Below are 68642 nucleotides of genomic sequence, written 5' to 3' on the forward strand. Positions count from 1 at the left end.
TGTCACAGACCATTCTATATGATTTCATTTCTTTTAAATCTGTTGAGATCTGTTTTATGGCTGAAGATATGTCCTATCTTGGTATACATTTCATGGGTACTTTAAAGGAATGTGTATTAGGATGGGTGGAGTGTTCTATAAATATCTATTAGATTCTGTTGATTGATGGTGATGTTGAGTATATTCTTGCTGGTTTTCTGTCTAGTTGTTTTACCAATTGTTGAGAGGTACTTAATCTCCAACTGTAACAGTGAACTTGTCCCTTTCTTTCAGTTATATTAGTTTTGCTTCACATATTTTGCACTCTGTTGTTTGGTGTACACTCATTGTTTGGTATATACACTTAGAATTGCAGTCTTCTTGGTGGAATGACACTGTTATCATTACATAATGTCCTTCTGTCTCTGTCAAATTCCTTTCCTCTGAAGTTTACTTACTCTGATATTAATATAGCTATGTCTGTGTTTCTTTGATTGCCTGCATACCTTTTTTATCCTCTTATTTTTACTTATTTGAGACAGTTTTGCTCTGTTGCCCAGGCTGGAGTGCAATGATGCAATCACAGCTCACTGCAGCCACCAACTCATGGGCCCAAGCAATCTGCCCTCCTCAGCTTCCTGAGTAGTGAGGACTATAGGCATGAGCCATGAGGTCTGGCCATTTCCCACCCCCCCCCCCCCCCCCCAATTGTAGAGACAGGGTCTTGCTATGTTGCCCAGCTGGTCTCAAACTCCTGGCCTCAAGAGATCCTCCTGCCTCAGCATCCCAAAGTGCTAGGATTATAGGTGTGAAACACTGTGACAGCCTTCATCCTCTTTTTTAAATTTGCCTTTATTAGTAAATTTCTTGTAGACAGCATATAGTTGGGTCATTCTGCCCATCATCTCTGTTGTTTAACTTGTATATTTAAATCATTAACGTATGATGTAATACTTGATACATTAGAGCAGTGGTTCCCAACCTTCCTAATGCTGTAATCCTTTAATATAGTTCCTCATGTTGTGGTGACCCACAACCATACAATTATTTTTGTTGCTACTTCATAACTATAATTTTGCTGCTGTTACGAATCATAATGTAAATATCTGATATGCAGGCTGGTCTTAGGTGACTCTTGTGAAGGGGTTGTTCAACCCCCAAAAGGGTCGCAACCCACAGGTTGGGAACCACTGCGGTAGAGAGTAAGTTTGCCATTTTCTATTTTGTGTTCTATTTGCCCTCTATGATTTTTGTTTTTCTGTTTTCTTTTTTCCTGCCTTCCTATGAGTCAACTGAATATATTTTAGAATTTCATTTTTAGTTAGCTATAATGTTTTTAGGTTTATATCATTTTATAAGTTTCTAGTGATTACTCTCATTATTATATGTATATATATGTATCTATACATATATATATTACTTACCATGGTCTACAAGTGACATCATTTTACCAGTTCAAATGAAGTATAGGAGGAACTTTATCTCCATTTATCCTTCCTCGTTTATAATGTAATCATATTAAATATTTCCTCAACATATATAGAGAACATCAATGTTATAATTTTTCTCCAACCAACATATACAATTCAGAAAATTCAAGAGGAAAAGGCTATTATTACTTATAGTTATACATTTTATTTTATTTTTGTTTACTATGCTCTTGTTTATGGATGTGCTTAGATTTCTTCTTTATCACTTCCTTTCTGTATGTACAACTTCTTTTAGCCATTCTTTTAGGGAAGGTCTACTTCCCTACTTCTGTATGTACAACTTCTTTTAGCCATTCTTTTAGGGAAGGTCTCCTTTACCTGAGAATGTCTAAATTTCTCCTTCACTCTTGAAGGATATTTTCACTGGCTATAAATTCTGGGTTGACAGTTCATTTTTTTCAAATCAGGAAACTACTGTGCCACATTACTATAGCCTCTATGGTCTCTAATGAGAAATTATGCTGTCATTCCAACTGTTTATTCCCTGTAGGCCAGGTGTCATTTTAAATTAACTGCTTTTAATATTTTTCTTTGCCTTTAGTTTCTAGTAGTTTATGACATACAGAGGGTGCCAAAAAGACAGGAAAAAATTACCAAAATTATAATAATCAATATGTATTACTAACAAAAGATGAATACAAGTCATATTGAGCACTTCTTGTAATTGCAGAGACCAAATGTGACTTGAGTATTATAAATTTAATAGTTTTTTCCTTTCTTTCTTTCTTTTTTATTTTTTTGAGACAGAGTCTCATTATTATGTCAACCTTGGTAGAGTGCTGTGGCATCATATCTCACAGCAACCTCCAACTCTTGGGCTTAAGTGTTTCTCTTGCCTCAGCCTCCCAAGTAGCTGGGACTACAGATGCCCGCCACAATACTCAGCTATTTTTTTGCTGTAGCTGTCATTGTTTGGCAGGCCTGGGCAGGATTGAACCTGTGAGCCTCGGTGTATGTGGCCAGCACCTTAACCACTGATCTATTGGGAGCCGAGCCCAGTTTTTCTTTCTTAAAAGGTATACAAATTTTGGAGGCATCCTCTGTATTTTAACATGATTTCCTCATGTTTACCCAGTTTGGGACTCTGCTTCTTGAATCTATTGATTTATTTATCTTCTACCAAAATTTTGGGCAGATGTTTTCAGCCATTTCTCTTTGAGTTTTCTTAGTCCCACTCTCTCATACATTGATAACAAAATGTTAGATCTTTTGTTATAGTTCCACAGATTCCTGAGGTTCTGTTCATTTTATTCTATTTTCTATTCTTTTACTCTATTTTCTCATTCATTCAAATTGAGTAATTTGCATTGTTTTATCTCCATTTCACTAATCCTTTCCTCTGTTCCTTCTGTTGTACTCCTGAGCCACTAAGCTTTTTATTTTGGTTAATGTATTTTTCAGTGCCAAAATTTTCATTTGGCCCTTCCTTACATTAGCATTTCTTTGCTGAGGCTTTCTAGTTTTCCATGTGGAATTGCTTACTGCAGCATTTTCTTCCATGGCTGTTCAATATTGTTTATCAGATTAATATATCTTGATTTCACTTTGGATTTAGGATCTGTTATCTTTTTTCATTCAGTTTAAAATATTCCTGGATTTTGGTACAATAAGTGATTTTCAATGAAAACCTGATTTTTTTTTTTTTAAGACAGATCTCACTCTGTCACCCTGGGTAGAGTGTCCTAGTAATAGAGCTATGTGCTCATAGCTTACAGCAACCTCAAACTTGAGCAATCCTGTTGTCTAAGCCTCCCAAGTAGCTAGGATTACAGGAACTCCCACAACATTAGTTTTTCTGTTTTTAGTAGAGATGGGGTCTCACTCTTGCTAGGCTTGTCTCAAACTCCTGAACTCAGCTGATCTACTCGGCTCGGTTTTGCAGAGTGCTAGGATTATAACCATGAATCACCACACCTGGCCTAAAAACCTGAATATTTTTGCATTGTTATGAAACTCAGAATTGTATTTAAACCTTCTGCCCTTTTTTTTTTTTTTTTTTTCTGGCTCTGCCTCCTCTACCTGTCCTTGTCCCCTGCCTGGCCACTTCTTCTTCTTCTTCTTTTTTTTTTTAATTTATTTTTTATTAGATCATAATTGTGTACATTAATTCTATCATAGGATACAGTGTGTTGCTTCCATATGCAGTTTGGAAAACTTATTAAACCTTCTGCTTTAGCTGGTTTTCTGTGATGCCACTTCAGCAGAAAGGAAAATGCTGCTGTTACTGTCAGATGGAAGAATTCTGGGTTTACAAAAGTATCTGTTATACCAAAGGGAGGTGACTCATCCTTACTTCTGGATGAATGTGAGTTCTGGGTATGGTGAAAGATCTGACACTCCTTTAGACATCCTCTGATATCATTCCAGTGTAGAGAGGGAGGGTACTGCTCCTCATATGGTCTCTGACACCATGGTGAATGGTGGATCATTACTGGCCAGCAGACTGCATGATCCTGGCTTCTTACTTGATCTTCTCTGACACCAAGACAGCGGTAGGTGTTGAAGTTCATGAGGGTGGAAGTCTATGCTACCCTCTTAGCATTTTGAGATGTGGACAGAGGTGGAATTGCAAGTCTTTCTATGATGCTTGGTTGGAGCAGAATGATTATCTAATAAATGTATGACACACACACACATATATAGAGAAACATAGATAGATAGATAGAGATATATAGATATATAGATAGAGATATAGATAATACACACACACATATGTTTTTTGTTTTGGTAGCTTGCCCCTTTCCTTGTCCTTTGGCTAGAGTGCAGGCTTTAGTTGGATTTTTCATTTGCTTGCTTTTTTTGTCCACATTTATTGGCATTTCTGGGTTGCTGGCTTCTTAGCTCGAAGTCTGAGAAATATGAGGAAAAGAAGAAAACACAGAGAATACACCATGATGTCATTCTTTGGGTCCTGAGGGTGCCTAGTTGATCTGCTTTAGTCTTACCACTTGTCAGAGTTTTTTTCAAGTGTTTATTTTATACATAATTTATAGGATCTTTAGATATACTTAGTTGGAGGAAAAGTACTTCTAATCCAGAAGTCTCATCTCTTGTTTTTGTATTTAAAGCCTCTTGGCTCAGTGCCTGTGCTCAGTGGTTAGGGCACCAGCCACATGTACTGGGGCTGGTGGGTCTGAACCCAGGTCAGGCCTGCTAAACAACAATGATGACAACAATAAAAAAAAAAGCCGGGCATTGTGGCAGGTGCCTGTAGTCCCAGCTACTCGGAAGGCTGAGGCAAGAGAATCACTTAAGCCCAAGAGTTTCAGGTTGCTGTGAGCTATGACACTACAGCACTCTACCAAAGGCAACATAGTGAGACTGTCTCAAAAAAAAAAAGAAAAAGAAAGTCTCTTGTAGCTGAGTGCAGTGGTGTGTGCTTATAGTCCCAGCTACCTGGGGGCTGATTTGAGAGGATTGCTTGTTGCCCAGGCTGGGCAACAAATTGAGACCTCATCTCAAATAGTTACTTAAGTGATCAGTAAATAAAGTCTCTTGTATTAGCATATATTTGGGTCTTGCCTTTTTAAAAATCCTTCTCACAATTTCTGCTTTTAAGTGAAATGTTTAGTCCCTTTCATGTTTTGGTTGACCTTAGGCCTACCATTCTGCTATTTATTTTCTATTTGCCTCATCTTTTTTTCACCCTTCTTTCTCCTTTCTTGCCCCAAAGTATTGTTAAAAATTTTTTTTTTACAAAAACCAAATAGTTGACTCAGAGCCTGCAGCTCAGCAGCTAGGGTGCCAGCCACATACCAGAGCTGGAGGGTTGGAACCCAGCCTGGGCCTGCCAAACAATAATGACAACTACAACCAAAAAATAGCCAGGCATTGTGGCAGGTACCTATGGTCCCAGCTACTCGGGAGGCTGAGGCAAGAGAATCACTTGAACCCAAGAGTTTGAGGTTGCCATCAACTGTGATGCTACAGCACTCTATCCAGGGCGACAGCTTGAGACTCTTGTCTCAAAAAAAAAAAAAAAAGAATTTGTTCATCAATAAACACTCATTAAAAGTCAAAAGGCAGGCCACAGAGTGGGAGGAAATATATCTCCAAAAATCAATGAGAAAAAGAAAACCTATCAGAAAAATGGGCAAAAGACTTGAACAGGTGCTTTATAGAAGAGGATTTTCAAATAGCTGAAAACATGTGAAAAGGTCAGTCCCATCGGGGACCAAGGAAATGCAAATTCAAACCAAATGGCATATCATTTCTGATAGATCAGAATGAGGGGAAATGCCACATGATGGCAAAGATATAGAATAAGTGAATTCTCAGATTAAGTGAATGCCCTTGTGAAGGGAGTGAAAATTTTAAAATTTGGAAACTGTTTGGCATTATCTAACAAATTGATGATATGCATACTTTATGACCTAAAAAAAAAAAACACTTCTATTAATAGCTGTATCCTCAACAGGAATTTGTACACATGCAAAAGAGACATTTGCAAGATGATTTACAGCAACATTATCTGTAGAAACCATGGCAGTTCAGAAATACTCTTTTTCTCTTCCTTGTGGGTTTAGGTGCATACTTTCTAACCTACAGAGTTACCTTCTTAACTCTGCAGAGTTATACATACTATTAAGAATTGTTTTAGTCAATTACATGTAGGAACAGAAAGGACTTATGTCACTTCTGGGCTGAAGCTTTTCGTACCAGGGTGATTTACCTTGTTCCCTTTTCTTGCCTCCATGCTTATGAAAGCAGGTGTTGAGATGAAGTCTCCATTAGCTTAGTTCCTTCAATGACTATAAGTATCTGCCAACCTATAGCAATAGCAAATCTTCTATTGGCTTAAGCTATTAATATTTTGGGTTCTGAATTCTTGCAGCATGACTTAAGCATTCTAATTGATACATAACTCAATGTACGTCAACGAAGAATTAACCAATACATTGTAATTTATTCACAGAATGGAATATTCTACAGTAATAAAATGAACTATAGTTGCATTCAAAAACATGAATGAATCCTATAAACTTAATGTAGAGTGAAAGAAGCTAGACATATGGAAATACTATTAATAGTTAGGCATGGATGCTTAATTGGCACAACTACAAAGAAAAGCAAGGAAATTAACATGTTGAAAGTCAGAATGGTGGTAACTTTGTCGGGTCAAAAGGAGAAAGTTGTTGAAAGTTGTTTGGGAGGTGGCAGAAAAGAGGCTTTTGGGTGCTGACAGCATTCTGTTTCTTAATCTGGGTGGAGGTTACCATGGGTGTTGGCTTTGTGGTAAGTCACAGGACTGAACATTCTTGTTTTGTTTACTTTTCTGATGTGGTCAACTAAAAGAAATTTTTAGAAAGATTGCTAGTTGCCATAAGTAACAAAGATGAAAATGTATTTATCACTCAGTGGAAGTCCAAACCAGGTGTTCCTAATTGGTGATGGCTCTCCTGTATGTCATGTTCAGGGATCTAGGCTCCTTCTGCCTGTGGTTCCATCATCTTCACTGTGTAGCTTTCAAGGTCATATGCTCAAATGCATCAACCTGGCCAAAGTGGAAAATAACACAGGGGACTACACACAAGAAAATTTAAGGACCCAGATCTGGAAGTAGCATACATTAGTTTCACCACCATACAACTAACTAGACTCAATCACATGGCCACTCTTAACTAGAAGGGAAGCTGGGAAATAATAGTTCACGTGGTTTCCCAGGAAAAAAATGGGTATGAGATACAGCCAGCAAGTCTCTGCCACAACCTATGTACAACAAAACAGAAAATTGGTTGTATTAGAAGGCCGAAAGGGTAGAAAGAAGATGCTAATGTAATTCCAAAATTAATTCATTCACATATTTTGCCAAAGATACACATGCTTCTAGGGACATTCAGCAAATGCACTGTGGGAAACACAGAAGAACTGAACTGCCAATAGGAACAGACAACAAAGAGCAGCACAGAGGTCTTTCATAGACTAATTCTAACACATTTGATGAATTTAAGAGAAGGATTAACTCAAGTCTTGGCATCAATCTACATACTAACAAGAGCAACAGAAAGTCCAATAGCAGTAGTGCCAGCAATGCCATCCTAACCAGACTGACTCCAAAGTGTGGTTTGCAGCATTCATCCTTGATTCCTATGTGTTTTCCAAGCCTCATTCCCAGGAATTCAGATTAGTTCTGTGGATTATTTATTAAGATCCTTCCAACAATTTTTCTTCTCTTTTTTTTCTTTTTTTTGAGACAGGGTCTTGCTCTGTTTCCTGGCTTAGAGTGCAGTGGCATCATCATAGTTCACTACAACCTCAAACTCCTACCTTTACCTACCAAAGTACTGGGATTACAGGTGTGAGCCACTGTGCCTGCCCTAATTTTTCTTCTTATCTGCTTAATTATAGTTAAGCTTGGACTGTTACAGTGTAGATTTATTCTATCTGCTAAGCCTCCAGTCCTATGTTGAACTTCAGCCTTTATATTGGGCATCCTATTTTATTATTGGCTTCAAAGGGAATGGTACAGGTTTTCAAAGCTGGAATGCTACTGTAAAAATCCCAACATCTATGTAAACCTGCTTTTAACTACAACAATCGAAACAGCAGATAAGACAACCTTTACCTCCCAAATCTAAATGAATGAATCTAATTGGAACTTATTTTGTACTCAGAACCCTAGCTTCATGGGTTTTAATTTATCCAAGTAGCAAAGAATTTGAGGTGGTCAAGTGAATGGATTACTTTATTATGATGGATGTATTCAATGGAATACTCTGCAGCAGACAGAAGCAATAAACTAGATATAGAGGTAGCTACATGGATTACACTGGTTATTTACCTATTTTCTTTCTTTTTTTTTTTTTTTTTTTAGAGGCAGAGTCTCACTTTATCACCCTGGGTAGAGTGCCATGGCATCATAGCTCATAGCAACCTCCAATTCCTGGGCTTGGGCAAGTTCTTGTCTCAGCCTCCCGAGCAGCTGGACTACAGGTGCCTGCCACAATGCTCAGCTATTTTTTTGTTGCAGTTTGGCCAGGCCAGGTTTGAACTTGCCACCCTTGGTATATGGGGCTAGCGCCCTACCTAATGAGCCACAGGTGCCACCCATTACGTACCTATTTTCTTTCAGCATCCATCTCTCCAAACCTACCCCTATTCCATACCCTCCTATCCCACTCTCCTGCCCCACAATTACATATTCTGATTGTGTTGCTGTAGCAGGAATTCTGTAAACTGTACTTCCCAGAATCCACTGCCAGTTGATTTCCTGTTAAGTTCTGCCAGTGGGACACTCCAAAAGGAAACTGAAAATGGGGGATAGAAAGAGGGACTTCATTTCTGTTTTCCAGTTGCTGTAACATCACTTCAGTTGTAGACAATTGGCTTCAACTACTAGGTTGTTCTGTGCTCAGCAGCAGCTTAGCCACACTTCTCAGGTATTAGCAGCAGACCAACCACCCCTTGGCAGTCAGAGGACAGTCACACTTTGCTTTTCCACCCTGAGAGTCATGCCTTTCCTTAGAGCTTCAATCACCAGGTATGTGGAGGGAGTTCCCCCTACAAAAGTCTAAGTCAAAGAAGGCTCCTTTTTAGAATGCCTACTTTCTTTTTTTTTTTTTTTGGAGACAAGAGTTTGAGTATGTTGCCCTAGGTAAAGTAGAGTGCTATGGAATCACAGCTCACAGCAACCTCAAACTCTTGGGCTTTTTTTATTTTAGAGACAAAGTCTATATCACCCTCGGTAGAGTACCATGGCATCACAGCTCACAGCAACCTCAAACTCCTGGGCTTAGGCGATTCTCTTGCCTCAGCCTCCCAAGTAGCTGCCACAACGCCTGGCTACTTTTTTGTTTGCAGTTGTCACTATTGTTTTAGCTGGCCTGGGCCGGGTTTGAACCCACCAGCCTGGGTGTATGTGGCTGGTGCCCTACCCACTGAGCTACAGGCACTGCCTGAGTCCCTACTTTCTGATAATTCTATCCCTCTTCCTTTTATCTTTCCAAGCCTTGGGGTATTATCTGATTTCTGCTGTTAATTTTTTAATTACATCAGCATCTTCTTTCTATTCCTGCAGCCTTCTAATACTTATAACCAATTTTCTATATTAAAAGCCCTTTTGTTAACTCTTATATACAGTTGATGAGAACATAAATTAGTGCAACCTCTATGGAAAACAGTATAGCGATTTCTCAAAGAACCAAAAATAGAACTACCATTCAATCCAGCAATTCCACTACTAGATAGCTATACAAAGGAAAATAAATCAATAAATAAAAAAGAAACCTGCGCTCATACTTCACAACAGCAAAGATAAGTGTCTACCAACAGAGGTCAGAATGAAATTGTCTCTTGCACCAACATGGATGGAATTGGAAGCCATTATTTTCAGTGAAACAACTCAGACACAGAAAACAACACTGCATATTCCCATTTATAAGTGGGAACTAAATAACGTCTATACATGAAAGCAGAGTGTGGAATGATAGACAATGGAGATTTAGGAGGTGGGAGGATAGATGATGGAAGGTTGCTTGGTAGGTACAAAGTGTTACATCAAGTGACATATGCACTGAAAGTCCTGACTTCATCACAATGCAATACATCAATTAGCAAAACTGTACTTGTACCCCATGAATACATAAACATAAAAAATAAATGGAATTTTAAAAAAACATAATGGCCTAAATAAAAAATTTTTTTAAATAAAAGCTTTCTTCTTCAAATACTTAGTGTGGTTTCTATTTTCTTGTCTGGGTCCTGATAAATGGATGGGTATTTTTTTTATTTTTTTGAGACAGAGTCTCACTTCGTTGCCTTTAGTAGAGTGCCGTGGCATCACAGCTCACAGCAACCTCCAACTCTTGGCTTAAGCGATTCTCTTGCCTCAGCCTCCCAAGTAGCTGGGACTACAGGTGCCTGCCACAATGCCCACCTATTTTTTGAGATGAGGTCTTGCTCTGGCTCAGGCTAGTCTTGAACTCATGAGCTCAGGCAATCCACCCACCTCAGCCTCCCAGAGTGCTAGGACTACAGGCATGAGCCACTGCGCTCAATCATATGGATGGATATTTAAAGCACCATTAAAAGCTAGGAGTTATGGTGTGTACCTGTAATTCCAGCTACTCAGGAGACTGAGGAAAGAGGATCACTTGAACCCAGGAGTTTGAGACCAGCTTAGGCAATATAATGAGGCCTCATCTCAAAAACCAACCAACCAACCAACCACATAGCCGAGTGATTTTTAAATAAAGTAAGAAATAAGGTCAGATTTATAGACGCTAGCCTCTATAAATAAAGCACATGCACACAAATGAAAAATTCACATTTCACAAGAATGCCTGCATAAGTAAGACAAATTATTAAATGGGTTTTTCTGTAGTCTAAGATTTTGGAGTAGTAACACACAACAAAACTGAGGAAAAGAGGTAAGAGGTACCAACACAATTTACATAAAGAGGTTAGATATATCCACTTAAGATTTACTCTAAGATTAAAGCTGATCCAGAGACCACCACCCTTCCTAATGTAGGAGATTAGAAATGAAAGGTTCACTGACAAGAATCTTCAGGAATAGGGAGAACTTCTTCCTGCAAGGCAAAGGAACAGTGCTGTCCCCTTCATTCTAAACTAAGTGATGAGGGCTACAATAAGACCATTTGCAGACATGTTATATTCCCACAACAGGGAGACAGTACATTTATTCAGCATTACATTATCTAGCTAGAGGCTTACTAAGCTCACAAACTTATAGACCCATCTCCATCTGGAGTATGGGGTGGAGGATTCTCAGAAGAACATAACCTGAATCACTGAGGAGGATGTCCAGCAATGAGTACAGACCGGCATTTACTTCTGACATGGAGAAGTCAGAATTGGCTGGGCATGGGGCAGGGCAGGAAGAGAAAAGCCACCTGCTGGCTGGGCTGCATTTCCACTGTTTGGCATGACAAATATTTATCAGTTTTCCTGGGGGCTCTTAAAAGATAATCAGTCTTGAGGATTTACTGGGACCTCTCCCAGGAGGGCTGCCTGCTAACATCAAACACTTCAGCACTAGGAGGCACTGTCAGGGTCAGGAGCTGAGGAGCTGATGAGCAGTGTGGGCTGTGCATCACAAGAGACAACCTACATCAGTACAAAAGTTCCAGAGCTCCAGAGAACACCAATATCTCACACAAGAGTCCACATTTAAATGCTTATCTTGATATAACACACCAATGATGCATTAACCATGTAAGTTCATTGTTTTTCTCTCTAACACACTCTCCCCTATTCCAATCTTAGAAGAGACAGTGGAAGTAAAGAATGAGTAAAGGAAAACAGTTTGTGTTACTCTCCACTGAGCTGGCATGACAGTGGCTTTGAACTGGATGAACTGCTGAAAGATCCCTGACATACGGGCAGAAATGGGGGGAAATATTTTAAATGTTAATATTTTAGATTAGTCTCAAGTTATAGGGAATAATGGAACACATTTACATACCAAAATATTAACAATGTAGGACCCTTGAAGTGAAGCCAAAGGGACAGAGGAGCATGTGGCTATCAGAAAGACTCTGAAGAAGTCTACTAGTAAGTAAGGTATCCCTGCTTAATCAAGAACATACCACCTGTGACCATAAAAATTAAGAGACTAAGAGAATTTCAGAGACCTCAGCCCTAACCTCCTTGAGCTTCTCAACCAATGCCAAGTCACCTACTTTCAGGTTTCCTGTTATATGAGAGGAAAAAATAAATATACCATCTGTCTAAAGCATTCTTTACTGATTTTTTTTGTCACAATCAAAATGACCAATAAAACGAGCATCTCAACTTCATGATGTATTTTTCCCCCAATTTTAAATTCATGAGACAAATAGAAAGTGCTGACTGGCAACTGGAAAGATAGATCATCAAATGCTGGAAGCACTCTGAAGGAAGTAAAGAGGGTTTTGAGGTCAAGAATAAGGTGGATAGGATGTCCACAGAAGATATATCCAAGGTATATAAAGATAATCACTGCAACACTGCCCAGTCACAAACACTAGACACAATAGAGGTTTATTTCTTACTGAAAGCCCAATGTGAATGTTCTTGGTCAAGAAGCGATTCTCCAAGTAATGACTCGGGTATCCACACTTCTTCATGCTATAATTATGACTATTACCTTCAACACAGGTGCTTCAAGGTCACCTTAGCAGGTAAAGGGAACGAGAGAACATGGAAAAGTCTCAGGTACTAAAACATCACTTCCATTCACTTTCCATTGGCGAGAACTATTCACCAGCCCTGCCTAGATGCATGAAGTTGAGAAATGTTGTTTGCCTGTATGTCCAGAAAGAGAAAATTTTGTGAGCATATGGCCAGTTTCTTCCAGAGAAGAAAAAGTGAAAGCAGATGAAAATGAGCCAATGGAGAAGAGTATCCTAGGAAGACATAGCAGCATGTGTAAAGACCCTGACATGTAGAAGTGGCTTGAAATCCTTGAGGAATGAAAAGCCTGTGTGTAGGGCTCAGTGTCCATAGCTCAGTGAGTAGGGCAACAGCCACATACATTGAAGCTGGCAGGTTTGAGCCTGGCCAGGGCCTGCTAAACAACAATGACAACTGCAACCAAAAAACAGCTAGGCACTGTGGCTGGCACCTGTAGTCCCAGCTACTCGGGAGGCTGAGGCAAAAGAATCACTTAAGCCTAGGAGTTCGAGGTTGCTGTGAGCTGTGATGCCACAGCACTCTATGGAGGGCAACATAGTGAGACTCTGTCTCAAAAAAAAAAAAGAAAGGAAGAAAGAAAAGAAAAGTCTGTGTGACTGGAGTTTTGTGGTGGATAGGATGGCTTAAGATGCAGCTGGAGGTAGAGGCCTGGGCAAGATCATGTAGGGCCTGGGAAGGAGTTTATCTTTTGTTCTTAGGGCAATGAGAATCCATTGAAGGATTTTAAGCAGAGAAGTGACATAATCTGATTTACATTTTAAAAAGATCACTTGGCTGTGTGGAAAATTAATTGCTTTGGGGGTAGGAGTAGAAGCAATTAGACCAGTAAAGCAGTTACTGCAGGAATCAAATATCCCAGAAACAGGTGGTTGGTCAGAGAAGTCACCTGGGAAAGAGGATGATGTGGAGATAAAAGGTTCTAATTACGAGTCTCTGTCTGTGAAAAGCTGTAGAGAGCTTTGTGCAATTATATAAATGGCTCAGTGTTTAGAACTGAGCTGTGTCTCTGCCAAGATCATATTGTTTCTTTTGGAACTGTGTTCCCTCAAGCCTGTATTACAGGAACAGAAGTTGGAGCACACCAATAACTGCAGAAGCAATAACTATTTACTTGGAGACCTCTAAAAGGGATGCTGAACCAGCTTGAGGCTTGGATTAATATCCAAACCCAACTTGATTCTTCTCTTAACCACCCTCCAAATTTATTCATCAAGGGGTGATCTTTCTCTACTGTGGCGAGAGCTGCAGCAAGCCTGTGACATTCTTGTTAATGATGGTCCTACAATCAAATAAAAGCACAAACATTGCCTAAATTAACTAATTAGAATGACTAATCTTGTGTAACAATAAATAATCTGCACCTGTTGTAGTTTTAAATCTTTTTCTCCCCCCACCTCTGCCCCATCATAGTCAAGGAGCCTGCACTGGGCAAGAGGGGAATGATCTGTATGCTCTTCGCTCTCTTCACCACCTAATCACTGCTGATTGCTCTGGGTCCTGAGAATAAAAAAGAAGAGGATAAAATAGTCTGGTTTGACTGGGTAGTTCTGTGCCCTGTGGGTCTGGCAGATACTTAAAGGGGGTGGAGGTCTCTGTTGTCCCCTCTCTGCCAGTCCCTTGATCCCAATGGATGCAGCTCTATTCTAAGGGATCCGCTGTGATTCTCTCCTCAATCTCCCTGCCAAAGGAGGGGGTTGGGTTTGACAGCCCAGCTGTATACTGTCTTAGCATAACAAGGTCTCTCTGCAAAGCAAACTTGTACCAGTCTCCTCCTATCTCATTCATCCTTTTCATTTTACGACCTGAAATTTCAAGTGTGCTATTAGTGCTGCCAAGAATAACACTGTATTTTCTTATTTTATGTATTTCTTCTCCTAGAAACAATATTCACATTCTCCTGTCTTCAAAACTCCAAGCTCTTCTCCATTCTCACTCTCAACCAACAAATTTGCTTCCTGCTTCACTGAGAAAGGCAACCAGAAAAGAACTTCTAGGGCTCTATCCTGATCTACCAAATCAGGAACTCTGGGAGAGGGCTTAGAAATCTGCATTATTGGGAGCTTCCAAATGATTCTAAAGCACTCTAAAGTTTGAGAGCCACTTCCTTTAATAGAAGAGTGGGAGCAACCTCCTCCCACTCCACTCATCCCCTACTACTCTTGCCACTCCCTCTATCTGTTCTAGCTACACTGCTCTCATTGTTCCTTAAACAGAGATCATACTGTTATTTCTTAGGCAAATATGCTTTCTTCTCTCTTCCGTCTAGGCTTTCAACATTAGACACTAAAGCCCAGGCCTGGACTTGAACAAGAGCTTGTCCACAAGCCAATGATGAAGCAGGGAGGACCCAGATCAAGCTCAGGAGAGTCCTGCTTTCAGAAGCAGGGTGACTGACAAGGGCTACTAGGAAGAGCCTGGGGCCTGCCTCAGATCTTAAGAGATGTTTACTCAGGTGGCCTGAGCAGGAACAAGCAAAGGGAGAATCCAAATTATAAGTAAGGGAGGAAAGCAAACCCTAGCTGTCCGGCAGAGCACAAGAAAACAGAAAAAATTAATCAAGATCTATGAATATAAGTAACATCTGGAAAAAAGCACAAATATGGAGCTATAAAAGGTGATGAGGATCCTACAGTGACACAGATGCTCTGCTACTCTAACACATCTTTGGCCTTTGTGGCTTGCCTCCTGCTTGGTTATCCCAGAAAGCTCCTCCCTTGTGGAGCTGCCACAATAGACAAGTCTTCTCAACAAGCCCAGTGAATCCTGATATGCTGACTGCACATTTTATGTTGGCTATCAGCTAAATTCACCTGCCTCACATCACCCCCAACAATGGAGTCTCTCTAGCAGGCTGTATAAACCCTCTGCTTTTTAAAAATTTCTGCCATTCTGCCTCTCCTTCCCTTAGTCTGCAGATCTTTTGGATTCTCCCCTTCCCTCAAGAGGCTGACACCTATTCAACTGCCAACTTCTGTCATTATCCTGGAGAACTTCCAAATCCAGGCGGACAACCCCTCCCCATAATACCTGACTGCTTAGTACATTACCAATCTCCAGGCAACCACCCTTGCATGACTCTCAAGCACTCACCTCGACTGCTGTCACCTGGAACTGTCTGCTTTCAAAATTAATAATTAAAGCATTCCTATTTCTGACCACAGCCTCTCATCCCCCTGATCACTTGTTCAATTACTCCCAGAACAACAATACATCCTATCTTTATTACCTGTCCTACAAAATTCTGTAGTCAAGTGCTATCATCACTTACTTGCTAATGGCCTAAAACTCCTTTGCTCACTGTCCTTTCAATTGTCTGAAATGAACTCTGGATAATCCCTTAGTACTCACCTCTTCTCTTCCACAGCTACGCCTAGATTACTGAATAGGCAGAGATAACCACGCCAATAGGCTGATTGCTATAACTATAAACTCATGAATACAGCTACTATAGAACCAAACAGGCTCTCAACATTACTCAGCAATCCTCTCCCCACTGCAATGACTTGTTACTCCTCTTAATAGACTCCTCAGCAGCATTTGACAGTGACAACCCACCCATTCCTCCCATATTAAAAAAAAAAAAAATCCACTCTTTTACTTCTTTGGTCCAACCTTCCATCCTCCATCACTTTTACTAGTTCATTTTCCTTTATCCTCCTCAGAATTCTATTCACAGCATTTTCTCTTCTCAGTGTCTTTCCCTGGATATCTCATCTATTCCTATAACTTTACCTCTAGGTTGCTGATTCCCAACCCCCTAGCACAGGTCTCGTGGATGGATATCCCCCTTCCAAATGAACATCCAATAAGCACCTAAAATCTAACACTTTAAATGACATCATCAGCCCACTCAGTTGCTCAAGCCAGAAACCTGAGACTTACTTCCTATTCGTTTCTTTCACTTACCCTCAACATCCCACAAATTCTAATTAATGAAGTTCTCCTGTCTGCCTACTCCTTCCATCATCTCTAGTCCACAGTGCCTTACCTTATGTCCTGAAACTGGTTTCTACAACACCCCACTCAATTGGACCTGTCTTTTTTTTTTATCTCTCCCTAGGTGAACAAGTACCCTGACTTTATCTCAAGTGATAAACTCTGGGAATACAAAGATACACATATGGTTTCTGAGAAAACTGCAGCCAAATGCACAAAACAATCACAATGCAGTATTTAAATGCTGAAGTGTACTCTTCAGGTAGTACTTCAAGCACAGATGAAGAATTCTGCTTTGGGAGTAGGGTTGTAGGAAACAACTAGGCTGTCTGGAAAGATGAATAAATTTTGCCAGTTAGGTGCATATGCAGCAGAAAGAACAGTACATGCAAAGGCACAGAGCAGTGTCTGCTGAATGGTTCACAGCCCAGGCTCTAAACATACCCTCTGGCTTACGGCATATTTTAAAACCTCCATCCCCTTACTAGAAGTATCCACCTGGCTCAGAGGCCTGGAACTTATGTCTTCCCAGTGGGCAATCTTAGGTGTTCTCAGAAATAGGTAAGGGAAGCTATATCTTTGCACCTGGGCCTATGGCAGATATCATCTAGGGTAGGCCTATAACCTTTAATCCCAGGTCATGGTCCCTCAATGCCAGCCTTCCTTGCTTATAGCTTCCCCAGGACATGCTGGCCTGGGCCCACTGCAAGGGAGAAATAATGGACAGTAATGGACCCTCCTGCCAATGAACAGCTCAACCCTCCACTTCTACATGGCATTAATCAGTTGTTTATGAGCAGAGACCCAGATCCCTCACTATCCCCTTTGAGGACAGCTCAGAACCCATTAGAAGTCTCTAAATACCCTAGAAAAATTAAATCTGTTGAAGGGCTTATTCTGAGCAAACCCAGTCTTAGTCAATATACCTATTTTTTGCCCTTCAACCTCCAACCGACCTAGGAAAGGTCTTCTAGGAATAGTGAGGCTCATGACACAAAATAGCCACAGCCAGTTTATTGAGCACCTCCCATGTTCACAGGCCTGGCTTTGGATTTCTTCAGTTAACCCACACAATGACCCCATAAACAATAATTCTGCCATTTTTCAAATGGGGAATGTGATATTCAGAGATTAAATGACTCCCAACTGTAAGTGGCAGGCCAGGAATTGAATCCAGGCCTATGTGATTCCAAAAATCTATTCTATTTGTCACATACAACCAAAGGCCCCACAGGATAATGGGTGGTAGGAGTGGTTTGGAGTATATGATTCTAAAGATAGAAATGAGAGCAGAGGGGAAAGGTGAACCACTAGAAGTGCTTAGTAGAGGGACGTCCCAAGTCTTGACTGGCAGTTTGGATTGATATGTCAACCCTGGATGTTGATGGACTACCATTTGCCCCAGCACTAAGAAGCAAGACTGCCTTTATGCAGCCTTGAAAGCCTGGGCAGACTGAAGGTGCAGGGGCAGAAGCTAAGAGCGACCAGTGGAAGCTGGTCTACAAACAGATCAGAAGAGAGTAGGGTGGAGAAGCTAGGACAGAAAAACCGTGTGGCTTTCAGACAGAAAGAAAAGCCAAACCAGAGATACCCTGAATTACAAACTATCTAGTTTTTATGATACCTAAGGTGATCTACGATCTCTAGATATCCCCATGTTCTCACAACACCTTATTCTTACCTGGCCCTAAGTGACTTTATGTTTCCAGTAACTATGAAGCCTTTAGTAGAACAGAGCTGAGCCAAAGTTTTATCATACTTTGTTCTTAGGATGGAAGGGAGTTAGTACCAGGTCGTGGCTCATGGTCTTCAGAGTTCTGAGCCTGAAGTTCAAGTTCTGCATCCCTTTTTGTGGGAGGTCCAGGGGTCACCTGCGCTTGTAGAGACATGGCTGAAGCTTCAGGCCTGAGAGTTGAGCCTTGGGTCCTATCCGAGGGGTCCCAGTTTTTTGAAAATCAAACAAGAAGAAGTGGCTGTTGGTCAGGTCCTAGGGGCAGAAGATATCCAGTGAGATCCAAATCTTCACCCCAACTTCTCAACACTTCCCTCCACATGCTACGTCTGCTCAGAAAGCTCCCCAAGGTTGCCCTTGCATGGTGCTTTTGGGAAAAATACCTATGCCATTGTTTCCATCCCAATCACCTTTAACCTGAAAAGGGCCACACATGAGATTAAAATAAGAGCAAACTTGTTGAGACCTTTACCTTGGAGATGACCTTGAAGCCCAGCTTGGACACAGCCCCTAGAAAGATCCGAACATCCTCAAAGCGGCTGCTGACCTCAGCTACTTTCAGAAGACCCCTAGGAAGGACAGAAAGTTTTATGTAAATGCAGACACATACATATCTACATACATGTATCTGTGTCCTAGAAGCTCCTACCCTGGCTTCAGCACTCGATTTGCCTCCTCTAGGAAGTCCCTGATGTTGGTTCCCATCAGTGAAAGGCAAAACACAGCCACATCCACAGACTCATCCTCCAGAGGCACCTGTGGAGATGCAGGTGTTATAGAAGGCACACAGCGTCAGAAGGAAAAAGCCAGCATTGCATGCTAGGGCAGGACCCCAGAAAGGGAAGGGGGTAAGGATGGAAGGGTTAAAGAGATTACCAGATTGAGGTTGGTCCCAGAGCACAAGCCAGATGGATAGAGAGGTTTACCTGGGCCATGTCACACACAGTGACCCTGGGGTCCAAAGAGGCCAAGTCAAAGCAGTGCACAGGATTCCGGATACTTGAAGCCAAGCGGCAATCCCCACAGCCAAAGTCAGCCACCACTAGGGTTGCAGGCCTAGGAGTGGAATGGAGGGGTCTTAGCCTGGTTTGATTAAGCCCATGACTGACCCACATGGTTTCTCACAGTGCCTAATCCCCATTCACCGCTGGCGAAGATCCTTGGCAATGCGGTCCACTGGCTGAACTGGCCACTTCTTCACTTGGCTCTGGAAGCCACGGTGGTAAAGAAGAAATGCCTCAGGATCGTCCTGGAAGAGACGCTGTGCAGCACTGCTGGGCCCTGAGTACAGCTGTTCGTTGAGGTAGCGAAATCGGGCCCCATCCAGCCGCTGTGCCATGCGGGTTCGCAAAGCCTCCGCCCGAGCCTCATGGCTGCCTGGACTGTGGGAAGAAGACCTATCTGTCTCCTCTGTGGGGACCTGAGCTGCAGCCTGGTCTGGCACCTGAGGTGGCCGAAATTTGTTCTTCTGTCTCCGTTTGTTCTTTTGTCGGTTCCGCCACTGCCTGCGGCTCAAGGTAAGAGCCGGTTTAGGGGAACTGGACCCAGGGCTTGTATTGGGTGGGTCATTTGTAGCCCTGTTCTTCCAGGCTTTGGGACCTGCAAGGAAGAAGATGAGAAGGTGTATTTGGGGCAAGATCTCCTAAACTCAGAGGCTTGGCAAGTTATTCTGGCCATACCCTTGTCCTTGAGACAGAGACTATCGCCTGGATAAAGTACTTATTTCCTAAGAATACTATTAGCCCCTATCCTAAGGGTGGAGAGTAACCTCTGCTACGTGTAGAATCAGCTGATACCCCACCCCTCAATAAACACATAAGATAGTACCTGAATGGTCAACCTTGTCCAGGTGCTCGGCTGGGTTTGCAGGGGTGTGTTTCTGGTGTTTCCTCTTTATTTTCTCTTCTTCAGCAGAGTCATTGCCAAGGAGAGACCTTTTACGACACTCCTTCCTTTCTACTTCTCTCTCCTCAGAGCCACTCAGGCTCTGTTTGTGGCATTTCTTCTTCCTTTTCTCCCTTACTTCTGCAGAGGCACTGGAAAATGATGCCTTTTGGGGGCGTTTCTTTTTCCTTTCCGCCTCTTCGTCTTCAGAGTCACTGCTAGGTAGGCTAGGGGGTTGATAGGAAAGAGATGCTGCCTCTAGGGCCCGTAATGTAGCTAGAAGCTGGCGGTGCTTAGAGCCCTAGGGAAAAACAAGGAATGAAAGCAGGGATGAGGAGAATGGATGAGGCCTAGGGAATAAGAAGGGACAGATGGAGACCTGATTCAGACACTGGAAGAAGGATCTGTATTCTTCCTAAATTAGCCTGTTGTGAAGCCTCTATACTCTGACAAATTTTCCTGTCACCATCCCAATGTTTGGGAGGTTAAAGGCAGAGAGGCCACCTACCCTATTTTCTCTGATGTGCCGTATGGTAGTAATTTCCCTTCAGACTGTTATTTTGTAGAAGTCGTTAGTTACAGTGTGGAATGGACTGGAGAAATGAAGAGTGGGTGGCAGCAAAAGGTGTCAGTATCACTGTGCAAGGGAGGATGTGGGGAACTGAGAACCTCCCAGGCAGGTGGATGGTAAGGTAATAGAGTAACGTGCTAAGGCAACAAGCAACAAGATCAAGGACCAGAGACCACAAGTTTCAACTGTCTCAGGCTTTTATCCCAGCCAATACCTTTCCATAAGGAGTAAGAAGGTCTCTAAACATAAAAGGGACACAATGACACATGTGTATTAAATTCACAGTGGACATAAAGTACACATGCAATTTACTATGTTGAACTATTTTAAATTGTACATGAACTTTATGTCCACCCTGTATGTTTCTAGCTGCAGTGTAGAGAACAAACTGAAGGGGAGAAGCTGCAGACAGAGAGGCCAGTAGCATGGATTATGGCAATGGGCTGAGAGGATGAAAAGGGAGGAGCAAAACAGGCAGATTCCATGTTGTAAGTGGACTGAAAGGTAAAGAAAAACGTGAGGAAGTACAGCAGTCCTCACACATCTACAGCCGCTCAAAGGAGAAGGTCTACTGTCCAGGAGGCTGATTCTGGGTTGAAGCTCTACAGGGTGGTCCTAGGCCATCCATCCACCTGCCCTGGAGGTTCTCAGTTCCCCACATCCTCCCTTGCACAGTGATACTGACACCTTTTGCTGCCACCCACTCTTCATTTCTCCAGGCCATTCCACACTGTAACTAACGACTTTAACAAAATACAAATCTTTAAAAAGAAAAAATCATTCCATTGCTAAAAAATATTTCATCAGCTTCTCTCTATCCTTAATGTATACAAAATTTCTAATCTACCTCTTCCACTTGAACAGCATCCCCTATCATTTACTCTGTGCTCCAACCACACAGATCACTTTTCTGTGTGTGACTCTTAACAGAACAAGTTCTCTTGCCCCAGGGCCTTTGCACGTGCTTTTCATGTGTGACGAACTCTCTTTGCTTCACCAACTTCCACTTAGCAACTCTGTCTCGGTGTCAATGTCATTTGCTTTTGGAAGTTCCTGGAACTTCATATCTGGACTCTCCCCTAACAGTGCCACAGGTGCCCTTCCCCCCAACACACACACAAGGCGTGCCCAGAGGCCAGGCTCTACCAAGGTCCGCATCCCATTGGCCTGCGGGGCCACTCACCTTGCTTTGCGAGGCTGTCGCTGGTCGAGGCTGTAAGGTCACGAGCCCTAGGCTTGAGGCTGCTGGGGCCGCCTCGGCCCACTCAGGCTCCTCGAACATGCGGGTCCGGAGGACAGGGTCGAGCAGTCCACTTTCCTGTCCACGTGCAGAGCGCGTCAGGGAGTCGCAGTGCCCAGCTCTGACAAAATATAGCCGGAAACCAAAGCGTGAGACGCAGAGGCTAGAGCGGCCGGCGCGGCGCAGAGAACCATCGAGTTCAGAGTCGTCGGCTAGAAGGGCGAGGGAGGGGAGTAGAAAGGGAGGGAAGGCTGCCCGCGCTGGCCGGAGAGGGCCGGGGGGCTGGGCGGGGCCGGGCGGCGGGCGCGGCCGGACGGGAGTTCCCCGGGAGAAGGAGCCTTCAGCCTGCGTCCCGGTGAGTGCGAGAGGTCCCGCGCCCCCTGCCCAACACTAGGTTCTTGCCAACTTGTCACTCGTCACGCCGTTCGAGTTCCGAGTAAGGAACCGGGGCCATCCCCGGGAAGGACCCCTCTCCTGAACCTCCTCCCTTCCCCCACTCTATCCGGGATAAGGTCTCGGTGCCTGCTCTCTGCATCAGTTCAGAAGATACTACCTCTTACTCACCCCCTGCCCGTCCGGACCCACCTTTCCCTTGCACCCAGAAGACACACTCAGGGATCTACCTGGTGTCCCGAACTCCTTCATGGACTCCCACCCCCAACACTTCTCTCCTGTATAGGACAAAGCCTGGAGCTCATCCTCCTTCTCACCCCTTCTAGTCCCCAGGCTTCCCCAATCCCGGGGACTCAGCGCTGGGACGCGGCTATGGACGACATTTTCACTCAGTGCCGGGAGGGCAACGCTGTTGCCGTGCGCCTATGGTTGGACAACACGGAGAACGATCTCAACCAGGGGTGAGCTGAAGCGACTGGTGAAGTAGAGGAAGGGTAGAGATCTACTGCTCTGGGCAGCATGGGGTGCTCATGTCTGGTAGAGGCGGCTGACTTTGCCTTCTAGTGTGAGGAGTGCTGGGCACAATTTGTGTGAGGCAAAGGGTCTCCACAGAGGAAGTAGTGTTTGAGCAGAATCTTGACTGCTGAATGAGAGTTTCACAAGCTGCAGAGAGCTTTGCAGCGTCACTGAACTGCATGGGCAAAGGCTAGGAGGTAAGACACAGAGCAGAAAGTGCCATGAAATTGTGTGGCGCTCCAGATGATGGGAAGATAGGTTTCTGTGGGAGGAAGTATTGGGTACAAACAGAAAAGGACAGATGATAGGCTGGAGAGGTCTACAAGTGTCAGCCAGATGATGCAAGTTCATTTAGGCTATAAGAAGGTCTTTATTTGAAAGCTGTGTAGTGATATGAAGTAATTGTCCATTTGTTCAATATCATCTTGGATCCTTTTGTGAAGAGCAGGTGGGAAGGAGGCAATTGCGTAGTTCATCCTAGAAGTGGTGTTTTGGACAGGAAATGGGCTGAGTGGAAAAGAGAAATGATCAGATTCCAGAAATCTTTAGGATAAATAATTGTGGGACTTAGTGTGGGAAGTGAAGAAGGGCAAATAATGACAACCAGGGTTCTGCCTGGACACTTAGATTAGATGGTGGTTGCTTTTACTGAGATGAAGAATAATTGAAAGAGGAGGTAATCTATTCTGGACTTGTTAAAGTTAGAAGACCATTTAGCGTGGTGGAAACGTTGAATAGGTTGTTGGTTATGCTGAGTTGCAGTTCAGGAGAGGTATCTGACTTGGAGACACAGATTATATGATACCTAAAGATGTGGTGTGATGGAGAGTGCCTCAGGAAAGTGAAAGACAAGAGGGCAGGGGACAAGAAGCTAGAAGTTGGAGAAATAGGAAAACGTGTGAGTAAAACTTAGAGAAAAGAATGTTTCCATAAGAGGGTAGTCAATAGTAATAAGACTACCAAGAGGTCGAAGAACATGAATACTTTAAAGTAACCATTGAGTTTACAATTAGGATATATTTGAATGTGTCTGTAAGTGCTGTTTCAGAGGAATAACAGGTAAAAACCAGACAACTTTGAGTTCTTTCATTTAAGGGACTATACTGAGCACTACCTGTGCTGGGTGTAAGAGTCTCAGAATCAGACATAATCTCTGCCCTCAAAGCAGCAGCAGATTGATGTTAGGTTGAAAGTGAATGAGAGTGAAGGCAATGCATCCTTCTTTAAGGATGGCTGAGATAGGAAGACAAGAAGTGCAATAGTCATGGTGACTTAGGGTGGTGGATTTTAATTTTTTTATTTTTTAACATTGGTAGAGTTTAGTTCTTTAGGTTTGAGAGTTAATGATTGCCTGTCATTTTAGTTCTAGTTTCACTGGTTCCCATTAAGCTCTACACTATTTTTCCTTAATAATTTGCAAAGCTATTTCTGCTGTTTTTATGTACTTCTCATGGAGTCCTCTGGTAAAGCCTACTTTGTTGCTGGGGAAATAGAGGCTTAGGCAAAGTTGCCCAGAGGGCCAGCGTCTGGGAAGACTCTTAAGTTTAGGAAGTCACTGCCAAAAGGCAAAAGAGTTGGCATTAATGAAACTGGAAGGTTTTGGTGCTGGTTTCACAAGATAAAGTATGGAGACCCAAGCTCTGTGCTGATATGAAAAGGGGGTTAATTCCCTGCAGATTTGAGGCTTTGAGATGACAGGCAGCCTGACAGTGAAAGAAACATTTGTACCTATACTTACCCCCCACCCCCCACCGCCCGGAGCCACAGACAGCACTAGAGGTTGATAAGTCAGCGCACAGATTAAAGATCAGGGAGGCAAGACTGCCAGACTGTTAAATGGGGTGTAATTGCTTCCTGGGGATACCCTCTTCTGGGGAAAACTTTTGGCTCTTTCTGTGTGAGCAGATAAAGGCAAGCTGTGGAGGAAATGATTAAGTTAAAAGCCACAGCTCTACCCCTTTTGGCTGTGGAGCCATCTGGGTGTCCAGACCTCTGATCAGCTCCAGGCCCTGCCTAGAGCCCCTACACGGGAAGTGACCGCAGCACTCAGGCATTTGAAGGCTGCCTGCTTAGGCCACGGGACCGCCCCCTGTTCCGCCCCTTGGATCAGCAGCCCCAGACTGGAGGGAATTTCCTTTTATGGCCCCAGGCTGTCAAGCAGGCCTAGTTCCAACTCAATTGTTTTGTTTTGTTTATATATACTTTTACTTTATAAAGTACATGTCTTTGGGAAAAGGAAAGTCAGGTATAATTTTCATTCTAGAGTAGCCGTAATCATTTCCTTCTGTCTTCTATGTCCAGGATTATGAAGTGGGGGAATCCTATTTTGTGTGGTGGTTTGTTTTCTGCCTCATCAGAAATCAAAAGCATGCCTCTTTTTTAATATAAACCCTTCCAAAGCATCATTTAAATTCCATCCCATTTTTAGATGTTATTTTCAGTTCCAGGGCCAAACAATAAGCTTGTTTACTCTCCTTTGAGTTGTAGCCTTCTTTCTCCAAGATACCCTTCTCCCCTATTAACATCCAGTGAACACTGTCAGTCCATTTCCTCAAGAAGCTTATAGTCTAACAGATGAGATGGTCCATTAACAGACTTTTACAACCCAGAGTGACAAGTGCTATAGTAGGGGTATGTACAAGATGCAGTGGAAAACAAAAAAGACCAGTAGATGTTGCAGAAAGGGTGCAAGGGAAACCAGGCAAAGAATGCTACCACTGAATAAAATAAGGTAGGAGAGAAGGTAGTAAAGATAATAAATCTTACTATAGAGTTGTTGGAATATCTAGGTGGTTTGTTGGGTCTGAAGCTCAGGAGAAGGTCTGAATTGGGACAGCTTCTGGAGTTGCTGGCCTGAACAAAGTCCTAGAGAGCTAAGCCTTCCCAGAGAGTATGCAAAGTAACTATCAGTTTTTCAGGAATCAAAGCCTTTGCTCCATCCCATCTCTAGTTCAATGACTATTGCCCGTTCCTCAAAGGGATGACCATGGTTTCTCCCCCTTGCACTGGGCCTGCCGAGAGGGCCGCTCTGCTGTGGTCGAGATGCTGATCATGCGGGGGGCACGGATCAATGTAATGAACCGTGGGGATGACACCCCTCTGCACCTGGCAGCCAGTCATGGACACCGTGATATTGTACAGAAGGTATGTATGAACCTGTCACCCATGTCAAATACATGCCATGAAGTCATTCATAGGCACCATAACATACAACAGAAAGCATTATGTACTAGTCTCCCTGTCCCCTGCCCTGACACCAGTATCTCATTTGGGATTGACTATGCCTTCTGCCTCTTCTTTTTGTTTGGCCCTGGGACCCAGCTTTTGCAGTACAAAGCTGACATCAATGCGGTGAATGAGCATGGGAATGTGCCCCTGCACTATGCCTGTTTTTGGGGCCAAGACCAGGTGGCAGAGGTGAGTACTTAGACCCAAGTCCTGGGATGGGTAGGAAGCAAAGTCTAGGCCTAAGTGGGAGATTCTGGAATCCAAAGCCCATCTTGTCAGTACTACTTGTGACACAGGGCTGTGTGCTGCATCTGTATGTTCACAGTTTTGACTCCCAGGAAGGTAGCAGAGGCCCTCATCACAATCACCTTTTCATTCCAGGACCTGGTGGCAAATGGAGCCCTTGTCAGCATCTGTAACAAGTATGGAGAAATGCCTGTGGACAAAGCCAAGGCACCCCTGAGAGAGCTCCTCCGAGGTCCATCCCCTGCTCCCAGCTTGTATCCTCTTTATTCCCTATCCACCCAACTCTTCCCTTTATACCACAGCTCAGGCTGACTTTTTTTCTTCCCCAGAGCGGGCAGAGAAGATGGGCCAGAATCTCAACCGTATTCCATACAAGGATACATTCTGGAAGGGGACCACCCGCACTCGGCCCCGTGAGTCACTGAAGCTGGGAGGAGGGGTTGTAGAAAAGAATAATTCTGGGCTCCTGGGACTGGGTCATGTCAAAGCTGGGTACCTGACCTGCCCACACTCTCAGGAAATGGCACCCTGAACAAACACTCCGGCATTGACTTCAAACAGCTCAACTTCCTGGCAAAGCTCAACGAGAATCACTCTGGAGAGGTGACCCCTGCCCTTCTTGCCCCTCCCTCCCTAAGCCCCTATAAGTTAACCTGCTCTGCACCTATTTTAAGTTTTTCCACGTTAGTGGGCAAGGAATTGGTAGCCTTCGTTCAAATACCCTAATGCCTACCTGTCCTTTAGCTATGGAAGGGCCGCTGGCAGGGCAATGACATCGTCATGAAGGTGCTGAAGGTTCGAGACTGGAGTACAAGGAAGAGCAGGGACTTCAATGAGGAGTGTCCCCGGCTCAGGTAAGGCAAGGCCCAAACTGGAAGCTATTAATTCCAAGGAACCTTGAATAGCACTGAGACAAGAGACCTCAGACGAGAACCTTATGCTATCAGGTTCTCTCCCTGCCATTCTCTCCCTCTCCCAGGATTTTCTCGCATCCAAATGTGCTCCCAGTGTTAGGTGCCTGCCAGTCTCCACCTGCTCCTCACCCTACCCTCATCACACACTGGATGCCATATGGCTCCCTCTACAATGTACTACATGAAGGCACCAGTGAGTAGAGATGCTAAATCTTCTTGGGAGGGCAGAGGAGAGAAGGGCACATAAGCCTCTCTGAACTATTTGACTCTCTCTTACCTCCTTAGATTTTGTTGTGGACCAGAGCCAGGCTGTGAAGTTTGCATTGGACATGGCAAGGGGCATGGCCTTCCTTCACACGCTAGAGCCCCTCATCCCACGACATGCACTCAATAGCCGTAGTGTAATGGTAAGGCCACAAGTTCACTCATAGCCCAGGCCCCAAAGCCCTTGGCTTATGTAGGACTTACCTCCTTATATAAATGTATCATCTCTTCCTCAGATTGATGAGGATATGACTGCTCGAATCAGTATGGCTGATGTCAAGTTCTCGTTCCAATGCCCTGGGCGCATGTATGCACCTGCCTGGGTAGCCCCTGAAGGTGGGTGAAGGCATTATGTTGGAAGGTAGAGGAGGACCAGCTCAGTAATAGTGCAAGGGGACAGAGTAAGTACAGGCCAGGTAGCCAGAACAGATAAGTGCTATTCCTCCAGCTCTGCAGAAGAAGCCTGAAGACACAAACAGACGCTCAGCAGACATGTGGAGTTTTGCAGTGCTTCTGTGGGAACTGGTGACACGGGAAGTACCCTTTGCTGACCTCTCCAATATGGAGATTGGAATGAAGGTAAGCAGAACTGCATACATTTATGTTGGGCGAATAATGTTGGTGACAATAAATTATAGTGGGCCTGGGCTCCTCCCACATTTGTTCAGACATATAGTAATCTAGTCCCAAACGCCAGAGGCTTCTCCTTATGTGACAGACTACAATTCTGAGGCTCACTTCTTCTTTGTATTCACAGGTGGCACTGGAAGGCCTTAGGCCTACCATTCCACCAGGCATTTCTCCCCATGTGTGTAAGCTCATGAAAATCTGCATGAATGAAGACCCTGCTAAGCGACCCAAATTTGACATGATTGTGCCAATCCTGGAGAAGATGCAGGACAAGTAGGACTAGAAGGTCCTTGCCTAAACTTCAGAGGTGTCAGGACTTGGTTGGGGGAGTGCACCTCCCCAGAGCAGCAGGCTTCTGGTTGCCTCCCCTGCCGCTAGTCATGGTACTACCCCAACTATGGGGCCCATTCCCTAGCCCCCATCCCTTCCACTGTGGCCCCCCAAAGGGGCTGGGCTCAGAGCTTTCACTTGCCACACGCTGTCTCCCAACATGGGAGGGATCAGCCCCGCCTGTCACAATAAAGTTTATTATGAAAACAGGCTGGTGTGGGGACATGGGGACAGACAAGTACATTTAGGTTGGGTGGCTCAGGTGAAGTAATGCGGCTTCTTCACATTGATGCCGTATTCACTGAGGGCAGGGGTCAAGTCCTCCATGGTTAGAGTATACTTGCGGTCCTGAGGAAGGGAAGAACACCAACTGAGCAAAGGAATCTCAGACTTCATTCCCAAATTGGATGACCCTGAGTAGTTCTTACACCTCCCCTAGAACTCAGTTTTCCCAAAGGGGTTTCAGGATAAGTTAAGCTTTCACTGCTGTGGAGAATTACTGACTCATTGAGCCTCCCCTCACACCTTGCTCTTGCTCCGGGAGCTGCCAGAGGCTGTACCCTTCATTTTGCAGTGCTGTAGGGCATCATTGGCAATATCTGAGATGAATTTCTGGGCAGCTAGGGAGATGAGCCGAATTCTAAGGAGAAAAAAAAGGTATGAGAAGGAGATAGACAACAATCTCTGAACAAGCACCAAAGCTCCAACCTGCCCTGGATTTACTCACATGCGTGGGTCTGAGGCCTCAAAGCCAGCACGGTTCAGGTAGTAACCAGTGACTGCATCAGGGATCTGAAAAAACAATTAGACAACTGTCAGTGTTAGCCCTATGCCCTGCAGGGCTGACAGTGGGAAGAGATGAGAGAAATGAAGGATAGGCCTGGTTATCGTGAAGCTTGAAGCTTGGGTGGGCAGCGGGGTAAAAGAAAAAGAGAACACAAGTGTTAGTATGGAAGCAAATAGAAGAGTACGCTGAAAAGAACAGAGATATGGCTGAAAATTGGCGTGACAGTGGGCTAAATGGCCTTGTTCAGGCAGGAAGCCCCACCGTAGGCGTGTAATCCTCCAGCTGCATTAAGAAGTCCACCAGAGGCGTGCTGGACACCACTGGCTTCACGTCCCCGTTGGCCGCGCTCGGTAGTACGTAAACCCCGTTAGACATGGCCCCCTCTGGGGGCGCCGCGCCGCCCGCTGACACCGGAGCTAGAGAAGAACCAGCAAACTGAGACGCAGAGGCAGGAGGTGCAGGAGTCCAGATAGGTCTGCCTTACACCCTCCGCCCTCACCCACCGCTGGGCCCAGTCCAGAGCACTTCCCTCACCCTCACCCGTCCCGGCCCTCACCCGCCCCGCGCCGCTCGGCTGGTTCCCCGGCCCGAGCCGCCAAAGGTCCCGTGCCCCCAGCCGCGGCTCCAGCCCCAGGTCCCCCAGCCGTCCCCGCGGGGCTGGCCTTATTCTCTGCGGCGGTGCTGGCGGGCAGCACGGCAGGAGCAGAGACCGGGGGCGCTGGGCCCGGGGCCGAAGCGGCGGATGCCGGCGCCGCCTCGGGGTCCCCGCCGGAGCCGCTGCAGCTCATCGGGCCGGTGGGAGAGGCGGCGAACAGAGCGGCTTCCGCTTCCGCCCACGTTACGCACACCCTGGTGACGTCACACGCTCTAGGGCTCGCCCGGCCGGTTCCAAAGTTATCTCTTTCCCTCTTTGCTTCCGGCTTTCCCCAGGCTGGAACAGACTGAAGTACAGGGACCTATCACTGGAGGCCTCTGCGCTGCGGTTTCTCTGCCATGCTCCTAAAGTGCTCCTTGGGGATTCCATCGGGATAGGAACCACTGTATTTCTGGACTCCTCTACGGGTCAGGAACACTTCATTCAACCAGATACTTAAAGCCGTTACTTTAGGGCTCGTCAGTCCGACTTTCCTCGACTACAGTTGCGGGCCAGTCTGCATCCTTTCTGTTCCCTTATTTATTGTCCTTTTAAGCGTTCGTAGTTGATTTGGAAAGCCCCCTCCCTGTCAACCGCCCCAGAGGTGAGGGCAGCAGGAGGGCTGCACAGAGTGCTGCTGTGGATGGAGGGGGAAGGGTTTCAGGCTGAGTAGACAACGTGTAAAAATCACAGGAAGCGAAAGCGTGAGGGTTTCCACTCAGACATTTATTTAATTCTTATTTGCCAACTCGAGCTAGGGCCTGGGAATTCAAAGTTAAGTAGAACAATGTAGGCACTAATGGTCTTGTAAAAGGGAGGTAAACACGTAGATTGGCAATTTTAATACTACATGGTTGTTACAATGCTAGAGGTAGGCACGGAAGTGTGAGGTGCGAGGGAGTACAGGAGCTAACATCTGCCTAATTCCAAGTGCCAGGCACTCTACCAACATTATTCCAGTTAATTATTCCCTGATAATTATGAAAGGCAAGTACTAAAATTCCCACTAAACAGAGAAACAGGCTCAGGGAGAGAAACTTTACTTGCCCAAGGCTCTCCCCTAGTCTTTATCAGAACCAAGATTCAAACAGGTTTGCTTTCGAAAATCTAGGACTTTTCTGCCACATCTCTAAATCAACCTCAGGGAATCAAAATGTTCATAAGAGAAAATTAATTCTGAGCCAAGTATTGAAAGAATCCTGGAAATTAACCAGGCAGTTCAGTCAGTAGTGTTACTAAGTAGACAGCAAGGGTGAGAATTCCTTGGGTGTAAGAGAGGGAAGAGGAAAAATGATTACTTACTCAGGAATAAATATCATGGAAGGTGATCCATGACTAAACAAACAAACAAAAAAAAACCCTGATATTTATCTAGTAATCTTTGAAAAGTTTTAATCCAGTAAATGCCTGATGGGATTTGTGTTTTACTCTGGAAGATAGATTAGGGACTGGTGAAAGAACACTGCAAGGATCTCCTATAATTCAGAGGAGAGAGAATGTGGCTTAAAACGAATGTTGTAGCAGTGAAGATGGAGACCAGTGGAGAAACAGACTGAAGTGACCAGTGGAAAAATTGTAGATATACTAAGGAAATATAATTGAAGGACTTACGGACTGAAAAAGATAAATGGGAATCGTGAATGATGCAAGTTTTTGGCTTGGTTGGAAAAAGCATAGTATCATTTACTGAGAAGAAAGAAGAGATGGAATAGTTTGGGGTTAGGAAGGAGAAAGATAAAATATTGAGTATCACACATCTTACATTTGAGGTATCAATCATTACTGGATAGAAGGTCTGATTCTGGGAGGTGATGACAGTTGTGGATGCCAGTAATTTGTTCCAGGGAATAGTAAGTATTGTGAGAAGAGGAAAAGACTAAGGATATAGCAAAAGAACACCATTCAATGAGGAAGCAGAGAAAGAGAAGTCTGTGAAGGAGGAAAGAGAGTAGTCAGATAAGTTAAATCCTGGAAGCTAAGGAAGAAGAGGGGATAGACAACTATGATGGAAAAGTCATAAAACAAAAATTTAGAAGTGTGCATGGAGGCCACTGTTTCTTGGTGTTACTATTTCCAAGGTAGGAGAGCATGAGTCTTATTTCAGTGAATTCAGGAGTGAACACAAAGTGAAATAGTATACACTCTTAGTGTAGGGAACCCTTTGTAAAAACTTGGTTGAAAAGGGGAAGGTGATATGGGGTGAAGATGCAGTCCAAAAATGCTAGTTGTAGCATCTTGTTGAGGAGCCTGAGGCAGGAATAGGGAAACCTGAGTGTGATGGAGCATGGTAGGGTTGGGAGTCAAGTCAAGCTTATAGCATTTCAAAGTCTGGGAGATAAGCTATCTGCAGAAGTCAACAGTTGAGGGTTCAGCAGGGCTTGCAACAGGGCAGAATGAGGGATTGAACCTGCAGCTTTAGAGGAGGGGACAGACTCTCCCGCTAGGAAAAGGTCAAGGGTTGAGTAATGTCTTCAGCAAAGCTGGGAAGTTGGGTGTTCCCCAACCTGTCACAGGATCCCAGCCAGCACCAGAACAGAAACCTTGACCCTCCACTTCTTCATTCAGACAGGACTCATGGCAGCCATGGGTTACCTAGGGAGGAGGTAGGCATCAGATCTGAGTTTGCTGATATTAACAGACTGTACTTCCTCACCTATATTCACATTTCAGAGGCTATTGCACATTATCAGAACTGCCCCCAAGTTTATCTGAGCACTCTCCATAGTTGTATGAAAACGTCCACACCCTTCTCTTTCACACTTACATCAAAGAGTCCTGCCCCACGCTGTTGGTAGAGCCTTGGATTGAGGAAGCCAAGAGGAGGGCGGCCACTGAGGATTCTGTGCTCGTTTATCAAGGATAAGAGCCCCCCAAACACTGGAGTGGAGGCCTGCAAGGATGAGAATACAAGAAAAGGTCAGGGGTTCAGAGTGATTGGGACTTTTGGGGAATGATCTTTAAAAGGATCAAGGATCTCTAAGGAGTCGGGGGTTCTGGGTGTAAGGTCTTAGGGGTAGGGGTTGAGGGTATTTCTTGAGTGGGAGTTTGGAGACAGGCTGATTCTCACCGAGGTTCCAGACACCCATGGAATGGGTATACTGTTGCTGACCACCCAGTAGCCATCAGAAAGTGCAGCCACGTCTGGGTAGGCACGGCCACTGGCATTGAAGTAACTGGATGGTGGAAGGTGGGGACTAGAGCTCAGGAACTGGGCTACAGCTTCCTCCTGAAAGGCATTCTTATGTGACTATTGGCCTGTGGGCTGCCCAGCAGTCTGCTGAACTGAGGATCCCCCATCCCCATCCCCATCAATCCATACAAACATACCTGGTATGAAGGCCTTGGAAACACATTGCTGAAGCCACCACCACTGATATAGTCAACAATCTCATTTGTGATAAGGAAAGGATTCTGGAAGCATGTCCCTCCCACTGTGGTAACATAGGGGCTGAGGGCAGAAGATAAAATTCAGCTAGTAGAGGACCCTAAGATGTGTGGGGATATGTGAGTATGGCCTGGATCTCGCTGGAAAGGCTAGACTCTGTGGGGAATCATGTGCCTAGGATTAACTAAGAGGGATTTTGTTTTGTTTTCATTTTTGTTTTTAAGAGAAAGGGTCTCACTCTGTCACCCAGGCTGGAATGCAAAAGCAGAATTATAGCTCACTACAGCCTCAAACTCCTGGGCCCAAACGATCCTCCTGCCTCAGCTTCCTGAGTAGCTGGGACTAAAGGTGCATGCCACCATGCTCAGCTAATTAAAAAAAAAAAAATTGTAGACCTGGGGTCTTGCTAAGTTTCCCAGGCTTGTCTGGAACTCCTGGCTTAAGGTAGTCCTCCCACCTTGGCCTCCCAAAGAGCTGGGAGGCATGGTACGGGCTAAGAGATTATGAGCCCTCAAGGCATGGCCTGAGGTGACTGCAAACTTTTCTCTACAGAATACCCACTGAATCCTTCACTAAGTGCCTGAGGACCTAGGAAGAAGAACAATGGGTGCTGAATCCCACTCAGAAGACTTGGGGCCTGGGACCTATAAGAAGAGAGGGGAGTATAGCAACTAGGGCAGGTAAGGCTAAGGGCTAAGCCACAGGAGCACCTGGTAGGGTCATAACAAAAGTTCTAGATCACGAGGGCACAGGTAAAAAGTTGTAGTCACAGGCAAGTGGTAGGCTAGGGTGCTTACCTGGAGGCAGGAAAACTAGGACGGAACTGATGTCTTCCAGAGACAGACCAACAACCAGCCCCACTGTCACCTGGAAAGAAACCAAGTTTAGCAGTCATATCTAATTAGAGTTTGGTACTGGGTTCAGATGTCAGAGGGGAAATTCAGGTGTTAGTTGTTACTACAGGAGGTCAGAGTTTAGAGCTCAGGCCAGGGGTCCCTGTTTAGGGTCTCAGTTCAGGTTATCAGTCAGAGATCAGACTCGGGTCACTAGAATCAAAGCTCCCATAGTAAATAGTCAAGTGGGGGCATCTCAGTATAGGGCAGGTCACCTGAGGCAAAGAGCAGGGTGAGACCCCGAGCAGCAGCCTTCTTGAACTCAGTGTTGACCCGCTGGAGGTAGGCATTGCTGAGAGAGTCCTCATCATCCCCATAGCTCACAGTGTGCACATGTGGTGGCGCTGACTCATTACTGAGTAGCAGGAGCCACTGTAGGAAGGGCTCCTGTCCCTCATGCCGACCTGTAATATTTTTAAGAGGGGAGGAGACATAAGAAACATTATTGGGAGGTTATCAAGATCTCCCTCCAGCTCATGGTGTTTCCTTGAGGGGCAGGGATCAACACCCATCTCCCACCCCCTTCCCCACCAGCCTGTCCCCTTGGCAGTACCAGGGCTGCTGTAGACCCAGGTGGAGATGTTGGCGCCAGCACTCATCAGATACTGCACATCTAGACTGGCCTCAATTCCAGCCCTGCCCCGGCCCTGCTGTCCAACCACGCGGGTTACTGATGCCTGGTGTGCAAATTTGCCACCAAAGAGGTGCATGAACTTGACCAGATCTGAGTCATGGAAATACTGCTCCAGGAACTATGGAGGGAGTCAGAGCAGGGATCATGGGTCAGAGAGTAAGCCCCAGGGTGGTGAGGCACTGAGGAGGTAAGGCATACCATGGGGAGGCTGGGAGGACCCAGGGGCTCTCTGCTTGGCTCACCTGGGCACAAGCCTGGCTGTTATTGCTGGTACCAGAGCCCACATCACTTGCCGTCAAGTTGTATCGCTTACGGATCACAGATGGGGTCACCCCCAGATGCAGGCCAATACCCCCTGCCACCTGTGGCCCAGGACGTTGCTTCAGGAATGACCTGGGGGGGAAACGGTGCAGTCCCCCCACTATAGGGAGGGGGCAGGCTTGAGGAGAAGATCTTATAGACTACAACACTCATTTTACCACTGATCCCACCCCAAGTCCCCCACAGCATCTGAACTTCTCCGGCCTCTGGATCTGTCTGTCCCAACCCCACCAACCCCACTGAGAGTTACCAAAGTCCACATGCGGGGCCAAGGCCTGTGGGAGCTGGTAGGGACGTGGGGACCTTATAACATGGGTCTTTGCAGGTCTTCCCACATAGTGATGAAACTCAGACCCAGAAAGCAGCAGCTCTGCCTGTCTGGAGATCAGAGATGGGAGAAAAGAGGTCAGAAATCACAGCATGGAGAATCACTGGGCAGTCACTCACTGTCTATCCATGCATTAGATTCCACCCACAAATCCCCAGCAAACTCTCAGCTCCCTCCTGTTGGGGTGACTAGTATTCCTGATGGGATAATTGGTGGCTCCGTGGAGCAATCATTCTCTCTCACCGGACAGTCAGCCAGCAAGTCAGAAAGTCCTGTGTGGTCACTGAGTAGCAGTTCTGGGCTCCAGCTGCCAAGAGCCATTTTTGGACTGTAAGAAGGGTCAGTGGTGATGGCCGGACCAGTTCAGCTACATCCTCTAAGGTTAGGTATTTTCCTGCAGAGATTCAGAAGTGATTCTTGCCTTCATTCATTGCTTTTCCAAGTTGCCCTCTTTAGACCTCAACAATGGACATCAGGACTTCCCAGGAAGCTTGGGGCAGAGTAAAGGAGGGTTGTGCAGGTGCAGGAAAATAGGCTAGAGAGACTTGGGATGCCATGGCCAAGAATATGAATTCTTTGGATTTCTTATTCTAAAGGCCAATAAGTTGCAACTGCTATCCCACAGAGTGCATTGCCATGCTCATGAAAAGTGAATGAGGTTAATAAAGTTAAATTTTCTATTTTAAGTTTATTTGTAATAATTTTTTAAGGACTTCCGGGGCCAATTATAAGGTAACATCTAATTTATCTCAAGTCTTCATACTTGCTGATTTTAAACTTAACATGCTGGCGAGTCACTGTTTTCCTGCATGGAGCCATGCACCCTCGTGGGTGAATGTGAGGCTGCCTACTTTCCCTGCCTTGTTCACCTCCACCATTCACACACATGCACTCCCACTGCCAAAAGGAGACAATCCAGTTTAACCACTGGGAAGACTGTTTTGAATCAGAGTACGGGGTGCAGGGGTAGAGGAGAGGATACTGCAGATCAGTCAGGAGACTGGGCAGTAGACCAGGAAAAGGCATAAACAACTAATTTGTACTGGTGAGGATGGGAAGAAGTAGATTAGTCCAAGGAAGTACTCAGTAGGAGTTGGAACTGGCAGACTTAGTGTATGAACAGAGGAAGAAATGGGAGTGGATTCAAGGGTGGGAGGACGAACTTGAGTTAATGTACTGCATGCCTTTTCCCCATTTGTCTAGTACCTAGTAAGTCGTTGAGTCAGAGCCTCACAATATCTTTTTTGAGTCCTTGAACTAATCAGAGCTGCTGTAGCTTCTTGGGTCTGAGGAACACAGGTGTTTGACAGGCCCTGATGGGCACTGAGACGTGACCCTCACATGATCTGTACTATCCCATGCCCAGCCCAGCCCTGTTTCCCTTCATCGCTTCCCATATCCTGTCCCCAATCCCGACAGGCACCGTAGTGAGGTGAGCTGGGATCTGACACAGCCTGCACCAGCTCCGAGAGTCTCTCCAGGTTCTGCTGTCTCAGGGCAAAGGTGAGACTCAGCTCTTCCTCAGGGTCTGCACGGCCCAGGGACACCCAGCCTGGGGGAGGCCTGTAGGGTCAGAGATCATGGACATGGCCTTGGTTAGGGTGGGAATGGAAAATACTGGTCATGAAAGTACCAGAACAGGAACTGAGACCTAGAAGCAGTTATGAATCACAGGAGGTAAATAATAGGGAACTGAGCCTGAGAACCTGGGAATAAGTCTATGGAGTGGGTACCAAGAGCCTATACAAGAATAAGTAAAACTCGAAACCAAGCTAGTAGAAGCAGAACAGGACATGGGGAAGAGGGTGATCAATGATGAGTCAACTCACGTCCTCTGCTGGTCGGGCTCCGGGCTGTAATTGCATTCGCCAGAGAGGATGAGGGCAAGAAGCCCTAGCAGGCTGTAGGGGCAGCAGATGAGTTTCAGCAGGAGCCGGATTGTCATTGTGTTCCCACCCTCCAACATGTACTCCCTCCAACATGATCCCCTTCTCCCAGGCCTCCGTAATTTCTCACCAGGCTCGGAGTCCCATTCTGTCTTTCTGCAGATCCGCTGTCATGTGACAGATCACATGAACTCCAGTCCCCACCCCTTTGCCTAGAAACTAGTGACGATACTGGCACCGCTATTGAATGGGTGGCCCTACCTCTGGGATTCTCCCTCTCTGGCCATTTAAGCACAGCGTAAGCCCAGGGCTCTCCCCTACTCTCTGAGTCTGACCTAGTGAGAATTACAAGGAAGCAGATTCTAGAGGCCCACAGACCTGGGTTCTTCCTAGCATATGATATCAGGAAAGTAATTTAACCTCTCAGAGCCTAGGTTTCTTCATTTATAATATAGAAGCTATTATGTAAAAGTGGTATGCATCATATGGGTTACAGTGAAAAAAATTATTTTTTTCTTTCCTTACTCTGTCTCCCCACATTATCGGTTTCAGGCTCATTCTAAGACTAAATGTATGAGCAGACTGGAGCTTTTGCAAGGTTGAGATCCTTTTATTCAAATCAAGGTCTGGTTTTCAATGGCTTTCCAGGAAATCTACAGTTTGGAATCCTAATTGTTATGGGTTCCCAAGGTTTTCAAGAGCCATGTAGGAATATTACATCATTGTCAGTAGGTTCAGATGGATAAAATGAATCCAGACCTCTGCTTCTTCCTGACAGTAAAACAAAGACCAAGTGGTCAATTCAGACCACTTCTAATTCAGTCCTTACAAGATGATTTTCAATGAGAGTTGAAACCCTGAGGTCTCAACTTCCTTTGCAGTTTTCCTGAGTATTCTTTCTTCCAAAAATCTGTATGGAAGAGGGAGCCACCAGTATAATTTAATTTCCAAAGCCACTAGTCTAATACCCACATAAAATCCCTTGTTCTTTGAGATATAGCCCTTTACTCTTGCTGTTATCCTACAGGTCATTAACATCTACTGTCCTATATGTTCTAACCCAACACTGAAGATTTTGGCATCTAGCCTTTCTGTCTACCCCAACTCCTGCTATCATTTGACCTAGACAATTAAAATGTCTTAGTAAGAGACCTATTCACCAACGTAACCTCCCAATTCTTTCACCTCACCAAACCCAATGAGCATTACCTTCACTTCACTTAAGCAAAATGGTCCCATGGCTATACCTTGGACTTGCCATCTCTCAGAACTGCTCTGCCTTTGAAATTATAATTCTAGCAACCTTTTTCAGACTATAACCTTCTGTTTTTTTCAAGCTATTGCATTTCCTCACTTCCATTAAATTTTTTTTTTCTTTTTCTTTTTGAGACAGAGCCTCAAGCTGTCCCCCTGGGTAGAGTGCCATGGCTTCACTGCTCACAGCAACCTCCAACTCCTGGGCTCAAGCGAGTCTCCTGCCTCTGCCTCCCAAGTAGCTGGGACCACAGGCGCCCGCCACAACACCTGGCTATTTTTTGGTTGCAGCCATTATTGTTGTTCGGCGGGCCCGGGCTGGATTTGAACTTGCCACCTTAGGTGTATGTGGCTGGCGCCTTAGCCGCTTGAGCCACAGGCACCGAGCCACTTCCATTAAAATTAATCTAACTTCTTCCTTTCCCTTGATGCCTCCACTTTTCTCCAAACCCAACATTTCCTTGGGCTAAGAAATCTCTGTAAAGCCCTGGAACTGTATTTACTAGCACCATGCTCTGAAACCTTTCTCTTTGACTGTAACCTTCTTTCTTTGCAATTTCCTCAGTCCTATGAACTTTTCAAATATCAGGCCATCTCCTTTCTCTCACTTTTTGGCTTCCCAGAAAAATAGTCTACACCAGTGGTTCCCAAATATCATGTGACAGTGAACATTTACACTGACATAAAGCAAACAAGTGACCTGGCAGAGAACCTCATGTGGCAAAGGTCAACAAATGTGAGCTCTTATTGTAGCATGTATATTTAGTGGTCCCAAGAAAAACAAACTATTTGGCTACTCTTGAATCCACCTCTACCTCTCTTAAGACCTTTAGGCCTAGAGTTGATCGTATCCAAGATCCCTCTTCAGGTTGCTGCTACAACCAACCCTCAGCTATCCTTTTGCCCATGTTGGAAAAGACAGACTGCAGAGATAGGTATCATCAGGCCTCAGGGTAGGCTCCTGAGCTTCCACTCTAGATGCACTCATGTCCCCAACCTTTCTGCGCCTCTCCTAAATTGTCCATGCTACTGTGCTGCATGTCTTCCAGTCACCCCCATAAACAGAGCTGGAGACTGGATACAAACTGCAGTTTATTAAGGCTCCAGAGTGAGAATTGGCACTTGGTTCTGGGCAGGGGCAGGGGTGTCAGTGGAACCCAAGGGAGGTGGGCCCAAACAGATGGAGGGACCCCTTCCATCTCCCTATCCCCTAATAAATAAAGTCTCAGCTCCATCTTAGGGTGCTGGTGCAGGGCAGGATGCCCTCATTGAGGAGAACCCAGGGCTTCCACCTCCTTCATATTTCTCCCCACATTGGACCTGGCCACAGGTCAGTGACCAAAAGGGCCTTCATGGTCCTAGTGCTCTGAGGGGATTGTAGAGTTTGGGGTGCAAAGTTGGGGCCTGGTGGTGGCCATTCATGGTCCGAGGCTGCCCAGGGCAGGCTCAGGGTGGGGCCTGCATTGGGGACACTATGCATGTCCCAGGTCGGGGCCTAGCCTGGGCCACAGCTAGATGTGCAGCTCTGTGTCATCAGGTGGCTCCAGGCCAGACTCTGCGCTCAGTGCTGAGGCTGAGGGGCCTTGGGCCACCCCAAATGGTGAGACAACGGGTGAGCGAGCAGCCAGAGGTGACAGCGAGGGTGAGAAGCTGGGGGACATGGCAGCTGAGGACAGGGAACCTTCATGGCTGATAGGGGAACGGTGAGAGGCTGGTGGGAAGATGGCCCGGGCTGCAGCTGTGGTTGCTGGCTTGGGGGGCACAGACTTGGCTCCTGGGTGGGCCACGGCAGTGATGAGGGGTGGTGGGTCAATGCGGGGAGCTGGGGGACACGGCCGAGCTTCATCCTTGAGCCGAGCAATCTCTGTGAAGACACTGGCCAGTGGCTGGAACTGAGGGCACCAACTAAGCAGGTAGTCCCAGTTATAGCTGCCACGAAGCTCCTCCTCACCAGCCACAATGGCTGTCAGTGCACCTGCCACACATGGCTTGCCATCTGCTGGGAAGCCATAGTCCCCAGTGGGTGCAGGGCTCAGGCCACAGCCCCCCAGGAAGGCCGTAGCAGTGGTTGGGGGCCCCTCCTCTCGGTACAGAGTGGCTCCTGCACCTGGCAGCAGCAGCCCTGCCTTTCGGCCCTTATACCATGTGTCAGGGGCAGGTGGCTCACAGGATGTGTCACTCAGTCCATCTGCATCCTGCTGGATGCCCGAGTCAGGGCCACGGGCAGCCAAGGAGGAGGCCACACTAGCCACACGGGGGAACTCATTAATCATGCGGATCTCATCATCCTCTGCAGCTTCTGCTGAGCCTCGGCCACTTGAGTGTGAAGGGTCCAAGGAGCCACCTCGTGGGTAGGGTCCTCCAGCTCCTGGTCCACCATAGCTAGGGAGAGTCTGGTGATATAGGTGCTCTGAGGGCGGTGGACTGGGTGGCTCTCGACCCAGCTTCTGTAAGGAACCACTGGCTAGGGGTGCTGCCTGTGACATTGGGCCAGGGGCTGCCTCAGCCTTGCGACTACGGGCCCGAACAAGTCCTAGGACCAAAGCTGCCAGTGCTAGCACCACCACAACTCCCAAGGAGGCTGCCACAGCCCCTACCAACAACAAGTTGAGGTCAGGTGCTAGGCCCAGTGCAGTGTGGGTGATATCCACAGTCACAGGCACTGTGGCACTCCGGGAACCAGGCAGAGGTCCCCGTGCTACCACCTCCAGCCTCAGTTCCCGTGGTGCCTCACGCCGGGTCCGGCCCCCTCCCTCAGAGGTAGCTGTTCCACTGCCTGGTGCCTGACTATCCACCCGCAGGTATAGGGCACCTGTAGTCTGGTTGATACCAAAATAAGGGGAAGAGGTGGCAAGAGAATAGAGTACCAGGCCATCAGCACCGCCATCCTCATCTGTGGCCTGCACATGACCCAGGCTGTGGCCACGCTGGGCACCTTCTGGCACCTGGAAGTGGAAAGCTGGAGCCAGGAATACAGGGTCATATTCATCCTCTCCAGTCACCAGCACTGACACAGTGACAGAGGCTGAGAGATTCCCAGCATCTGTAGCACCCACCAGCAGCCGGAAGCTTCCTGTGTGCTCATAGTCAAACGGCACTCGTGCCCGTAACTCCCCAGTTGAGCTGTTCAATGCAAATGCCTCACGGCCCTCAGGCCCTGGCCCAGCCTCCAACAGGCTATAGTGAAGCCTCCCAAAAGCTCCAGCATCCCCATCAATTGCATGCAGAGTGGTCACAAGAGTGCCTGGAGGCTGGTTCTCAGCTAGGCTGGTGCTGAGTAAGTTCAGTGGGAAGGCTGGGCCATGGTCATTCACATCCTGGACCTCGATTGTCACTGGTGCCAAAGCAAAGTGTGCACCAGCAGGGTCAGCAGCCTGCACTACAAGCTGATGTCGGGCCTGGGTCTCACAGTCCAGGGAATGGGCCAGTCGCAAGGTGCCCGAGCTCTCATCCAGCTCAAAGAGCCCTGATGGGTCACCTGAGCTAAGGGTGAAACGCACAAGGCCATGAGGGCCAGGGTCGGCATCAGAGGCCTCTACATGCAGCAGCTCAGCTCCAACTGGTGTGTCTTCAGGTACTGCCACACGGTAGGATGCTTGGGTAAAGACAGGTGGATTGTCGTTGACATCCAGTATGGTAACAGTGACTGGCACAGCTGAGCTGCGTGGTGGTTGCCCCCGGTCTGCTGCAGCCACAGTTAGATTGTACTGTGTCAGGCTTTCAAAGTCTAGAGGTTCAAGCAGCACCAGGCAGCCTAGTGCCTGGGGGCCTGGTCCAACACCCTCCCCAGCCTCAGCCAGCCGGGGTTCCAGCTGGAAGACACGGCCCCGATTGCCACTGATGATGCTATAGTCCACGGCAGCATGGGTGCGGCTTCCATCAGCATCTGTGGCCTCCAGGGTGAGCAAGGTGGAGCCAGGGGGAAGATCTTCAGTCACAGCCACACGATAGTGTGGCAATGTGAAGCTTGGGGCATGGTCATTCTGGTCTTGCAGCTGCACATGCACCATGGCTTGTGCTGCCCGGCCTGGAGCTCCATGGTCTCGTGCTTCCAGCACCACATCCACCACTCCTGGCCCCTCATGATCCAAGGCCACTGTTTCTACTGTTGTAAACAAGGTCCCTAAGATGAGAAGGGAAGGGGAATAAACATGTATTTAGCAGAGGCTATGGGTGAGCAGAAGAGTGAGTCTTTGGGGTCTAGAAAATGGCTTTGAAAGGCAGGGAATGGCCTGTGTGCTTGGAAATTATTGGATAACCTCAAGGATTCAAAACTTAGGGAATGGCTTCTAAACATGCAGTCAAAAAAGAGCTTATAATAAAGACAAAGGGGAGAAAATTTTCCTCCCTAGGTCAGAGATCAGGGAGTCCAGAGTTTGGGAAACAAATTTTAGGAATGAGGTCAGAATATGGCCCAACATAGTCAAAGGCAAGGGATCGGATCCTGGGATAGATGCAAGAATGGAAAAACAAACATCCCATGTACTCACTATTAAATCGGAACTAATCTATCAACATTTATGTGCACATATGGAAATAATACTCATTGGAAATCGAGTAGCTAGAGAGGAGGGGATGAATAAATTCACATCCAACAGACACAATGCACACTATCTGGGTGATGGACACACTTATAACTTTGACTCAAATTGTACAAAAGCAATTTATGAAACCAAAATGTTTGCACCCCTATAATATTTTGAAATTTAACAAAAAGAAAGACACACCATTGTTGGGGTCAACACTGAAGCCCGCAGCAGGGGAAGCCAGGTGGTAGGAAATATGTCCATTGGCACCTGAGTCTCTGTCAGTGGCAGAGACAGAGATAATGGCGCTGCCTGGAGGTGTGTGTTCAAGCAGTGTCACCTGAGGTATGAGGAAAACTGTTCATCATCAAGCCTCCCAGCTACCTTGCTACCTACTCAGCCCACAAACCCTACATGGTCCCATGAACCCTGGTTAGCATCCATTCTAGTTTCGAGCCCATACTCTCAGTATTTGAATAAGAACTGCTAACCTTATTCCCTTTCTGCATGCAGGATGCAGAACAGAGTTCACAGGACTTGGAAGACCTCCCTAAAATATGATCCTCCCATCCCCAGATCAGCCCTAATATCCAACCCACCTCAGCTGCTTCTAGTTCTGTTACTTCCTTCCATCAGGAACAACTGTGGACCCAGGTGTGGGGGAACCCTGGCGTGTCAGTACCTGGTAGAGGCTCTGTGAGAAGGCAGGTGCATTGTCATTGACATCCTCCACAAGCACTGTGAGGTTGGCACAGCCCTCGTGAGGCCCATCATGTGCCAGCAGCTGCAGATGGTAGCGGGAACACTGCTCAAAGTCCAGGGGGCCTGTGAGGGAGACGCGGCCTCCATAGCGGCCAACACTGAAAGGATCCTGGGGCCCAGATGGGCTCAGTACATACCACAGCACCGGTCCTGAGTCCACATCATTCCCTGTTACCTGCGCAATCTCTGAGCCCAACAGTGCATCTGCAATACATAGGAAAAGTGTATTTGACATGGTCCTGGGCACCCATAGAGGCCTAAGGTGGGGAATAGTGCCTCTCTGCCACCCTTTATACCTGTCCCTTTACCCAGCCCTCACCTTCTGACACTCGGAGCTCCCAGGGCTGGGGGATGGTGGGGCGATTGTCATTAGTGTCGATGACCATAACTGTCAGAGTAGCTGAGCCCACCAGGGATGGACTTCCTCTATCTGTAGCCATCAGTACCAGCCTGGACACAGAGCACAGTAACCAAGTGGGACTGGAGGTAAGGGGGGACCTCAGGCAGAGCAAGGAGGACTCAGGATAGGGCTCCTAGGTAGGAAATTCAAGGTGTCACCTAAGAATTTGAGGGGGATGCAAGGCAGGGTTTGAAACTAAACAAGCCCAGTTTCTTGGGTCTTGGGTCCACAGGTCCAGGCCTCACCGTGTTTCAGCCCAGATCTCACGATCCAGGATGGCTGTGGTAGTGATAGTGCCTGTGGCTGGGTCTACGTGGAACAATCCCCGTGCTGGCTGGGATGCAGCTAGACTGTATGAGATCTGTCCTCCAGAACCTTGATCCAAGTCATCTGCCTCCACCTGGTGAGGGCAGGAGGCTGCTGGCACTGGCCTGGCCACAGAGAAGTCTGACCAGCCCTGCCCCCTATCCTCCCATCACACCCCACACCTGCAGCAGGGGCCCCTCCAAGGGCCGGGACTCAGGCAGGAAGGCCACATAGTGGGGCTGCAGAAAACGGGGAGCATTGTCATTGGCATCTTGCAGGGTTAGGGTCAGCACAGAGAAGGCAAAGGCTCCTCCGCTTTCTGCCTGCAGCACCAGCCGCAACCGTGGGCTAGTCTCAAAGTCCAGCCCCTCTGCTGAGCGAACTGTGATGGTTCCTGGAAGGAAGCAGAATGTATCAGTGACAGTCCCCTTTGCTTGCTCTGGAGCCTCCCTCTCTGTGGCCCTTTACTCAAGAGGAGCCTTTCTCCCATCAAAGACTCCTCTAATTCAAAGAACCTGCTTCCTTAGGAGCCTGTCCCACAGAGGCTCTGCTCCCACCACTTACCTGTACTAGGCTGGATGGAGAAAGTCCCTTTCTCATTTCCACTGAGAATGCTGTAGGTGATGGGTCCATTTGAGCCCCCTGCATGGATAGCCTTAGGGGAGACAATAGGAGTCCCTGCAGAGAGGATGGTATTAGTTGGACTGTAAGCATTAGACTGGGGCAATATGGGGACATTTTCAGTGAGTAACCCCAGCCCATCCAGGGAAACAAATCTGGAAGACATGGCCGAGGACCCACCTGGGGGCGCATTCTCACGGAGCATAGCTTCACTACTAGCCCGGGGAAAGCGGGGTCCACGCTCAGACTCCCCCTGCAGTCCAATAATGATCACACCAGTGGCAGAGCGAGCTGGACGGCCAAGATCGGTGGCCACAATGAAGAGGACACGGTCCCGAGGGGTCAAAGCTACAGGGGAGCGGGCCACTCGGATTTCACCAGTGTAAGAGTCCACAATGGTGCCAGGAGGTGGTGTGCCTGCTAGCCGGTACAAAATGGAGGCATTGGCACCAGCATCACGATCTTCAGCTCGCAATGTGGCCAGAGGCAGGGTTGGAGTACTGAGGATGGGGCCTGGGCGGGGCAGGCGCAGGCGGAGAGGGCTGGTGGGGAAGGTGGGTGCATGGTCATTGACATCGCGCACTGTAATGGTGACAGGCACTGTGGTGCTCAGGGGCCCAGCAGCTGCACCATCCACGGCGCTCACAGAAAAGGTGTAGCTGGGACACTGCTCTCTGTCCAGGGCTATGGCTGTGCGCAGTTCCCCAGAGCTGGGTTCCAGCAGGAAGGCTCCTGCTGTACCTGTGCCCAGGTAGTAGGTCACACGGCCATTGGCCCCAGCATCAGGGTCATGAGCCTGTAGCTGCAGCAGCAGAGTCCCTGCAGGCACATCCTCAGGCACCTCCACAGAGTAGGTGGGCACAGGAAAGGCTGGAGCATGGTCATTGGCATCCAGCACTGTAACTGTCACAAGCAGAGTGGCACTGAGAGCCGGCTGGCCTCCATCCCGGGCCTCTATCCTCAGCTGGAATGCTGGCTCAACCTCCCGGTCTAGTGGCCTCATGGTGCCAAATTCCCCAGAGTCAAGATCTAGGACAAAGGCTCCTGATGGATCCCCATCTGTGGAGAAGGGCAAGCACACATAAACATACATGTGTCATGGGATGAAGTGACTTACAGGCGACATCAGAGACTGCATGCCAAGGGAGAGAGAGTGCATGTGCGTGTGTGTGACTGGGAGAAAGATAGAACAGAAAAATAGAAAAAACCAGAAACAGAAGTTAAAGCAGCCATTCTCACTCACAGTATGGTCTGGGAACCTCTGGGAGTCCCCTGAGACTCTTTCATACACATAAGATCAAAATTATTTCCATAGCACTACTAAGACTTTATATACCTTTTTCATTCTCATCTCACAAATGTACAGTGGAGTTTGCAGATGCTACATGACACGGATGACATCACTTCGTTAATGGAATGTGTGATTGTGCTATTCTTCTGTTTTCTAGAATATCCTAGGTAGAAAGTTTAAAGCATGAATATGTGTGTTTTCAGAGATTCAGTTTGTGCTGGTTATCTTCAATTATACCTGTTATAATTTTTTTTTTTTTTTTGCAGTTTTTGGCCGGGGCCAGGTTTGAACCCTCAAACTCTGGTATATGGGGCCGGTGCCCTACTCCTTTGAGCCACAGGTGCTGCCCTATACCTGTTATAATTTTGAAACCTTATTACTGTCCAATAAATTGCTTTGAAATCATATTAATTCCTTTAGAGATAGGGTCTCACTCTGTTGCCCAGGCTGTGTGATCACAGGTCAATGGAGCCTCATGCTCCTGTTCTCAAGAGATCCTCCTGCTTCAGCCTCCTGAGTAGCTAAGACTATGGGCTCACATCACTATGCCCTGCTAATTTTTAAACTTTTTGTAGAGACATGGTCTTCCTATTTTATCCAGGTTGGTCTTAAGCTCCTATCCTCAAGTGATTCTCTTGCCTCAGTGTCCCAAACTGCTGGAATTACAAGCATGAGCCACTGCAGCCAGCCTTGAAATCTAAACATTTCTTTGTGTTTATGCAGAACTATGGCAAGCATTATACTTCACTGGCTTGTTTCATAATCATTTAAAATCTGTCTCAGTTTTACTGTCTAATATAATAAATATTGCTATAATCCATATGGAAACTCTTTAGGGATCTCAAAACTGAACAGTGTTAAGGGTTCCTGAGACCAAAAAGTTTGAGAATGGCTATTCTACAGGGAGACACATATGGCAAAGGAAATAAATAGGAAGATAAAAACAGATACGTAGAGGGAGGTAAAGAGCTCGAGAAGCATAGAAAGAGATACCTGGATACACTGATAGATGCATGAAAGAAAAAGTGGAAGACATAAAAAGAGAATAAAGGTGACTCGCTGACACACTGATAAGGCTGGCAGCAGCCAAATAGGAGCAAGAATCAGGCAAGCAGGTGCTGCATTAGTGGGCATGGGAGAGTTCTTACCTAGGATTCGGTACTGCAGCTGCCCATTAGCTCCCATATCTGGGTCAGAAGCCCGAAGTACAGTAAGGGTCTGAGGGTCTTGGCCCTCAGGCACCTCCAGGGAGAGGTGGGCACTCCCAAAGGTTGGTGTATGGTCATTCTCATCCTCTACAGCCACTCGCACCGTGACATGAGTTAATTGGGGGGGTGAGCCTCTGTCCCGGGCATACACTGGGGAAAGCAAAATCAATGAGGTCTAGCCTGCTATCTTCCCATGGAGAAACACAGTGTCCATACATGTTTACTAGGTGCACACACAGACCAGAAAATGTTCATTTCCTCTCACACACACCCAGGCACATGTACATATGCACACATTTAAACATACTTGTGTTACAAGATATTCGTTTCCTTCCTACTTCCCATGCTTGGTACATGCAAGATATGTCTTGGCTTAGTGGTGGCGTAATAGAAAAGGTATCAAAAGATCTGAGTTCAAGTCACAGCCCAGCTACCCGTATTACCTTGAGCAAGGGACTTGACTTCTCTGATACTTAATATGTTCCTCTGTTGGTTTGTTTTTGATACAGAGTCTCACTTTGTTACCCTCTGTAGAGTGCCATGGCATCATAGGTCACAGCAACCTCAAACTCTTGGGCTCAAGTGATTCTCTTGCCTCAGCCTCCCGAGTAGCTGGGACTACAGGGGTGCACCACAACACCCAGCTAGTTTTTCTATTTTTAGTAGAGACAGAGTCTTACTCTGGTGCAGGCTGGTCTTGAACTCCTGAGCTGAAGGAATCCACCCTCCTTGGCCTCTCAGAGTGCTAGGATTACAGGCATGAGCCACCAAACCCACCATTATGCTCCTCTATTCAATGGTTGCAGTTATCTGAAGGCCCAGAGTGCATAGCTATGACACCATGCTATGAAATCACAGTGTAATAGCCTAAAAGTCACAGTTCACCTTACACCAGGCCAAAACTCTTGACTCTCCCAGAGAGTCGACCCCTCCCCCAAAACCCAAAAGACAAAAAATAGGAACTGTGATATAAAAGTGGAAATAACTGAAGGAAGCACTTTGAGAGGTCTCCCCTCATAACACTGGCTTAGGATACTTCAGGATCTTGGGGTATTGAGGCCCTGTCAACCAGTACCTGTGAGGTTGATTTCTTCCTGCTCCTCCCGATCCAAAGCCCGAAGAGTTGTAAGAACTCCAGTGTCAGGGTCCAGAGAGAAATTTTCACCAGAGACACCTCCATAAGTCACTTGCCCATTGGCCCCTGAGGAAGGACAGCATGGAGGATGGAACAAAGGATAAGTATACCCTTTGTTGCTCCAGTCCATTCCTCTCACAAGTCATCGCCCCAGCCTTACCCAGGTCAGGGTCAGTTGCCCGTAGAGTGAGCAGAGATGTGCCAGGCGGGCTGTTCTCACGCAGAAGGACGCTATACTCCTGTTGCTGGAAAGCGGGCGCCTCATCGTTGACATCAGCGACACTGATAGTCAGGACTTGGGTGGCCGAGCGTGGAGGAGAGCCGTGGTCTGAGGCCACCACTGTCAGTATGTGCTCAGCTTGCTGTTCGCGATCCAAAGGCCGAACCACGGACAGCGCTCCTAAGAGAGCCATAAGGCAGGTTGGTAGAAACCTCACCACTCCCTCCTCATCAGCACCCTCCCCACTCTTACCCACCCCGCTCTCACCGGTGCTTGAGTGTAGACGGAAGTGGCCGTCCCCGCCAGCTGCCAGGCGATAGGACACGCGTGCGGCCTCACCCAGGTCCAGGTCTCGGGCTACCACGTGCAGCGCCACCGGCCCAGGCGGCTGATCCTCCGGGAGGCGCACACGTGAAGGCGAAGCGAAGACCGGCGAGTTGTCATTCTCATCCGTGACAAAGACGCGCGCGGATACGCGCGCTGCGCGGCGGCGGCTGGCGTTGGCAGGTCGGTCGGTGGCTTCCACAAGCAGCAGCAGTGCCGGTGTGGTCTCTCGGTCCAGGCCGCGCGGAGCGCTGAGCGCGCCAGTGCGCGCGTCCAGGCGAAGCGCAGGCACTGGCGGCTCCTGGCGTAGCAGGCGGTAGCGCACGTCGCTGTTGGGGCCCGGACCATCGGCATCTGAGGCGCGGAATGTGTACAGTGCCGCCCCGGGCTCTGGATTCTCTGGCAGCGCCAGCGCCAGCGGGTCGCGCGAGAAGGTAGGCGCATGTTCGTTCTCGTCCTGAACGCGCACCTGCACTCGCAGCAGGCGCGCACCCGCGCCTCCTGGCCCCTCGGCGCGCACCGTGAGCGTGCGCCACGCTGGGCCCGCTTCGAAGTCCAGGGGACGCGCCAGGTACAAGCGCCCTGAGGCTGCGTCCAGCGCGAAGGTGCCCTCGGGGTCGGCGCCGCCCACCAGTGTGTAGGTGAGTGCGCCCACGCCCATGGGCTCTGGTGGTGCTACCGAGCCCAGCAGGGAGCCTGGCCGGAGACCTTCCGCTGCTGTCACTGTCAGGACTACAGGTACTGGTGCCGCTGGGTCCGGCTCTGCGAGATCTGAGGGCGGCTCTGCCAAGCGAGCTGAGGGAAGCACCTGTTGTGGACCGGGAAGGATGAAATTAGGAGGAACTCGTGTAAAAGGAGGTCTGGGCTGGCTCCTCGGGTGGTAGGGAAGGGTCATCACAGCGGTTTGACTAGAGGGCCCAGGGACCCTGTGAAGCTCGACCTCCTGGTGGGGCACCTACAGCGGCAGCCACGGGGAGGCAGACAGACCATAGGCAGGGCAGTTGTACCTGCACCAGCAGCTGGAGGCTGGCACTTCGAGGAGGGCTGCCTTGGTCATGAGCACTCAGTGTCAGCACATAGTGGGGCCTCTCTTCTCGGATCAGGGGTGCTGCAGTGAGTAGCTCTCCCGAGTGAGGGTGCAGAGAGAAGAGCTCTGAGCCAGGACCTAGGGACAGGCAGAATTAGGATGAGGGCTTGGGGGCCAGAACTGGGCAAGTCATGAGGGCATGCCATCACCCACACCCTTCTCTCTACACCCCATACCAGTGAGCGTGTACAGGACGGTCCCATTCTCCCCCTCATCTGGATCCTTGGCCTGCAAAGTGGTCACCAGTGTTCCTGGAGACACTCGGTCTGGTACCTTCGGGGACACAGTTCATCCACAGTTAGTTCCTTCCTGTTCTTCAGACGACCCAGGATTGAGTTTCCCTCACCTGTGGGTAGGCCCAGCCTTTTCTGCTCTCATACCTGTTCCAGGAGGCAGTTTCTCTTAACTGTACCTATAGCTCTACGGGAAGACCTCCATTCCCTCCCATGCTTCTCAGGAGAGAGTCCTGACACTTCACCTACCTGAATAGGAAGGCCCCCACCAGCAGCTCCAGAAGCCTGCAGGAAGGTGGGGCTGTTGTCATTGAGGTCCAGCACGGCAATGTGCACGGTGCCTGTGGTGCTGCGGGGTGGATTCCCCGCATCCTGCACCTGTACCAAGAGCTGGTAGCTGCTCTGCTGCTCACGATCCAGGATTTGGAGTGTGGTCATTTCTCCTAGGAGTGTAGGATGGAGATCATGTACGAGATATTGGGGGATGGAGAACCTGAGACCTGTGGCTAAGAAGCTAGGATTTAGGGGGTGTGGGAGGGAATGCTGGAGCTAAACTCCAGGCTGAGTGCTGGTTCTCATAACTGGGATCAAGCTGAGAATTCACCAGTTGGGGATGAAATTGTGGGGTCTAAAAATTTGAGTCACAGTGCTCACCAGTCTGAGGGTGAATACGGAAGGCCTTGCTGTCTTCGGACAACTGTTGCAGGCTGTAGGTCAGACGTCCATTGGGTCCTGAGTCTCGGTCAGTGGCAAAGATGCGGCCCACACTGGTGCCTGGGGGCTGGTTCTCAGCCACAGCTAGGAAGGTGGGATCCTCAGACAGGCGGGGACTGTGATCATTCTGGTTGAGGATGCTGACCCTCACAGTGGCTGTGCCTGTCTGCTGCCCCACCTCAGCTTTGGACCCAGACACTGCCATTACCTTCAATGTGTACAACTCCTGGGCCTCTCGGTCCAATGCTGCCCGCACCCACAGCCACCCACTCTGTGGCTCTAGACCAAAGGGGCTACTTGTCCCCTCTGCTGCAAGGTGATAGGTGATAGGACTCCCATCTGGTGCCTGGGCCTGTAGTTGCAGAACCTGAGTTCCAGGGGTGGTGCCCGAGGGCAGGTCCACACGGTAGATAGGGCTCTCAAATCGGGGAGCCAGCCCATGGGTCCCCAAGTCCTGTACCACCACCCGCAATCGGAAGTGGCTGGTGCGTGGTGGGGAGCCCCCATCCCGGGCCTCCAGCTCCAGTTCATGAACTGGTCCTCCTGGGGGCCCTAGCAGTTCCATAAGCCGTACATGGCCTGTGGTGGGGTCCACAGTAAAGGCCCCACCACCTCCACCAAGCAGGGTAAAGGTGACTCGACTATTAACACCTGAGTCAGGGTCCAGAGCCCGAAGTGTATAGATGGGAGTCCCTGGCGCAGTGTTTGGTGGTAGCAGCACTGTGTCTTCAGATGCAGGGAAGGCAGGGGAGTTGTCATTCACATCATCTAGCAGCACACGCACCCGAGCTACCGCAAAAGCTGGCGGCACTCCACTGCCTGCTCGAACCTCCAGCTCCAGCACTGGTCCCAGCAGCTCCCGGTCCAGAGGGCGAAGAGTTTGCAACAGCCCTGAGGCCGAGTCTAGGGAGAAGAGTCCCTGGGGATCCCCACCTGATAAGGCAAGAGTCACAGGTGCCAAGCGACCTAGAAAGGAGTAAGAGAGGGTCAGGAACGACATAGGGAGCAACTATTGAATCAGGATCCAGAGTCTGATCCCAAGAAGGGCTGGGCAATGCCCACATTCATGCCTCTCAATTTCTTAGGAGGAGGGTCAGAGAAGTTGGCTGGCACTGGGGTGATATTCATGTACCTGCATTATGCCTTAGGGGGTACTGAGCATTGGTACTAGCATGTTTTGTACTGGGGCTGTCTGTGGTGTGGTATTACCCTAGGGTACCTTGAGATGGTTCTGGAGGGTTATATTGGGATAAGTGGGCATGGTACCAAGTGGGTATAATGTTAAATGATACCTGGTGGGTTGCGTGCCTGGACTATGCCCACACTGGTGCCTGGTGCTATATCCTCTGGCACAGAGAAAACATACTGTAGTTGCTCAAATACAGGTGGTGTGGGAGTTCCGGGCACAATGCTGATGTTGACTCGGGCACTGGGTTCTGCTTGTAGGCCACCTCCATCTTGAGCCCCAATCTCCAGCTGTACCACAGAGTTGGCCCGTCTGACCAAAGGCCAAGCTACTGTCACCAGCCCTGAGAGAAAGTATAGAAGCAGAGATATATAAGGAAACAGAATAGGGCTGGCGGGGTTATGGAAGGGATAGGTAGGTAGACAGGTGAGGTGTGGGGGCTGGGGGCAGGCCTGTGAATGGGAGATCCTCACCTGAGTGCTCATCCAAGGTAAAGAGAGGGGGGCTATTGCCAGCCAGGATATGATAGGAGAGTCGCCCATGGGGCCCCTGGTCAGGGTCATGGGCACGCACCCTCAACACAGCTGTGCCTGGTGTACTCTGGGCACTTAGACTGGCAGCATACTCCCGTGGATAAAACTGAGGTGGGTTGTCATTCTCGTCTGACACAAATACCTTCACGTACACCATGGACTTGAGGCCTCCCTGGTGGAACATGCAGCCAGAGGTCAGATGGGCCTTGTCTGGCCCTGGTGAGTGCCCTACCCAATGTTCCAACCTGCCCATAGTCTGCCCACTCACCCCATCCACAGCCGTCACCGTGAAGTCAAAGCTTGAGGGCCCCTGGTCATGGTCCAGGGTCCGCGTTGTGCACACATCACCACTGTGGGAATCAATGCGGAATGGGGGAGACCCGGAGGCCCCAAGTCCAGCACCCAAAGAATAGGAGAGGAGGCCAAATGGGCCACTGTCTGCATCTGTGGCTGTCACCTGGGAAGAGGGTGGAGTGAGTGATGGCCCTCTTTTTGGCCAGAAAGGCCAGAGTTAAGTGGCAATTAGAAGGAGTAGTTGGTGCCCAGAGTCTCTGGATGGTGAACACACAGAGGGGACTAATAGGACATGGACCAAAACCCACCCCCAGCCCTTACTGCTTAGGTTCTTGAAAGCCTCTAGTCACAACATTTTAGTCAATGTAACAAATGTAACTTTGTTACACGTGCGTTTCTGTTTGATGACACCTTAGATATTATGTATTATTGGTTCATTAACATTGAACTCATGGCGAACAGCACTATAACTCACACCTGAATGAAGCTTATCTAACACACATACTTTCTTCATAAGACACATCATAGCCTTCTTGTGCTTAGAAACACTAGATAGCACTTCAGCACTACAAAAACAACAAAATCACACACAAAAGTACAAAAATGCAAAAAACGTGGCAGTAAATACACCTCAAAAAGGATGCTTGTTTACTATATGAAAGGAAACAAAAGAGCAGAGCATTACAACCTTTTTTAACCTCAATTGGAAATGAATGTGTATGTTGAGCAACTCAAATTTTTCATCACTCTGTGTATGTCTGAAATGACTGCAAAAGTTCTGCAAGTTCTGATTTGGGGATTACTAATAAATTTTAGAGTGTAAATGAATTCACAAATCATAAGAACCAACTGTATTTACAAAGAGGAATGCTATGGGTTGTGACCTCAAATTCCAGGTGAATCAGGGAAGTTAATACTCTCACCAAGTCTCATGATCACCCCAAGCAAAGAACTCACTGATCTTTATTGACTTTGATCATTACAGAGTGACTTCTAATTAATATTGGGTCTGGTCACTATAGGGTCTGCTGTATGGATTTATGGATGTGGTTCATCTACCTTCAGCCTAGGACTAGGTCAGGTACACAACAGGTGCTCTATGCATATTTCTTCATTGAGTAAATGGGCATTCTGATCATCCTGCTTTGTAGTAAAACTTTCTTTTGTACTAAATTTTATATACTAGGTATACATTAGGCCTGTAATAGTGGGTTAGCCAGTGCTGACTGCTGTAGCTGTGACAAAGTGCTCTTTGTGAACATAAGGACCTCAAGGTCATGACGCTGCAAGAGGAAGCTGAGGAGTTCCCATTTCTCAGCCAGAAAATGCACCCAGAGAGAAAGCTGGCCAAGGACTTCTGATTGTTGCCCAGGCCCTTGGCAGAAGTGATCTGTGCCATTGTTTACTTTCCTGAGAGACAGGAGACCTCTCCTAAGATCCTGCCATGGCTGAAACCTCAAAACAGCTCCTGTTCCAACTCTTTACTGTGGCTGTGGGCCTGGATATCCCAAGAGACAGGCTTCCCCTTATATCTATTCTGATGGACAGCAGAACAGCTGTAGCACCATCTCCAGAAGCTGTAAAAGACCTTTGCCCTCTGACTCGCTGCAGGAAAAAAGCAATAAACAGTGGTCAGGGGAAGTTGTCAGGAAGTGACCCCAAAAGGCTCAGGGGCCATTGACTGGAAATGACCAAGGCAGAAGTGAATTTCCTGGTCTGTACAGCCCAGGCTCAGTGATTTCACTGCAAATGCACAGTCTCCATTTTTAGCAGGTTCTCAGCTCAGCTTCTCAGTCCAACCTTGGTCAGCTGCTTCTGTGATGCTGCCCTATAGCTGTAATAAGCCTCACCCATCTCTTCTGGCCCCCACCCCATCCCTCTCATCAGATGAACTCTTTCAAGGAGAAAACAAAGACTTTTCTTAATGAACTCTCTACCATTCCTAACAGACTCTAGATGACTGCATTGCCCATCCCCACCTCCTTCCCAGGCATACCTCCTGCTTTGACTTCCTGACACCTTTCCTACTTCTCCACCCACTGCTTTGCCATACCCCGGGCTTCCTCTATCTTCTCTTCTTTGCCTGTTCTTACATGTAGTTGTTTCCTGGAATCTCTCCTTGGCCTCTTCTCACTCTACACACTCTTCCACTGCCTTCTCTTTTACTTCCATGGCTTCAGCTATCATTTATACTTTCACCCTAGATCACTCCTCCAAATTTCAAACTTGTATAACCAGATGCCTGCTCAACATCTTCACTTGGATGTCCCACAGGCCCCTTAAATACAACCTGTGCAAAACTAAACCCATGATCATTCCAAAGCAGCTCTAATGACTCTTCCATCTACCCAGTCGTTCGAGCCAGAAATCAGTTCTTCCCGTTTACTCACCTGTTATATCAATCAACAAAGGACAAAGTAAGTCCTCTCTATCTCTCCTAGTTTTCTGTTCCCCTCCATCACCATTATCTATTTTTATTTAGGTTTGAATTATCACTTCCTGAATTATTGTAATTCCCTTCCATAGGTGTCTGACCTGCCAATCTATACTGTACACCAAAGTTTTGCAACCTTGGCACTAGTAACATTTTAGACCAGATAATTCTTTATTGCATGGGCTATTATAATAGGCAGTTTATATAATAGGATGTTTAACAGCATCCCCGGCTTCTACTCACTAGATGTCTGTAGCATCTCACCAGTTGTGGCATCAGAAATATCTCTAGACATTGCTTAAATATCCCTTCTGAGGGACAAAATCACCCCACTTATAAACCACTGCTCTACATTAACTATTGTCTGAGAAAAAAAATCTGATCTCACTACTCCTCCACTCAAAAAGCCTCAACATTCTCTATAGAAAAAAGCTCACACTCCCAGGCTTCCCTCCTGTCTGCCCTACCTGCACAGTCTCATCTCCCTCTCTCATCTCCCATCTTAAACTCCAGAGATGCTGAGCCACTTGTGGGACTTTGAACAAGTCAGGCTCTCCCACTCCTCCATAGACATCACCTCTGCTTGGAATTCTTCCCCTGTCTGGTCCCTTTACAAGCTCCTGCTTAGTCTCGACTCAAGGGTCCCTTCCTTTGGGAAAACATTCATACTGCCCATTACCTTGTATTTTCTTATTTCAATAAAACAGTTTGTTTGCATGTGAATCTCCCCTCTGGTCTATAAACACCATGAGATGAGATAAGTGACTAATTCATTACTGTATCCCATGTCCGTAATACAGTGTCTGGCACATGGTAGATACTCAATGAATTTACATTGAATAAATCAAATACGAAGACTTCTTACAATGGTTATAAACTCCCTAGGGTCATTTTTTACCCCTGCTTCCCTAAGAGCAAAACTCCAGGAAACCACCTGGATAGTTGCCCTCTTGCTTCAGGAACTAGTGTGGAGAGAAGAAGTTTGGAAGCCCTAGTCCATTGGTCCTGGCCAAGAAGGAGAGTAAACACATGGGAGAGTGGGTGGTGGGAACTGGACAGCAGCAGACAGGCAAATATCCAGAGTCTGGCCGGAAAACAAGGGGTCAACCAGGCTAAGGCCTGGCCTGGAAGTCTAGGCCAAAAGGTATCCCCTGAGGAGATGCTCAGGGGTCTGGTAGACTTCAGCGAGGGAAGGACTTCAAGCACTCATCTCCCAAGAGCACTCCCTATCTCTAGTTCTGTCTCTTATACCAATGCTCCACTGTGCAGCCAAAGCAGTCTTTCCAAAAGACATATCAGATTTGTGTGGAGTCCTTCATTGATTCCCTATAATTTTTATGATAAAATCAAACTTGTGACTTGGCTCCTGCTCCATCAGTGCAGTTGAGGTCAGCCTGAGCAATACAGTCTCCCGAAGGTATTATGGTGTTTGTTCACTATCTCTTTCTGTAGACCTGGAGTCTCTGTCTGCATACCCCATATTGCATTCATTTGGCAAAGTTTCACTATTTCAAGGCCCCTCTGTTGGGCCTTTATAGACCGCTTGCTACAGCACTAGTTACCGGTGTATGGCCCTGTCTAGTCCAGGTTCTAAGGTGTGTCTCCCTGGGACATGCCTAGAACAGAACTATCTTCTTACTTTGCTCTTTGGGATCAGCACAGCTCTAGGCTTATAGTAGGTAAGTAAACTCTTGAAATATATTAATAAAGGAATGATCTATCACTCACTTACTGATCCAATCCATTCTTCACCCTTCAAGTCAGTTAGCTAACTTTAGAGAAAAAAAAAAGCCAATCCGATCACACCCTTTTGAGCTCAAAGAACTTCAGTGACCTCCTTTGCATTCTAAGGAAAGTCTTAACTCCTCATAGCTTGTTGTCTTAAGAATTCTGCAATCTGATCTTCAGACAAGCTCTCATGTTCTTCCATTTCTCCAGGTCTGATTCACAGTCAATGTCTCCTTTAGCTTGTTCAGGGCTCCTGCCTCTTCCCCTGAGATGCTTTGCTGCTCTGGACATGAGGATCTCCTTGGATAGCTCTTGTTATCTCTCATCCTACCTAGCCTGAGCCCACATGTTTCATCAAACCTCAGCTCAGAGGGAAGGGATAGGGATTTCTTCCAGCAGAACCCAGCACTGGACTGAGTATGGACTGGGTATGGAGGGCTCCATAGTGCTGCATTTTCTTTGTGAAACAGGACCACATGGGTATCTCTGCCCTGTGGAACAGCTTTGATACTTTAAAGAGTTTCTTTCACTTCCTGACACTACTACTTTTCTTCTAGGCTCAACTTTAATTCCCTCAACTGCCAACATTGTTTGCCTCAGCTCTTGTATATTGCTTTCTCAGCTTCTTATTAACCTTAATCTTCTGCACAGATTTGGGAGCTCACAGGTATAAGTCACCATCAGCAGATGCATCTGGGAGGCTTGGTTCCTGCCATAAGGTGCCCTGTGGCCCTCAACCCCTGACAACACTATTCTGCTGTTCACAGTGCCTACTTACCTGCAGGAAGCAAGTGCCAGGCTGGGTACCCTCAGGCAGTGAGGCATTGTAGAAAGTCCTCTGGAACTGGGGTTCATTGTCATTCACATCTTGCAGGGCCACACTAACTGTGGCAGAGGAGGATAGAGGGGGCAGACCCCCATCCATAGCCACCACAATCAGTTGTGGCTGAGGTTCCAACTCATAGTCCAGCAATGCAGATGTGGTGATGATGCCTGAGGTAGGGTCAATGGAAAACCAGTGGGTGTGGGCACCAGGGGCTAGGCTATAAGTGACTTGACCATTGGTGCCTTGGTCTGGATCCCGGGCTGTCACCCGCACCACAAAGCTGCCAGGCAGTGCAACCTCAGGCAGGGGCTCTGGTCGGTAGAGCTGGCGATCAAAGGCAGGTGCATTGTCATTGACATCAGTGACATGTAGCACAAAGGCAGCCTCAGCCCGCAGAGGGGGTGACCCTGAGTCTGTGGCTGTAACTCTCAAGTTATAGGCATCCCTTTCCTCCCGATCCAGCCTCCGAGCCACACACACCAAGTAGATGACACTGTCTTGAGTGTTGAGGGCAAAGTGGCCCTCTCCACCCTCCAGGGACACATTGACATGGGCAAAATCACCATCATCTGGGTCTGACACAGATATGCGAGCAACAAGCTGTCCAGGTGGGGCAGCCTCAGACACTCGTGGGGAGCCATCTGCACTCAGGAAGATGACAGTCATGGAGGGCTGATTGTCATTGGCATCTCGTACATGCACAGTCACAAAAGCTGAGCCCAGCTCAGGGTGAGCCCCACCATCACGTGCCTGCACCACCAGTTCATGGACCCGCCGTTGTTCAAAGTCCAGTGGCCGCTCCAGCCGCAACAGCCCTGTGTGAGCATCAATGGAGAAGGGTCCATCACCCTCGCTCTGCCTCCGGTTGATCTCATAAGTCACAGCCCCATTGGCACCAGCATCGGCATCAGATGCAAATACCTGCAAGACAGGACTGCCAGGGGCCAGACTCTCAGATACCACGGCATGATAGCGGCTCTGATTGAAGGCCGGGGCATGGTCATTGATGTCCAGCAGTGTTATGTCTAGTAGGGCCTGGGCCCTCCGCGGGGGTGAACCACCATCATAGGCCTCTAACTGCAGCATGTAGTGTGAGCGGTTCTCTCGGTCTAGTTCCCCAGTAACTACAAGCTCGGGCACCGGAGCCCCATCTGGACCAGGGCGTGTCTCCAGCCGGAAGATGTCTCCAGCCCCGTCACCAGACAGCGCATAGCCCTGGGTTCCTAGGTGCCCAGCATCTGCATCGCGAGCGGGCTCCAGTGGGTAACGGGTGCCAAGAGCTGTATGCTCAGGTACCTGTAGGGCAGCCCGAGACTGTGGGAAGGCTGGAGCATGGTCATTGATGTCAGCTACTCGCACTGTAACTTCCACAGTGGCACCATCAGGAGTGACTGCAGTGAAGCGGTAGCGGTCCCGCCGTTCACGGTCCAAGACACGAGCTGTACGGACAACCCCACTGTGTTCATCAATGGCCAGGTCTGTGCCCACACCACTGCCCTCCTGGGCAGAGATGAAGTACATGGGAGGTGCTGCCGTGCCTGTTGGAAGCCCTGCGCTGATATCCCCAATCAGTGTGCCCGCAGGCTGCTCTTCATCAATCTGTAGGTCCAGGCTCCCAGCTTGACCCCAGGCACCTGGTACTTCAGCCCCCAGCAGCAACAGTAGCAGTGGTAGCAGGAGTAGGGGCCTGGGGCTCTTCATGCCAGGACAGGAAGGCACAATGCCCAGCTCCTTCTGCATGACAAGGGACATCCAGTTGTGGCTTGGGCTCCAGCTCCAGGCCAGGCTCTGGGCCCAGCTTGATCTCAGACTTTAGATCAGGTCCAACTGGGGCCCTGGCTCAGGCTCCCTGACCTGGGAGAAAAGCACAGGGAAACAGGTCATGATAGGGCAGGGATATGCAGTTCAGAGAGCCCAGGATTTTGGTGACACCAACCCTCATACATGCTCAGCCCCCAGCAGGTTCTTTTGCTGCCTCATACGCATCTTGGGCCCCAGGGATCTCTGCTTGAGTGCTCCTTGGAGCTCTCTCTAGTCTTTCCCCTGGCAGGTCCCCATCCCATCCCACCCTAAGCCCCTCTCTCAGCAGATTATTCTGCTTCCTATGTTTCAGGTCTGAATGTCCACAAAGTCCCTTCCTTCTATCTCTAGACTTAAGAATATAGCCAGTCCTTTCTCATTTTCTTCTCATCCAAAATTAACACTCACCCCTTCTAGCCTCCACAACCATGCATTTGGTAACCTTGCCTGAACTGTCAACATTTTCCTATCTCCTGGAGCCATATATTTCTCAAGTCCTACTTTTCTCTCCATCCAACAAGAAAGAGACTGGACACCTACGATGTAGAGGCACTGGGGATACGAGAGTTAATGAAGGAAATAGTGCTCAGCTTCATGGAGTTGAACAAGTAATTGCAAGTGTGATAAGGACTGTGAAGGAGAAGTACAGGGAGCAAGGAGGACACATCAGAGAGGCTTAACCTAGGCAGGGAGTCAAGGAGAGCCTTATTGAGGAAGTGACTCTCAAGTCAAGTCAAAATCTAAGTCATGATGAGGTGTTAGCCAGGCAATGGTGGACAGATGAGGGGGATACAGAAAGAGGAGAAGAACATTCTGGAAAAGTGAGCAGAATGTGGAAGGGCTTAGATTTCATAGTCAAGGAGAGGCTGACAGTGCCTAGACATGTTCATAGGGCACATACATGAGGTATAGTGGTAGGGGCAGAGGGTATGAAATGAAGAAGGGATTTGTAAGCTATATTGAAGATTTTGACATTACTCTATGGGCAAATGAAGGCCACTAAAGCATTTTGAGGAAGAGTGCCATGATATGACCCACATTTTGTGGTGATCTTTATTGCTGCCCTCTGGAAAACAAAGAACATGCAGATGGGATGGTTAGGAGGCAATGTAAGTGTCCAAGAGATGACATTGTTTTGATGGTGACTTGGATGAGTGTTAGCAATGAAAATGGTGAGAAGTGGATAGGTCTGTGGGTGGGGGTGGATAGGTCTGTGTGAGGGGGTCAGGAGGTAGATAGAACAACTGCTCACAGGCAGGGCACAGAGGAAGGGGTAGAAGTCAAGGATGATGGGCACATTTCTGGCCTGAACTACTGATAGTCAAAGGTATCTTTAACTGGCCAAGTAAAGAGAGACAGAGAGAGAGAAGCAGAGACAGGTGGTGCCTCTGAATCTTTGGGGACCCAGGGTTTCAAATGCTCTTAAAGTTCAATAAGGAGGAGCCCTGAAGTCCCATGGAAGCTTCCAGTGACTAAGTGAGAGCAGAATCAGTGGAAAGGTGGCAGAAGAAGCTGAATATGGGACGTGGTTGCAAGAGAGAAGAGGAATATTTGGAAGCTGCTGTCCTCTCTGAAGTTGTTTTATTTCCCCCATTTTCTGACTTCGCACACCCTCATCCCTCTGTGCAGGGAGGCTTCCTCTCTTGTGACATTGCATTTATGAAGCTTCCAATCATCTCCATGTTCTACATCTAGGGGGCACCTTTTTATCTTCTTACTGAATCATTTGGAACCCTGAAACACTGATCACTAGCCCCTAGTAGCTTACTCTCTCTGGCATCACAATGTGTGCCCCACCTCTATTTCCATCATCCTTCCCTGCCCACTCCATCTCCTTCACACATTCTTCTTCCTCAGCCCATCCCTTCACAATACGTGGTTTTCCAGGCTTAGTCCTGGGCAGTATATTTTCCCTCTCCTCATATTCTACCTGGGTGATCTTATCCACTTCCATGCTTTTACTTCACATGTATTGAGCACTTTTTAATGTACTATCTATTTGCTGACAGCTTTCCAATCTCTATTTGCAGCCCTGGCGAGCTCTGAACACACATGTCCAGCCATATACTGGACTTCACAGTGTGTCCCCAACTGTCACCTCTAATTGCTTTACCTCTTCCATTTCCTTTCCTACAGACAGAACCACCATTCATCTAGGGTCCACACCAGAAATCCAAAAGCTCTCCTGGTTTCCTTGCTCTGCCTCACTGCTGATTTCCAATTAGTAATGTAAACCCAAACATTTCAACTGAGCGCATCTCAAGTCTGCCCTTTCCTCTCTTTCCGCACTGCTGTCATCCTAGTCAAAGCATTGCTGTGTCTCCTTGAAATACCTGCAACTGCTCCTTAGTGCTTCCTCTGCCTCTTGGCTTGGATTTTCTGATTTGTCTCCATCTGACCAGAGATACACACAACTCTTATGAAACTACTCCTGATGAAAGGGTGCCACTCACTTGTTTCCCATTAGTACCAGCAGAAAACAGCTGTCCCTACATAGAAAAGAAATGCAGATACACAACCACATACTTAGGTCTACAGTTTTGAGGGGCTCATGGATACTAGGTAGAGAACTTCTGATCTACAAGATAAAGTCCAGCTTCTTTAATGTGTCTTTGTGATCTGAGCCCTGCCAACCTCTCTACGTCCCCTTCCTTTACTTCTCCCACCACACTTTGCATTCCAGCATGACATCTCTTAACCATGGTACTTCCCAACTCCTTGCCTTATATGTGCTATTCTCTTGTCCTGAGATATCTTCTAAAAATCCTCTCCATGTGGCCATCTTTTATTCGAATTTCAAGATCCAGTTGAAATGTCCCACCTTCCATGGAATCTTCTCTGACATGTTATAGAGCTCTCTCCTATTGTACACTCTACTGGACTCTACTGCTTTTGGTAAACACCAACAATAAATTGCACAGTAGCCATGATTTGTTCATGTGTCTGCCCCCTGACCTGGATTTGGACTCCTCAAGGGTGGTGACAGTTCTCAGTCTCTGATTTTTCAGTGTTTAGCAGAGGTGTAGTGTGAGCAGGCAATCACTGGTGAATGTCTTGTCAGAACCTTGTGTTTCCATACTAGCATGCTCACATAATAATGCACTCAGAGAGAAATATCCACTGTCATACCAACTCAGACAATGTATAAAAAAACATAAGTAAGCCTGTGATCCTGAGGCACTGTGCCTATTGCGGTACAAGTGTGTTCTTGAGTCTTTAAAGATTTACTCTGACTGCTTATCCTCCAAAGGAAGGTAGGTTTCTGACCCCCACCAACTTACTCTCCTCTCTCCTATCTATGTGAGGCAATAAACAGAGCAGGAGCTTTAGAGTTTGGGCTGAGTTTGAGGCCCAGTCTGGGTAATGTTTCCAATTTGTAAAATGACTATGGTAACACCCACCTGTGCAGTTTTTTAAAATTAGAGACAATGTAAGCAAGGAGGGCAGAGGTGGGTATTTGGTGGACTCTCTTTCACTAATTCTCAAAATAACACACCAATGGGCCCTCTCTGTGCTTTCATCCCAGCTTCAGAATTCTGGGGTTCTATGTGTATACTAGAATCCCCTTTCCCAGGGGTCAAGTCTGAGGAGCCCATGAAGCTGCCATATGGAATAACAAGTCAGAAGAATTCAGAGCAAGGAGGTCAGGACAGACCCAGGCCTCACTCAAAGAAGGGGAAGATGAATATACAGGGATGAACCCAGGGCCTAGATCAGGGATCTAGGTGTAGAAGCCTGGTTAGGAGTTTAATCAGTTAGTGGAGAGAAAGCAATCATGGTTCAGAGGGAGAGAAGATAATAGACAATGAGGCCAATATACTTACCACATTCTGTATTATAGTTATCTGTCTCCCTATCTGTTTAGCTGTTTGAGGGCCAGCACTATTTTATTTACTTTTGTGTATAACATGGTACATGATTAATACATTTTCTGAATGAAGTGACGTGGGAATGGTATGAGCTAAATCTCAGGCAAATGATCAGCCTTAAAGAGGAGGGATTCAGGTAGTTGCCCTATGTGATAGTAACCTCTTCTCCCAGTCTCTGCAGACCCACAGGCCCTCCTCATCATTCAGCATAGGTCCTTGTCCAGTGCAGACATCCCCAGTATACTCTCATAGGGGACACACAGAGGTTCACACTCCCAAAGTCACAGCCTCACACACTGCCTGGCATTCTCTTCCTCTCACACTGCCAGGCTCACACAGACATTCTCATTCAGTCAGACTCACACAGGCACATTCAACACACACACTCAAACACACACAGACACAGAGGCTTACTTCCACATATACAGTCAGCCCCTCCTCACATATATTTAGAAGCATGTCGTCACACACACAGATGGACCTATTCATTCCCGTGGAACTTACCCCCTACACATGCAGGCATACACACACAGACACATGGAAGGACACGTTCTCATGAGCCTCACACAGAGAGGCATGTTTACACTTTCAGACTTCCCTCCACACACATATACATAATACACCCTAAGCACACCCTCCCACTGTGGTGTCTGCACAGATTGACAAGGCTCACACACACTTGCAAACCCACCCACACGCAGGCATGCTCTCACACATGTGGCTGGGGCACTCATGGTCAGCTCTGCGGCTGCAGCTGTGACCTCCAGGTCCCTGGGGCCTCTGTCTGGACTATGCCTCATCGCTTCCTGCTCTAGGGCTTCCAGTTCCAAACTCGAACTCCAGACTCTCTCCCGAGACCGTCTCATCCTCTCTCCAGCTCTCTTCTCTGCACCATCTCCTCCCATCTGTCCGGCGTTTCTCACTGTCTCTTCCCTGAAACTTGCTCCCCTTCCTGGCTCTTGTCTCTTTCCCTCTCCAGGTCTGTCCCAGCCCTTCCCCTAGACCTGACCTCTTCCCTCCATCTTGTCTTTTTCCTCTTGTCCTACCTCCTGCCTGAATCTGTCTTCTTTCTTCCCCTAGGTCCATCACAGCCATTCTCTCACCCAATACTGCCTTGCTACAGGCCCTTACTCTGTCCCCGTCCTGTTACTCAGTCCTCTGACTCCATCCTGCCCTCCTCCATCCCCACATCTGGGCCTCTGGAACCACAGCTGGTTCTCATTAGGAGGGGGAGGGGCAAGACTGTTCATTGGGGCCTGAAATGTGATGTCAATTCTCCCTCCCTAACTAACAGAGCCCCCCTCCCACCTCCGGCCTGTGTGTCTATAGGACCTGGGGGCAAGGAGAAACATGGGAGAGGAAAGAAAGGTGGGAGTAGGGGACCACAAGGGAAGGGGGTGCTCCAGGAGGAAGTAAAGGAGTGGCCTGAGGCACAGGAGGGGAAGCAGGCTAGGGGAGCTGGCACGCCCCAGGCCTCCTCCCTCTACTTCCTGTCCCAGGGCCAGAAAGGGGAAGGGACCAGAAAGAGAACAAGGGTGAGGAGGAGGGCTGCAAAAGGCAGATAGGCTAGAGGAGGAGGAAGAGGGAAGCCTCAGTGAGCAAAGGTGGATAAGGGGCCATGTATCAGGGAAAGAGAAAGAGAAATGAGTTCTAGAGGAGGGTGAAAGGGAGCAGACTGAGGGAGAGTGACTGTATATAGCAGAGGAAAACATGAGTGGGGCTAATTCAAAAAAAGGGAGGTAAGTCAGACAGGCATAGCCAGACCCAGAGAGGCTGGGGGCAGGCAGTGGGAGAGGCAGGAGCTGAGCTGCAGGGAGGTGGGGAGGGAGGAGAATAAGCATGAGGAGGAGAAGGCTGACAGACTAGCTTCCATGTATATCCCTCCCCAGGACAGCAGCCAGGACCCAGCTCTATTCCTCTAAGGACTAGTTCCCAGGAGGCACTCCAGGGAAAAGCTGAGGACAGATGTGAGCAGAAGCGTCAGAGGAAAAGCTTATTTTCTGAGCTTTTACAGCATGCTGGGCCCTGTGCCAGGCAGTTCACAGACAGCATCTCATTTAATCACCATAACAACCCTGTGAGGAAGGAATCTCAGCTTCCATTTTCAAATGAGGAAATTGAGGCTCAGAGTGAAACAATTTTCCTGATTTAACATGGACTCTAAGTCTATGGAGTGCAGGACCAAAATCTTTGTTGCCTGAGATTCAGGGAGAAGATAAAGAGAGAATGGAAGAAATTATAGGGAAGCTGAGAGGGAAGAGTCTTAGCAGGACAACAGAGGCCTGAAGAAGGAAGAGAACCTGTGGGAGGAGAGAGACTGGGTACAAGGTGTCTATAGTAGTCCAGGTTAGTAGCAGAGGGGCTTGAGGACACAGGTATGAAAGATGTGAGGAAGTGAAGGCGACAAGGTGTGGCCACTGACTTTACAAGAAGGTGAAGGAATAGAAGGATTTTTAGACTGTTGGCTGCCTCCCAGGGTTTTGGCCTTTTTATTAAAGTGGTGCCATTAGGATACTGCAGAGGAAAAGCCATTTTCAGGTGCCTGCTGGGATTCTCATGTGGTGATATCAGGCATAGTTGCATCTGCAGGCCTGAAGCTTAATAGAGAGGCCTGGGTTAGAGATAAGGATTCAGACAAATCACAAGGTAACTAAAAGCCATGGGCATGAAGATCTGCATCAGACAGGATGTGTAGAGTGAGAAGAGAGTCTAGGACAGAACTCTGCAGACCAGCCACCTATAAGGGGCAGGTTGAGGAGAGCTTTATTCTTCCCAGAGGCAGTATCACAGAAATTAAGGAAGGAAACACTTCAAAAAGAGGGAGGAATCAATAACTTCCAATGCTACAGAGTTCAAGTAGGGTAAGCACTGAGAAGTGGCCATTGAATTTAGCAATAAGGAGATCACTAGTGACCTTGAAGAGAATTGTGTTGGGACAGTGGTAAGGGTGCAAGCCTAGAGCTGCTGCTGTTATGGTGTCACATATACTCAATAACCCTGGGATATGCAGGAAAAGAGAGAGAATGAATTGACTAACAGCTACCCTTAGACCAGATATCAGCATAGATTACATTCATCAATACATGCTTACTACATTCCCAGAATAGGGAGATAATATATCAAAGCAAGGCAGGATAGGATAGTAGTTAAGACCAGGACTCAAGGGCCACACCACCTGGATTTGATTCCCAGCTTCACACTTACTAGTTATGTGAACTTGGGCAAGCCACTTAATTTTCCAGTGCTTCCATTTATAAATAGGGACAATAAAAATACCTACTACAATGTATTAAGCAGCAGTTAGAATAGTCAGTGTCTGGTGCATTGTAAGCTTTTATAAATATGCAAGCATAAGCTTACAGTGGTTAAGAAGACAGACTGCTGTCAGACTGGCATTTAAATCCTGACTCTACCACTTACAGCATAACCCTGGACAAGTTTTTTAACCATTCTAAGCCTTGTTTTTCTCTTCAGTGAGATGGAGATTAAAGTGCCTACCTTAAATGATTAACACAAGAGTTAAATAAAATAATGTTCGCAAAAACTTAGCACAGGGTCTGGCACACAGTAGAAGCTCAATAAATGTTAGCTGCTGCTGCTACATGTCATACATATACAATAACCCTAGGATAACTTCACAGATGAGGATACTGAGCTCAGAGAAGATAGCAAAGAGAATCTAGAATACTCTAGCATGCTGTCTAACAGACTCCAAAGCTACTGCTCTTTGTTAGACCCCATGGCTTCTCAGATGGAAGGCTTGGGATGCCCAGATACAGGGTCAGATAACTGGCCAGGTAACAAAACAGAGAAGGAGAATGGTTGAATTTCTGCTTTAGGAGAATACAGTAGGTTAGAGGAGAAGATCAACTTGGCAGTTGCCAATCTAGGTAGAAGGTCATATCAGAATGAAGACAGGTAGGGAGAAAGTGGAAGAAACATGGGAGATGCTTGGAGGCTTCCAGGAGACAAGATAAGAAAAATGGGGAAAGGTGGCATGCATGTGAAGTGAGGTACTGATAAATTTATTATTCAATGAATATCTTACTGAAGACCTACCATGTGCCAAACACCATGCTAAGCACTAGAGATAGCAGTGATGGACAGAGCAAGTTCCTGCCTTCATGATGCTCATAGGTAGGAAGACTTGGGCAGGGCAAGTGAGGGACCTTGGGGTAAAGGGGGCAGCAATGGCTTGGTCCTGAAGTCTGATCCTGGCAATTGGAGCCCAGGCTGCAGAGCAGGCCAGTGAAGCTGGGGGTAGCAGAAAAGTTGGACATGAAGCAATCCAGAGAAATTGAGAGGGGAGAACAAGTTGGGAGGTGGGAAGTTAGAGGCAGGAGAGCACAGTAAAGGGACTGAGATGTTAGAGGTAAAATTAACTAGGTTAACAGTTGAACACTAAATAACTTTCTTTCTGAATCCCCAAAATAACTCTCTCAAGGAGACACTGTTACCCCCATTTTACCTAGACAAAAGGGGAGCTCAAAGAAGCTAAGTCACCTGGCTGGAAGGTCTGAGGTATAGCCACCCC

General features: G+C 47.4%; 5 protein-coding genes across 7 annotated transcripts; 1 reads left to right on the forward strand and 4 right to left on the reverse strand.

Moving 5' to 3' along the window:
- Positions 1-18289: 18289 nt before the first annotated feature.
- Positions 18290-22187, reverse strand: RRP8 (ribosomal RNA processing 8). Its single transcript, XM_003781041.3, has 7 exons — positions 21912-22187; positions 20101-20458; positions 19419-19872; positions 19200-19329; positions 18923-19029; positions 18746-18842; positions 18290-18528 (listed from the first exon to the last, which is right to left on the reverse strand). Exons 1-7 carry the CDS (start codon positions 22008-22010, stop codon positions 18409-18411), a joined length of 1365 nt encoding a protein of 454 aa, XP_003781089.1. The 5' UTR covers positions 22011-22187; the 3' UTR covers positions 18290-18408.
- Positions 22188-22217: 30 nt separating this feature from the next.
- ILK (integrin linked kinase) lies at positions 22218-28699 on the forward strand. 2 transcript variants are annotated; one of them, XM_012802767.1, is made up of 13 exons: positions 22218-22323; positions 22688-22822; positions 25856-26021; positions 26199-26294; positions 26487-26583; positions 26681-26764; positions 26869-26954; positions 27096-27205; positions 27331-27458; positions 27551-27672; positions 27766-27865; positions 27978-28108; positions 28287-28699. In XM_012802767.1, the coding sequence occupies exons 2-13, from the start codon at positions 22734-22736 to the stop codon at positions 28434-28436; spliced, it is 1359 nt and encodes a 452-aa protein (XP_012658221.1). In that variant the 5' UTR covers positions 22218-22323; positions 22688-22733; the 3' UTR covers positions 28437-28699. The 2 variants fall into 2 exon arrangements, with proteins under 2 accessions (XP_012658221.1, XP_012658224.1); XM_012802770.2 differs by lacking the exon at positions 22218-22323 and adding an exon at positions 22381-22404 and having other exon boundaries at positions 28287-28696.
- Positions 28668-30156, reverse strand: TAF10 (TATA-box binding protein associated factor 10). Its single transcript, XM_012802779.2, has 5 exons — positions 29833-30156; positions 29538-29692; positions 29217-29281; positions 29015-29129; positions 28668-28837 (listed from the first exon to the last, which is right to left on the reverse strand). Exons 1-5 carry the CDS (start codon positions 30062-30064, stop codon positions 28748-28750), a joined length of 657 nt encoding a protein of 218 aa, XP_012658233.1. The 5' UTR covers positions 30065-30156; the 3' UTR covers positions 28668-28747.
- Positions 30157-30615: 459 nt separating this feature from the next.
- Positions 30616-37545, reverse strand: TPP1 (tripeptidyl peptidase 1). Of its 2 annotated transcripts, XM_023513728.1 has the most exons (13): positions 37488-37545; positions 37301-37372; positions 36895-37034; positions 35715-35865; positions 35394-35521; positions 35065-35243; positions 34742-34940; positions 34404-34592; positions 34093-34162; positions 33238-33358; positions 32978-33136; positions 32675-32800; positions 30616-32502 (listed from the first exon to the last, which is right to left on the reverse strand). In XM_023513728.1, exons 1-13 carry the CDS (start codon positions 37529-37531, stop codon positions 32362-32364), a joined length of 1719 nt encoding a protein of 572 aa, XP_023369496.1. In that variant the 5' UTR covers positions 37532-37545; the 3' UTR covers positions 30616-32361. The 2 variants fall into 2 exon arrangements, with proteins under 2 accessions (XP_023369496.1, XP_012664841.2); XM_012809387.2 differs by having other exon boundaries at positions 37301-37494.
- Positions 37546-39685: 2140 nt separating this feature from the next.
- On the reverse strand, positions 39686-60180 carry DCHS1 (dachsous cadherin-related 1). The gene is made up of 20 exons (XM_012802785.2): positions 58392-60180; positions 53426-53614; positions 53098-53329; positions 52731-52967; positions 51379-52404; positions 50974-51167; positions 50668-50764; positions 50412-50569; positions 49348-50212; positions 49021-49260; positions 48801-48926; positions 47666-47875; positions 45407-46285; positions 45170-45283; positions 44788-44999; positions 44545-44699; positions 44219-44349; positions 43820-44103; positions 43339-43477; positions 39686-42734 (listed from the first exon to the last, which is right to left on the reverse strand). Exons 1-20 carry the CDS (start codon positions 60177-60179, stop codon positions 40123-40125), a joined length of 9888 nt encoding a protein of 3295 aa, XP_012658239.2. The 5' UTR covers position 60180; the 3' UTR covers positions 39686-40122.
- Between the last annotated feature and the right edge of the window lie 8462 nt (positions 60181-68642).

Source organism: Otolemur garnettii, unplaced genomic scaffold (genome assembly GCF_000181295.1).
Source record: "Otolemur garnettii isolate 467f Iridium unplaced genomic scaffold, OtoGar3 scaffold00001, whole genome shotgun sequence".
NCBI classification, from domain to species: domain Eukaryota; kingdom Metazoa; phylum Chordata; class Mammalia; order Primates; family Galagidae; genus Otolemur; species Otolemur garnettii.

Bases quoted from the DNA above. Each gene is read 5' to 3' on its own strand.
- RRP8 (XM_003781041.3), bottom strand. From the start codon at position 22,010: ATGTTCGAGGAGCCTGAGTGGGCCGAGGCGGCCCCAGCAGCCTCAAGC. The intron at 20,459-21,911 runs GTGAGTGGCCCC...GTTTTTCCCTAG, and splicing joins CGACAGCCTCGCAAAGCAAG to GGCTCTAAGCACCGCCAGCT. The intron at 19,330-19,418 runs GTGAATGGGGAT...TTCCACTCCTAG, and splicing joins GCCAAGGATCTTCGCCAGCG to GCCTGCAACCCTAGTGGTGG.
- ILK (XM_012802767.1), top strand. From the start codon at position 22,734: ATGGACGACATTTTCACTCAGTGCCGGGAGGGCAACGCTGTTGCCGTG. The intron at 27,459-27,550 runs GTGAGTAGAGAT...TTACCTCCTTAG, and splicing joins TGTACTACATGAAGGCACCA to ATTTTGTTGTGGACCAGAGC. The intron at 27,866-27,977 runs GTGGGTGAAGGC...CTATTCCTCCAG, and splicing joins TGCCTGGGTAGCCCCTGAAG to CTCTGCAGAAGAAGCCTGAA.
- TAF10 (XM_012802779.2), bottom strand. From the start codon at position 30,064: ATGAGCTGCAGCGGCTCCGGCGGGGACCCCGAGGCGGCGCCGGCATCC. The intron at 29,693-29,832 runs GTGAGGGCCGGG...GTTCTTCTCTAG, and splicing joins AGCCGAGCGGCGCGGGGCGG to CTCCGGTGTCAGCGGGCGGC. The intron at 29,130-29,216 runs GTGAGTAAATCC...TTTTCTCCTTAG, and splicing joins GAGGCCTCAGACCCACGCAT to AATTCGGCTCATCTCCCTAG.
- TPP1 (XM_012809387.2), bottom strand. From the start codon at position 37,437: ATGTTGGAGGGTGGGAACACAATGACAATCCGGCTCCTGCTGAAACTC. The intron at 33,137-33,237 runs GTATGTTTGTAT...AATGCCTTTCAG, and splicing joins TTCCAAGGCCTTCATACCAG to GAGGAAGCTGTAGCCCAGTT. The intron at 32,503-32,674 runs GTAAGTGTGAAA...CCTCCTCCCTAG, and splicing joins GTGGGGCAGGACTCTTTGAT to GTAACCCATGGCTGCCATGA.
- DCHS1 (XM_012802785.2), bottom strand. From the start codon at position 60,179: ATGCAGAAGGAGCTGGGCATTGTGCCTTCCTGTCCTGGCATGAAGAGC. The intron at 53,330-53,425 runs GTGAGTGGGCAG...ATGTTCCACCAG, and splicing joins CGGTGACGGCTGTGGATGGG to GGAGGCCTCAAGTCCATGGT. The intron at 52,968-53,097 runs GTGAGGATCTCC...ACTTTCTCTCAG, and splicing joins TACCTTGGATGAGCACTCAG to GGCTGGTGACAGTAGCTTGG.